Source organism: Mobula hypostoma, chromosome X1, assembly GCF_963921235.1.
Source record: "Mobula hypostoma chromosome X1, sMobHyp1.1, whole genome shotgun sequence".
NCBI classification, from domain to species: Eukaryota; Metazoa; Chordata; class Chondrichthyes; order Myliobatiformes; family Myliobatidae; genus Mobula; species Mobula hypostoma.
The window spans coordinates 23721874-23782821 of NC_086128.1; the positions used below are offsets into that span (position 1 = coordinate 23721874).

The window sequence follows — 60948 nt, forward strand, 5'->3', positions numbered from 1 at the left end:
ATGGAACTTCACTACAACAACCCTAGTCCAAAACCAGCCTGGCAACCTCCCCTGTTACAAAAACTGTAAGGACTGGTTGCATGATATCTGAGGGAGATCTTAATGGAGTCCTAACCAAGAATTTCTGATTGTCAAATTAGCCTTAAAAAAATACAATTTCACCTATGTGAATGATAATTCCCTCATGCATATTTAATTGTTTTGAAGATTTATTATTGTTTGTTAATGATAATAATGTTTATAAATGATAATTCAGCATTTACTTAAAATGGATTTAAATGCTAAAAATTGTGCTTTTAGCTTCCTGGCTTGTTGGCTCTGAAGATTCTTTCATTGGTTTGGTTAGTCAACTAGCTCAGTGGCATTTCATTTGCTGAGCCCAAGGACTTAGTATCAGAAAACAAATAGTCCATCCGGCAGAGATCACCAGTAGCACACTGGTACTGCAGCACCAATTGGAATATCTGGATTCATATTCCCTTTCCTGAGCTCCTGCCCTCCTGAGAGTGATGTTTGAGGGTGCATACTATAGGTTCTTGATCAATACAGCCCACTCTATCCCAAACTCTGTCATAGTGTCATACAGCATAAAAACAGGCCCTTCAGCCCTCCTGGTCCATATTGACTGAGCTGACACTCCCATTAGCCAGCATTTGGACCATAAGCTTCTAATATTTTCCTATCAATGTACTTGTCCAAGTGTTTTTCATTTCAAATGCAAAGAGACATAAGAAACTGCAGAAAGGAGTGGACACAGCCCAATACATCCTAGGCACATCCCTCCCTATCATTGGCAGTATCTACAGGAGGTGCTACATCAAGAAGGCAACACCTATCATCAAAGATCCTCACATCTACGGTGATGAAATGCTTTGAGAGGTTGGTCATGGCTAGAATCAACTCCTGCCTCAGCAAGGGCCTGGACCCACTGCAATTTGTCTATTGCCACAATAGCTTTATGGTGGACACGATCTCAATGGCTCTCGAAGTGGCCTTGGATCACCAGGACAATACAAATACCTATGTCAGGATGCTGTTTATTGACTATAGCTCAGCATTTAACACCATCATTCCTATATTCTTGATCAAAAAGCTCCAGAACCTGGGCCTCTGTACCTCCCTCTGCAAAAGGATCCTCGACTTCCCTACTGGAGGACCACAATCTGTGTGGATTGGATTAATTTTCTTTGTAAAATTTGTATTTTATGATCCAACGACAACTCTACCACAAGAACATTGGGTACAGCAGGGCTACTCCATCAGTGAGCTGCTCTTTGTTTGGAGTAGCTGGACTGGCGTCGACAGCGGAGCCAGCCAACGTGTCAAAGGAGCTGGCTGAGGCTGGGATGGTGAAGAAGGGGCGAACCAAGGTGTCAAAGGAGCCTATCGGGATATTAAAGGATCCCGCCAGTGTTTCAGAGGAGCTGGTTTGGGAGCTGACCTGACTGCAGACTGTGTTGCCGCCTGCTACTCAGAAGCGTCGGAGTTGGTGCAGTATAACCATGGGAAATGGTCTCGGACATTTCACGAGTGATCACAAGACTCTGTTGGCCAGTGATAATGTAAGTCGCCACAAACCTGTCTGGTGGAGGGACAGATCACATGGGAGCTGTGTAGCATCAGTTGTAGCGAGGACCAGGCCTCAAGCCTCGGGCTTGCCTGCTGCTGTAGACCAGGTAAGAGATGCGGAAGCAATACTGCATGGTTGAACTCAGCTGGGGCCTGGCCTCATCTGCTGTTGCTGCCCTCCCATGTTCAAGCGGAGGAATAACAGGCTGGATTGCATGTCTTTGCACATTGCCAGGGGACTGTACGATCGATTGCCGGATATTGTCGCTGAGGGTCTTGGACTATATATGTTTTTTTTTGAGTGAATATGCTTCTTTGCCCAGTATTTTGAATTTTGTTACTCGCTATTTTTGAATGTTGTTTGCTATTTTGAATGTTTTGCACCTTGGGCCCAGAGGAACGGTGTTTCATTCAGCTGTATCAATATATGGTTTGAATGATAATTAAACTTGATTTGATTATCTCCACCTCACTGATAATCAACAGTGGTACACCTCAGGGGTGTGTGCTTAGCCCACTGCTCTACTCTCTCTACACCCGTGACTGTGTGGTTAGGTATAGCTCAAACACCATTAATAAATTTGCTGATGATACAACTATTGTTGGCAGAATCTCAGATGGAGACGAGAGGGTGTACAGGAAGGAGCAAGATGTATCAGCTAGTTGAGTGGTGTCACAGCAACAACCTTGCACTTAAAGTCAATAGGAGAAAAGAGCTGATTGTGGACTTCAGAAAGGGTAAGACAAAAACACAGATCAATCCTCAAAGAGGGATCAGAAGTGGGAGAGAGAGAGCAGTTTCTAGTTCCTGGGTGTCAAGATCTCTGAGGACCTAACCTGGTCCCAACATATTGATGCACCTATAAAGAAGGTAAGACAGCAGCTGCATTTCATTAGCAGTTTGAGGAGATTTGGTTTGTCACCTAAAACATTCAAAAACTTCCATAGATGTATGGTGGAGAGCATTCTGATTGGCTACATCCAATTGGGGGTGGGGCCACTGCGCACAATCAAAGTAAGCTGCAGATAGAGGTAAACTTATTCATCTCCATCATGGGTACTGGCCTCTGTAGTAACCAAGACATCTTCAAGGAGTGGTGTCTCAGAAAGGTGGCGTCCATCACTGAGGACCTCCAGCACCCAGGGCATGCCCTTTTCTCACTGTTACCATCAGGTAGGAGGTACACAAGCCTGAAGGCACACACTGAGTGATTCAGGAACAGCTTCTTCCCCTCTGCCATCAGATTTCTGAATGGACAGTGAACCCATGAACATTACCTCACTACTTTTTTATTATTGAGGCCACTCTCAGGTTGGAGGAACAACACCTCGTATTCCATCTGGGTAGCCTCCAACCTCATGGAACGAACATCGATTTCTCGAACTACCGATAATGCCCCCTTTCTCTATTCCCCATCCCCTTTTCCCTCTCTCACCTTATCTCCTTCACCTGCCCATCACTGCTGCCTGGCCTGCTGCGTTCCTCCAGCATTTTGTGCGTGTTGCTTGGATTTCCAGCATCTGCAGATTTTCTCGTGTTTGCCATGGTGTAGTTGTCTTGGGTGAAGGATGTGTTATTTCTGTGGGCCCTGAGGTGACTGTTGAGGCTAACGTGGGATCATAGACCCTGCAACAGATTAGGAAAGATGTTTATGGTTGGGTGGATGGGGATGGTGGTGGTGCACTCTTTCTGTAACTTACACCGGGTCTCTGCGTGCTCCCAATGAATGGACAAGACATTCCCAATCTCAAGCCAAACACTCCTCGCTTGGAGAGGTTGTGAGTGGAGATTACCAGGAGTCGATGGTTGGTGGGGTGGGGTATATGATGTATTTCTTCATGGAGGCACTGAGCACATCCCTGAAAATTCCCTTTTGTCTGGCTGGTGATCTTTTCCTGTGACAATGAGAGTGGAAGGAGCAGCCAGAGGAATGGTTGAGGCAGGTACAAGAAAAGCTTTTAAAATCAAAGACGAAAAAAAGGTCATAGTCAAGTTTATTGTCACATGCACAAGTACATGTATGCAGAGGTGCAATGAAAAACTTACCTCCAGTAGCATCATAGGCATATAGCATCATTTAAGCAGCATTCACAAGAAAAGCATAAACATAAATTATGCACAAATTTTACAAGAAAGAACACAATTAGAATAAAAACACAAAATCCTTTTTAGTGCAAAGTGACCAAAGTGGTCATTGTGTTGCTGTACTGAGGAAGTGCTTGTTGATTCAAGAACCAAATAGTTTAAGGGAAGTAACTTCTTTAACTGGTGGTGTGAGACTTCGGGCTTCTGTATCTCCTGCCCAGTGGTACCTCTGAGAAGAAGTCATAGGCTGCACAGAATCAGAATCTGGTTTAATATCACCAGCATGTGTCATGAAATTTGTTAACTTAGAGGCAGCAGTACATGATAAATATAGAGAAAAAAACTGAATTACTATAAGTATATATACGAGGGGTGATTGATAAGTTCGTGGCCTAAGGTAGAAGGCATCAATTTTAGAAAACCTAGCACATTTATTTTTCCTACATTTACACACTTAGTCCAGCGGTTGTGAAGCATACGGATCCCTTCTTTGTAGAAGTCGGCGTCTTGGACCTCTAGAAGTGGTCCACAGGGGTGATTGATAAGTTCGTGGCCTATGGTAGAAGGAGATGAGTCATTAACTTTAAACTTTCTGCATAATCACGCAAAGAGTTGAACTGCACGTGCATGTAACAATTGCTGTATAACTCATCTTCTTCTACCTTAGGCCACAAACTTATCAATCACCCCTGCTGTGGACCACCTTCTGGAGGTCCAAGACGCCAACTTCTACAAAGAAGGGATCCGTATGCTCCATGACTGCTGGACTAAGTGTGTAAATGTAGGAGGGGACTATGTTGTAAAATAAATGTGCTAGCTTTTCTAAAATTGACGCCTTCTACCTTAGGCCACAAACTTATCAATCACCCCTCGTGTGTGTGTGTCTATATATATATTAAATAGTTAGATTAGATAGGTAATGCAAAAACAGAAATAATAAAAAGTCACAAACAAGAGAAAATCTGCAGATGCTGGAAATCCAAGCAACACACACAAAACGCTGGAGGAGCTCAGCAGGCCAGGCAGCATTCTGTGGAAAAGAGTACGGTCGCAATTTTGGCCCTAGACACTTCAGGAGGTCTGGAGAAAAAAGATGAGGAGTTGAGTTGAAGGGTGGGAAGAGGGGAGGGAGAAAAGCAAGGTGATAGGTGAAATCTGGAGGGGGAGGGATGAAGTAAACAGCTAGGAAGTTGATTGGTGAAAGAGATACAAGGATGGAGAAGGGGGAATCTGATAGGAGAGGACAGAAGGCCTTGGGAAAAAGAAAAGGAAGGGGGAGGAGCACCAGAGGGAGGCAATGGGCAGGTAAGGAGATAAGGTGAGAGAGGGAAAAGGGGATGGAATATAAAGTGTTGTTCCTCCAACAACCTGAGTGTGGCTTCATCACGTCAGTGAAGGAGGCCACAGATAGATACATCAGAATGGGAATGGGAAGTGGAATTATAGTGGCCATTGGGAGATCCAGCTTTTTCTGCAGGTGCTCAGCGAAGCAGTCTCCCAATCTACGTCGGGTCTCACTGATACGCAGGAGGCCGCATTGGAAGCACTGGACACAGTAAATGACCCCTGACATACTCACAGATGAAGTGTCGCCTCACCTGGAAGGACTGTTTGGGGCTCTGAATGGTAGTGAGGGAGGAGGTGTAGGGGCAGGTATGGAACTTGTTCCACTTGCAAGGATAAGTGCCAGGAGGGAGATCAGTGGGCAGGGATGATTGGACCAGGGGGTCATGTAAGGAGCGATTCCTGCAGAAAGCAGAAAGTTGGGGAGAGTGAAATATGTGCTTGGTGGTGGGATCCTGCTGGAGATGGCGGAAGTTGCAGAGAATTATGTGCTGGACGCTGTGGCTGGTGGGGGGGTAGGTGAGGACAAGAGGAACCCTATTACTGGTAGGGTGATGGGTGGATGGGGTAAGAGCAGACGTGTGTGAAGTGAAAGAGATATGGTTGAGGGCAGCATTGATGGTGGAGGAAAGGAAGCCCTTTTCTTTGAAGAAGGAGGACATCTTCATTCTGAAATGAAAAGTCTCATCCTGAGAGCAGATGCAGCTGAGGAGGAATTGAGAGAAGGGGTTGGCGTTTTCACGAGTAACAGGATGGACTACACCATGGACTGTGTTAGATTATTCCCATGTAGAACACACATTCTTGTTACAGTAACTGTGTTAGAGTGTTTGTATTTTAGTGTCTGTCTGTGTTGCAGTGTCTTGGTTAACGTCTGTCTATGTTACAGCGCCCGTATTAGTGTCTGTGTGTTGCAGGGTCTATCTGTGTTAATGTTTGTATTACAATATCTGCGTCACAATGTGTGTGTTTGTCAGTCTGTGTTTGCCTCTGTCTGTGTGTCATGTTATTTTTCTGTGTCTGTGTTGGAGTGTTTATGAGTGAGTGTATGACGATAGTTGTGGTGCGAATGCACAGTGATGTTATGTGTCTTGGTGTTAGGATAGTGGGTAGTTCACTGTGGGTGTCGGCAAGATTCCATGGCCTAGGTTGGTTTCCAAGGAGGGTAGTCACTTTCATTACACTTAAAGAACTTCAAGGGGACGACAAATAATCAGATTTCTCTGATGAAGAATATACTTTTATCCACAACATTTGTAAAGGAGCTATACATAAAGTTCGAGTATCGCAATTCAAAACCTTTAATGTAGCTCCTTGCAGTCAAATGGCACCACAGGGTACCTTCTACCACTTACAGCACTGATATCACATTAACATTTGCATTATGTATTCAGGCTGAGGTTTAATTGCCAGCTTCCAGTCTTGAAGATGTTACATGCAGACTTTGAGAAGGGGTGCAAAATCTGTGTTGCTGTAGTTTGCTGATGCACTCTAATTTTGGAGGCATCAGATCTTTAGTTGCCTTAACAAATCCACAGTCAGGAGGAGGTGGGATGGGTGCCAGAATAAATCGTACCTCGCTTGCAGATTGTTAACTGCAGGCTGCACCTGTTCTCTTGTGGCAGGGGCCCAAGCTTAGCCCTTCATAACATCATCCTGATATTCTAATAGCAGGCCAAATCTGCACCACGCTCACCAGCTTTGTTTACATCAAAGTGAAGCTGTTGTTGTTTTTACACTTCAAAGAGCCCTGCCGGGGATTCAGCTCAGAGGGAAACAGGAAATAATCAACAAGATCATTAGCAAGATGTTCAGATCAGGCACATTAAAGCTTTTAATTCTTTAAGGCTTGTTCTCTCCTTGCTTGCTGTTTGTCTCTTTGTTTCCCTGTAACTTGCTTCACCCACTTTGCTCTTTCAATCCCCTGGCCTTTTGTCACTTGAGCTAGCATTAGACTCTGTCCGTCTCCTCTGTTCCTGCATCTGTACAGGATCGCTGCTCTCCTTTCTCCGGGCAACTTGCTCAGTTCCAGATTTTACATATCCTGCCTGGCAAAAGTAAATTTATTATTAAAGTCTGTATATGTCACCATATACTACTCTGAGATTCATTTTCTTACAGGCATTTATTGGAAAATAAAGAAATACAATAGAATTTATGAAGAACTATACATAAATAGAGACTGATAAAAACAATATGCAGAAGAAGACAAATTGTGCAAATACTGTGTATAACCTCTCAAACCCATTCTCCTGCCTTCCCCTGTAACCTTTGATGCACTGACTAATTAAGAACCTACCAACCTCTGCTTTAAATACACCCAATGACTTGACCTCGACAGCTGTCTGTGGCAATGAATTCCACCGATTCACTACCCTCTGCCTAAAGAAATTCCTCCTCAGCTCTGTTCTAATTGGATGTCCCTCTATTCTGAACCCGTGCCCTTTGGTCCCAAAATCCCCCACTATGCTATAACCTCCTACAAAGTTAAATCAAGCGACATGGGGGACAGTAGGGCTTCGCTTCCAGATCAGCTCAATGCCTTTTATGCTCGCTTTGACTGTCAGAACATGGAGGAGCCATCATGAACCCTGACATCCCCTGACGATCTTTTGATCTCAGTATCTGAAGCTGACGTGTGGGCCGCTTTCAGGAGGGTGAATCCAAGGAAAGCATCCAAACGGGAAGGGTACCTGGCCATGTACTGAAGACCTGTGCTGACCAACTGGCTGGTTTGTTCACTGAGATCTTTAACCTTTCATTTCGGCAGTGTGTGGTACCCACCTGCTTCAAGCAGGCTTCAATTATACTGGTGCCCAAGAAGAGCATGGTAATCTGCCTCAGTGACAGTTGTACTTGCATCCACAGTGATGAAGTGTTTTGAGAAGCTGGTGATGAAACATGTCGGCTCCCGCCCAAGAGGCGACTTGGATCCACTCCAATTTGCATACATGTTCACAGCAGATGCTATTTCACTGGCTCTCCACACGACCCTAGAACATCTGGACAGCAAAGATGCATACATCAGGATGCTCTTTATCGATTACAGTTCAACATCTAATACTATCATCCCGTCAAAACCAATCAATGAACTCCAAGACCTTGACCTCAATACCTCCTTGTGCAATTGGATCCTGGATCTCCTCACTGGTAGACTCCAGTCAGTTCAGAGTGGCAAAAATACCTCCTCCATGATCTTCATCAGCACCACAAGGTTGTGTGCTTAGCCCCTGCTCTACTCACTTTACACCTATGACTGTGAGGCTAAGCACAGCTCCAACACCATATTTAAGTTTGCTAATGGCACCGCTGTGGTGGGCCGTATCAAAGTTGGTGATGAATCAGCATACAGGAGGGAGATTGAAAATTTGGCTGAGTGGTGTCAAAACAACAACCTCTCACACCATGTCAGCAAGACCAAGGAACTGACCTCAGGAGAGGGAAACCAGAGGTCCATGAGCCAGTCCTCATTGGAGGATCAGAGGCAGGGAGGGTCAGCAACTTTAAATTCCTAGGGGTACTATTTCAGAGGAGCTGTCCTGGACCCAGCATGTAAATGCAATTGCAAAGAAAGCATGTCAGTGCCTCTACTTCTTCGGGAGTCTGCAGAGATTCAGCATGACATCAAAATCTTTGACAAGCTTCTATAGATGTGTAGCAGAGATAGTATTGACTGGCTGCACCACAGCCTGGTATGGGAATACCAATACCTTTGAATGGAAGATCCTACAAAAGGTAGTGGATTAGGTCCAGTACATCACAGGTAAAGCTCTCCCAACCATTGAGCACATCTACATGAAATGCTGTCGTAGGAAAGCAGCATCCATCATCTGAGATCCCCATCACCCAGGCCAGGCTCTCATCTCGCTGCTGCAATCAGGTAGAAGGTACAAGAGCCTCAGGACTCACATCACCAGGTTCAAGAACAGATGCTACCCCTCAACCATCAGGCTCTTGAACAAAAGTGGATAACTATACTTACTTGCCCATCGATTGAGATGTTCCCACAACCAATTATCTCACTTTAAGGACTCTTTATCTTGTTATTTCATGTTCTCATTATTTATTGCTATTTATTTATATTTGCATTTGCACAGTTTGTTGTCTTCTGCACTCTGCTTGATCTTTGATTGATCCTGTTAAAGAGTTACTATTCTACAGATTTGCTGGGTATACCCGCAAGAAAATGGATCTCGGTGTTGTATGTGGTGACATATATGTACTCTGATAAACTTACTTTGAACTTTGACATCCTCTCCACATCCACTCTAATTCTAGGTCTTTCAATATTCAATACGTTTCAAGGAGATCCCCGCCCCCCTCATTCTTCTGAACTCCAGTGAGTGCAGGTCCAGAGCCATCAAAAGCTCCTCATACATCAACCCTTTCATTCCCAGAATCATTCTCGTGAATCTCCCTGGTCCTCTCCAATGCCAGCATATCTTTTCTTAGATAAGTGACCCAAAACTGCTCACAATTCTCCATGTGCAGTCTGATCAATGTCTTATAAAGCTGCAGCATTACATCCTTGCTTTTATATTCTAGTCCTCTCAAAATGAATACTGACACCACATTTGCCTTCCTCACCACTGACTCAACCTGCAAGTTAATCTTTAGGGAATCTTGCACATGGACTCCCAAGTCCCTTTGCACTTCTGTTTTCTGAAGTTTCTCCCTGTTTACAAAATAATCGACGTCTTTATTTCTTCTACCAAAGTACATGGCCATCCACTTCCTTACACTACATTCTATCTGCCACCTCTTTGCCCAATTTGTCTAAGTCCTTCTGCAGACTCCTGCTTCCTCAACACTACCTGCCTCGCCACCTTTTTTTGTATTGTCCCCAAACTTGAAATATAATACCTCTATAAAGAAAGTATAATATATATATTACTTATTTATTTAGAGATACAGCATGGAATAGGCCCATTCCAACCCAACGAACTGCACCAGCTGACAACTCACCTATTTAACCCTAATCTAATCACAGGACAATTTACAATGACCATTTAGCCTATTAACTGGTACATCTTTGGACTGTGGGAGGAAATCAGAGCACCCGGAGGAAACCCATGCCATCATGGAAACCCAGGACGTACGAACTCCTTACAGACAGCATCAGAAATGAACTCCGAACTCCGGCGAGAAGAGAGTATGGCCTGGGGGGTGCTGCTGCTCAATGATGGATGCTGCTTTCTTGTTTTAGCGTGTCATGGAAATGTGCTCAATGGTGGGAGGGCTTTGCCTTGATGGACTGGGCTGTTGCTGTAGGAACTTACTGCATGGCCACAATTCCAACTTGCAAACGGATTGGGTTACAAACAGTTCATGGGAACGAGACCCTGCCATATCCTTGGGAGGACCTGTATTCCATATCTCTATATTACATTGAAGGAAGTCATTTCAGCCCATCCAGTCAACGTTGGCTCACGGAGCAATCTCACTTCAGAGCAATTTTTCACATTCCCATCAACTGCCCCCCCCCCCCCATATTCTATCCATCACCTACGTACTCAGGGTAATCTACAGCAGCCAATCAACCTCTGACCCTCATGTCTTTGGGATGTGGGAGGAAACCAGAGCCCCAGGGGAAAGCCATGTGATCACAGGGAGGACGTGTAAACTCCACATAGACAGTGCCAAAGATTGGAATTGGAGCTGGTCTCTGGTGCTATGAGGTAGAGGCTCCATTAACAGTGCCATTCTGCCACCCAAGATTGTGATTGAACTTCTACCTCAGCTGCCTTTTCCTGCACTATTTCCATATTGCTTGATTCCCAAGATATCCAGAAATCTATCAATCTGATTGAATCCAGTGACTGGGCCTCCACTATCTCCAGAGCAGAGAATTCCAGAAATTCACCATGTTCTGACTGCATAGAACATTACAGCACAGTACAGGTCCTTTGGCCCACAATAACCTACTACTTGCACTGACCATATAACTTACTCCAAGATCAATATAACCCTTCTCTCCAAGATAGCTCTCCATTTTTTAATCTTCCTCTATTTGCCTATCTGCATATATCTATATGGGGGTACCACGATAGTATAGTGGTTAACATGATTGTGTTGCCCTTAAGGCATTTATTTGACTTTGTTGGGTCTATGCTTTAAATGATTTGTTGGTAACTACTTTCTAGTTAAAGTTAAAGGTTTATAATTATGTTACAGGAAATCCATTGTCTACGGTATATCGCGGCATGCGATGACGTCACCTCCGGTTTCGCCGCGTCTTACGTGAGCCTCCGGCACGCAGAAGGTGTGAAGGTGGTGCCATGCGTACGGTACGATCGTGGGGAGCTCTGTTTCCACCCACGGAGAAACATTGTAGAAGCAACGCCGTAAGTTCATAAGAATGTATTTGAAGTAAAAAATATTAACGCGGTTTCTGTTAAGCAAGCGGCGGTTGGGGCGGCGCGCGTGCCGGCTTTTCAATTTCAAACGCGGGGTGGGCTCGAGCCCGATGGCGGTTTGACGGGACCCCCCCCCCCCTCGCCCGCTACTCGGGGCGGCTGGAGACACTCGCTAAAATAAGAGAGCACACCTGGTCTCCAGAATGAAACAGATGCTGTATATGTTTTTTTTTATCAACGGTTTTCACCATACGATGTTAATGTGGAAGAGTGAACAGTAAATGATTAACCTTACTACGACTCTGTCTTCATTGGCTCTGGTTTAACTTGGTGTTTAGTCAGAGTTTCAACACACAGCACCAGAACACTACAATGATGTTATTAAAGCTCGGGGTGCTCCAGAGTTTGGAGTTTTACTTGAGAAAGCAGCTCTAATTTTGCAAAGTTCTTTGGAATATTTAAACAGCGGGCAAAAGGGGCTCAGATGAATCACAAGTGGTGGTGAATCAGCGCATAGGAGTGGGAAAGGTCACAACAACAACCTCTCAACATCAGTGAAACTATATCGCGGAATGTTGACTTCAGAAAGGGGAAGGATGGCGAACGTGCACAAGTCTACATTGGGGTTTGGGTGGCAGAGAGTTAGCAGCTTTAAATTCCTGATGTGAACTTATCAGATGATCTACCCCAGGCCCAGCACACAGATGCAATCATAAGGAAGGCACACCAGCATTTTTATTTTCTTAGTATGTTTGGTTTGTCACCAAACACTCTAAACAAGCTTTTACAGAGGCACTGTTGAAAGTGTCCTGGCTGGTTGCATCATGGTCTGGTACAGCAAAGTGCAGGGATGTAAGAAGCTGTAGAGAATAGTGAACTCTGCCAAATACATCACAGGCATATTTCCCCTGCCCCCTTCCCACAATCATTGGTAGTACCTACATGAAGTGCTGCCTCAAGAAGGCAACATCTATCATCAACAATCCCCACCATCTGGACTATCTTCTGGCAGCTACCAATGGGCACAAGGTACAGAAGTCCCACACTACCAGGTTCGGTAAAAGCTACTTCTGTTCAACCACTCAGTTCTTGAACCAACCTCCACACCCCTAATCACTAGAGTTTAGTAACGCAATGACAATTTTCATCACTTTGCAATGAAATATAGTTTTTTTCTGTTCTAATTGTGTCCTTTCTTGTAAGAATTATGTATAATATATGTTTCTTGTGGGTATGTTACTTATTTGATGCTCATGTGCCTGTGATGCTGCTGCAGGTAAGTTTTTCATTGCACCTGTGCGCACTTGGACTTGTGCAGATGGCAATAAACTTGACTTTGGCTGAAAATGCTAGACCAGTTATATTGCTACGATTGTCAAGATTGAAATGAATCAGGTTTATTATCACTGACATATGTCATGAAATTTGTTTTTTTTGTGGCAGCATACTGCAATACATAAGAAACACTCTCAATTACAGTTAGAAATATATAAAAATTAAAATAAATAGTGCATTATCCATTATCATGGGTTCATTATGCATTCAGAAGTCTGATGGCAGAGGTGAAGAACCTGTTCCTACAATGTTAAGTGTGTGTCTTCAGGCTCCTGTATTTCCTCTCTGATGGATAGTAATGAAAAGAGGGCATGTCTGGCTGGTGGGGGTCCTTACTGTTGGATGCTGCCTTTTTGAGGCCTTGCCTTTTGAAGATGTCCTTAATAGCAGGGAGGCTAGTTTACCTGATCAGCAACAATTCAAGTTCCAAGCAGCTCTTCCCAATCACTCGTCTTCCTTTATGCATGGCCACAATGCTGGAATCCAGACACACAGCACTGTCTACCCAAGTGTGTTTGGTTCTCGGTCATCAGACATCTGGATCTCCTCCGTTTCTCTGACAAGTTTCAGCCTGACAGCATTTAAAACCTGACTGTGTTCCTGTCCCGTCACCCATTCAGTCATTTCATCATCTGGCCACCGCTGCTTCTCTTCTTGGTCCTGCCCCATTGGCCTTTGACCTTCACCACAGTGACTCAATAATTAGCAAAGGTTACAAGACTTCCTTCACAATGCTGTGACACTGAGAGAGAACAGGCCCACAACCTCCAGCAAGCTGAAACTATGAGAGGCACAGTGACTCCTGGTCTGAACCCCCACAAACCATGGCAGGGAAATAACTCATTCCTAGGGCCGCCTGCACAAATCCCTCTGAAGCACAATGAAGTTGGCTCAAAGGCCTCCGTTAAAAGAGCAGCAAGAGGAATTTTAGATAGTTTATGCAATGAAAAAACAAAGACATCACAAACAAATTTCATTTAAAAGCAGTACAGTGGGGCAGTGGAGAGAGCTGCCGTCTACCAGGTCCAGAGATCTAGATTCGATCCTGACCTCTGTGTGGAGTTTGCACGTTCTCCCTGTGATGATGTGCTCTGGCTCCCTCCCACATCCCAAAGACATGCTGCTGTGTGCAAATGGCTGCTTGATGGTTAGCGCAGTCTCAGTGGGCCAAAAAGCCAGTTTCTGTGCTGTATCTATGACTCTATGACTTCCTTTTACATCGAAAAATGCCCAAGCACAGGAATGTTACAGAAATGTTTAATCTTTGCATATGTGATCAGGAGTTCACATTTGAGTCAGGGCTATGGAGAAAGCATTCCAACAATCCCAGTGTTACATTACTGTAACACAGACTAACTACTGTTGCTGTGGTATTTCACATTACTCCAGAAATTCAGCTGGATCAAGTCCTGCTTGCGCATCCAATGCAATTTCTGCATCAAACATGCAGGAAATGGCATTGGTCTCTGAGCAAAGCAGAGGAAATTGGACAAAATTACCCTGGGATTGACTATTATTGGCAAGCCCGGGGAAAGCTGGGCTTTGCAGTGAACTGTCAAGCTGAGACCTCACTGCAATAAATCCCATAAACCCTTTTATTCTCCTCTTCCACAAAGGCAAATCACACTGTTCTCATCTCCTGCTTATCAGCCACCCGACTCCTTATTAACCCAGGCCTCCACTGGATGCCCTGTCCTAGACCCAGCACATAAAGAAGGTACGTCCAATGCCTCTCCTTTCTTAGAAGCTTAAGGAGATTTGGCATGTCACCAATGTTTTAACAAACCTATACCGATGCACTGTTTAAAGCATTTTATCTAGTTGCATCACAGCTTGGTACGGCAATTCCTACACACAGGAACACGAGAGGACACAAAGAGTAGTGGACATAGCCCAGTCTATTGCAGGCACAGCCCTCCCCACCACAAACAGCATCTACATGAGGTGCAACCTCAAGGAGGCAACATCCATCATCAAGAACACCCACCACCTGGGCCATGCCCTCTCCTTGCTGCTGCTGTTGGGTCGCTGGTTCAAAAGCCCACAATTACAGGTTCAGGAACAGCTTCCTTCCTACAACCATCAGGTTCTTCAACTAACTTGCCCAACCCTAATCCTAACTCAGCAATAGAACAGTGCAGACATGATGCTTCAGTTGTACAGGACTGCACTTGTGGTATTGTGTATACTTTTGGTGGCCCTGATATAGGAAAGGCATCATAGCAATGGAAAAAAAATCAGAAGATTTACAGGGATGTTGCCAGGACTCAAGGCTATAGGGAGAAATTGGACAGGCTTGGACTTTATTCCTAAAAATACTGAGGGATCACCTTATTGAGATGTATAATCATGAGGTTAGTAGAATGAAAATAAATATTGTGTTCACAAACAAGAGAAAATCTGCAGATGCTGGAAATCCAAGCAACACACACAAAATGCTGGAGGAACTCAGCAGGCCAGGCAGCATCTGTGGAAGAGTACTGTTGACTTTTCAGGCTGAGACCCTTTGGCAAGCCCGCTGAAGGCTCTCGGCCTGAAATGTCGACTGTCCTCTTTTCCATAGATGTTGCCTGGCCTGCTGAGTTCCTCCAGCATTTTGTGTGTATAAATATTCTGTTTCCTGGGGTAAGGGTAGGGCGTAGGGTTAAGGTGAGTGATACAAAAACTTGATTCTGATTTAAAAGGAACTTAGGGTGCAACTTTTTCATGCAAAGGGTGGTGGGGCTGCAAGGGGAAGTGGTTGAGGTTTGTGCATTAATAACATTTAAAATATTTTGGGTGAAGTACATAACTCTGCCATGGATGGAACCAAGCCCGGCTCCGAAAGAAGGAGGGTTCAGCATGGAGCTCGCAACCCCGCCCCATAAAACCTAGAGCTACAGAAATGCCTACAGAAGCTCTAAGGACCTCTTCCCTGGGAGAGGAAGGATACACCAAGAAGATGGGCTAAACCTGGGGACAACTTGAAAGACTGGCCAGGACAGAGGACTCCGGCAGTAGAGGTGTTATTTTTGCACAGTCATTTTACTTTATTGTCTTGTATGGTTGTCTTGGCTAAGGGTAGCAGACACCAACAGAATCAACAAACTCATTCGTAAGGCCAGTGATGTTGTGGGGATGGAACTGGACTCTCTGACGGTGGTGTCTGAAAAGAGGATGCTGTCCAAGTTGCATGCCATCTTGGACAATGTCTCCCATCCACTACATAATGTACTGGGTGGGCACAGGAGTACATTCAGCCAGAGACTCATTCCACCGAGATGCAACACAAGAGTGTCATAGGAAGTTATTCCTGCCTGTGGTCATCAAACTTTACAACTCCTCCCTTGGAGGGTCAGTCACCCTGAGCCAATAGGCTGGTCCTGGACTTATTTCCTGGCATAATTTACATATTACTATTTAACTATTTATGGTTTTATTACTATTTAATTATTTATGGTGCAACTGTAATGAAAACCAATTTCCCCTGGGATCAATAAAGTATGACTATGACTATAATTCTTGCATAATTTATGATCAAAGTTCGAAGTAAATTTATTACCAAAGTACATGCATGTCACCATATACAACCCTAAGATTCATTTTCTTGTGGGCTAACTCAATAAAACCAATAACCTTCATAGAATCAATGAAAGATCGCACAAACAGGGCAAATAACCAGTGTGCAAAAGACAGCAAACTGTGTAAATACAAAAAGAAAACAATAATAATAATAAATAAATAAGCAATAAATATTGAGATCATGAGATGGAGAGCCCTTGAAAGTGAGTCCAAAGGTTGTGGTAACAGTTCAGTGATGGGGCGAGAGAAGTTGAGTGAAATTGAGTTGAGGATCCAATTGCACAGGAGGTATTGAGGCCAAGGTCTTGAAGCTTATTGATTAGTTTTGAGGAGACGATGGTATTGAATGCTGAGCCTTAGTCGATAAAGAGCATCCTGATGTATGCATCTTTGCTGTCCAAATGTTCCAAGGTTGAATGAAGAGTCAATGAAATGGTATCTGCTGTGGACCTGTTGAGTCGGTAGGCAAATTAGAGTAGATCCAAGTTGCTTCTCAGGCATTTAGTTGATATGGTTCATTATCAACCTCTCAAACCACTTCATCACTGTGGATGTAAGTGCTACATTACATTAGTCTTTGTGGCAGGTTACCGTGTTCTTCTTAGGCACTGGTATCATTGAAACTTGCTTAAAGCAGGTGGGTAACTCAGATTGCCAACGTGAGAGGTTAAAGATCTCAGTGAACACTCTATCTTTTGATGATCAAAGTGAGCACGGAAGGCATTGAACTCACCTGGAAGTGAAGCCCTGTTGTCACCTATGTCGCTCGATTTAATTTTGTAAGAGGTGATAGCATTTAAGCCCTGCCACAGCTGTCGAGCATCCTTCATTAATTCAAGTTTGATCTGGAATAGCTACTTCACCCTTGAGATGGCTTTCCAGAGGACGTACCTGTACCTCTTGTAACTTTCTTGGTCACCGGACTTGAATGCCTCGGATCTGGCCCTCAGCAGACTGCAGATCTCATGGTTCATCCAGGGCTTCTGATTGGGGAAGACTCTGAATAACTCTGTGGAGACACACTCACCGACAACTTTTTTATAAAGTCCGTGACAACCATGCTGGTATGTTCTGTGTGTTATCTTACCTACGTGCCTGTGATGCTGCTGCATGAGTTTTTTTATTGTACCTGTACCTCACCGTACTTGTGCACATGACAATACTTGACTTGACCAACAATTAGTCCTTTGCCCAAGCCTTTTGTCATTTGCCTTGAATTTTTCAGCCTTTAAAGGCACTTTAGATATTGAGGTTGCTTTGAAAAGTAGATTTGTTGTGAAGTGCTTTGGGATATTCTGCACTTGATGTGAAAGATGGTAAGAGGCATTTAGACAGGCATTTGAATAGGCAAGGCATTGAAGGATCTGGCCCTAATGCAGGCAAATGGGAACAGCCCAGTTCTTCACAGGCAAAACCCTCCCCATCATTGAGCGTGTTTACAAGAATTACTGCCACAAGAAAGCTGCATTCATCTTCAAGGACCCCCACCATCCAGGCCATGCTCTCTTCTCACTAAAACCATCAGACAGGAGGTACAGGAGCCTTAGGTTCCACAGCACCAGGTTCAAGAGCAGTTATTACCCTACAAACATCAGACTTCTGAACCAGTGTGAATAACTTCACTCATCTCAACTCTGAAACTGATTCCAAACCCTACAGACTCACTTTCAAGGCCTCTGCAGTTCATGTTCTCAGTATATTTTTTTTTAATTTGCAAAATTTGTCTTGTTTTGCATATTGGTTGTTTGTCAGACTTTATGTAGACTTTCCATAAATTCTATTGTATTTCTTAATTTTCCTGGAAATGCCTGCAAGAAAATGAATCTCAGGGTTGAATATGGTGACATATATGAACATTGATAAAACATTGGCTTTGACTTTGATTTTGAATGGATGGGTAAAACAAAAATCATATGGACTAAGTAAGCCAAAGGGCTCGTTTCTGCGCTGTACTATTTGGTGACTTCATATATGCTTTTCACTCTTTACTATAGACCTGTAAACTGCACTTCAAAGAGTCAGGTTTCAGAAACAGTTCAATTGCCTTGCATTTTGAATGACATACTGGGATACTTGGAAAAGCCACAGTGGCCCCTCTTTAAAGATGTGCTGCCTTGTAAAAAAATAGAGTTTATTTCTAACAAATCTCTGGAGTGGTCTCAAACTCATACTATAATAAAAAAGCCATGAGATGGCATTATTTGATGCCCAGGGTCAAGGTCAGTGCCCTTCTCAAGCTCCAAATTGAGGGAACAATGGAGTCCATTGCACAGCCTTCAAATGCTATGAGGAGCCATTACATGGATGATGCTTAATGTGATGTTTGCAGGCACTTGTTGCCAAGCAAGTGAGAGGGAAAGAAAGGATTGCTGAAATTGCCTTGAGGTCCTCAAGCTGGGTTACAAACAGAATTTGCCCCAGAGAACACTGTAAACTTGTGTTCTTTGTTCAGGATGAACTGACTTCATGAAATCATTTGGCCACCTGTGTGAAAGATGCATTGGTCACCGATTCATAGAGACATGCAGCACAGAAAAAGGCCTCCATATGAAACATCTGAGGAGTGTTTGATGGCTCTGGGCGTGCACTCACTGGAGTTTAGAAGAATGAGGAGGATCTCACTGAAACCTACAGAATATTGAAAGGCCTAGATCAAGTGGATGTGGAGAGGATGTTTCCTATTGTGGGGGGGTCTAGGACCAGAGGGCATAGCCTCAGAATAAAAGAATGTCCATTTAGAACAGAGAAGAGGAGGAATTTCTTTAGCCAGAGGGTGGTAAATCTGTGGAATTCATTGCCACAGATGGCTGTGGAGGCTGTCATTGGGTACATTTAAGGTGATAGTTGATAGGTTCTTGATTAGTCAGAGTGTCAAAAGTTACAGGGAGAAAGCAGAATAATAGGGTTGAGAGGGATAATAAATAAATAGAGTAGATTTGATGGGCAAAATGACCTAATTCTCCTATGTCTTATGGTCTAATGGTGCAATTGCTGACCATAAAGTACCAAACTATATCAGGAGTCGGTCTTTACCCTTCTCTGCCTTGGTGATGCAAATGCTCATGCAAATACTTCCTAAATTTTGTGAGAGTCTCTACCACACACATCCCTTCAGTTAAGTGCTCCAGTATAATTTTATATCATTTTAATAATTTTTGATATAATATTTATTAATTTTCATAAAAGTATTTTCAAAATCCCTGCCCACCACCTCAATTCGGTCCAGGATGCAGATTCATTGAACTTAAAATATTACAACATAGGAACAGGCCCATCAGTCCCAGCAATCTACACTGCATAGGGCCTGTACCTCTCCATTCCCTGCCTGTTTGTGCATCTGTCTAATCATTGCCACTGCATCTGCTTCCACCACCTCCTCAGGTAGCACGACTCATGCACGATTCCGTTTAATGGCTTCTGGACATTTTCTCATCTCCCTTCTTCCATCAGACAGAAGATATAAAAGCCTGAAAGCATGTACGATCAGGCTCAAGGACAGCATCTACCCAACTATTATAAGACTAGTAAACGATTCCCTAGTATGCTAGGATGGGCTCAATCTCACAATCTTCCTAAATATGATCTTGCACCTTATTTTCTGCCTGCACAGCACTTCTTCAAATTTGGAAATAGTGCTTTGTACACCTATTAATATCCATTAAAGCAACACTGGTCTCAGTACATACACTGGGGAACTCCACCGTTTACTTCCCTTCAGTCTGAACCACAGCTTTTCACCACAACTCCTGTTTCCTGTCATTTTGCCCACTTTCTCTCCATGCTGCCACAGCCCCCATTATGAGGCATCTTCTCAAATACTCTTTGTTATAAGTCCAGAGATGCCACATTCCTTCTTGTCCCCACCCCCAGATACTTTATTAAAAAACTACCCATGTTAGTTTTTTCAAGGTTCAAGAATGTTCAACTAAATAATATACATACAAGGCTACTCAAACATTATTGAAAAATTAAATACATAATAACATTGGGCTTTTGACTACCCCTGTGGACTTGCAAAGATTGGATATATAGGGAAATAGTTTCCTTCGATCAATCAACTCTCCTCCAAGTGACTGTAAGTTGTGTCTGTGATTACTGCTTCTGATCTTTGTCCATTGCCTTGCTTATCCAGACTGGTCTGTGGTTACTGGATTCGTTCTTACATCCTTTTCAGTAACCACCCATGAATCTACAGGCATTTGAGAAATTACGGGCAAGACCTCTACCATTTCTTTCCCTCCTTCCTGCAGCAACCCCCGCGCCACCCCCAGAATGGATACCATCCAGACCAGGCGATGTTTCCATGTTGAGTGTAATTTGCCTTTCTAGTCCCTCCACCTCCTCTTTTAATTTTGGCCCATCCAGGATGTTAATTACATCTTCCTTTGTTGAGACTCCAACAGCATCATCTTCACTGGTGAAAAATGATGTAAAGAAATCATTTCATACCCAGTTGTCCTCTGCCTCCGTGAGTTGTGCCTTGTAGATGGTGGAAAGGCCTTGGGGTGTCAGGAGGTGAGTCACTCACCACAGGATCCCCACCCTCTGGCCTGGTCTTGTAGCCATGGTATTTATATGGTTGGTCCAGTAACAGCCCTGATTAGGGATCCCACACCATGACATTCAGGAAGAGCTTTTACCCTTCTGCCATCAGGATAGTCATAGTCATACTTTATTAATCCCGGGGGAAATTGGTTTTTGTTACAGTTGCTCCATAAATAATAAATAGTAATAGAACCATAAGTAGTTAATAGTGATATGTAAATTATGCCAGTAAATTATGAAATAAGTCCAGGACCAGCCTATTGGGTCAGGATGTCTGACCCTCCAAGGGAAGAGTTGTAAAGTTTGATGGCCACAGGCAGGAATGACTTCCTATGACACTCAGTGCTGCATCTCGGTGGAATGAGTCTCTGGCTGAATGTACTCCTGTGCCACCCAGTACATTATGTAATGGATAGGAGATATTGACCAAGATGGCATGCAACTTAGCATCCTCTTTTCAGACACCACCGTGAGAGAGTCCAGTTCCATCCCCACAACATCACTAGCCTTACGAATGAGTTTGTTGATTCTGTTGGTGTCTGCCTCCCTCAGCCTGCTGCTCCAGCACACAACAGCAAACATGATAGCACTGGCCACCACAGACTCGTAGAACATCCTCAGCATCGTCCGGCAGATGTTAAAGGACCTCAGTCTCCTCAGGAAATAGAGACAGCTCTGACCCTTCTTGTAGACAGCCTCAGTGTTCTTTGACCAGTCCAGTTTATTGTCAATTCGTATCCCCAGGTATTTGTAATCCTCCACCATGTCCACACTGACCCCCTGGATGGAAACAGGGGTCACCGGTACCTTGGCTGTCCTCAGGTCTACCACCAGCTCCTTAGTCTTTTTCACATTAAGCTGCAGATAATTCTGCTCACACCATGTGACAAAGTTTCCTACTGTAGCCCTGTACTCAGCCTCATCTCCCTTGCTGATGCATCCAACTATGGCAGAGTCATCCGAAAACTTCTGAAGATGACAAGACTCTGTGCAGTAGTTGAAGTCCGAGGTGTAAATGGTGAAGAGAAAGGGAGACAAGACAGTCCCCTGTGGAGCCCCAGTGCTGCTGATCACTCTGTCGGACACAGTGTCGCAAACACACGTACTGTGGTCTGCCAGTCAGGTAATCAAGAATCGATGATACCAGGGAAGCATCCACCTGCATCGCTGTCAGCTTCTCCTCCCAGCAGAGCAGGGCGGATGGTGTTGAACTCACAGTGCTCGCTGGCTTGTCCAGGTGGGCGTAGACACGGTTCAGCAGGTAGACGATGGCATCCTCAACTCCTAGTCGGGGTTGGTAGGCGAACTGGAGGGGATCTAAGTGTGGCCTGACCATAGGCTGGAGCAGCTCCAGAACAAGTCTTTCCAGGGTCTTCATGATGTGGGAGGTCAATGCCACCGGTCTGTAGTCATTGAGGCCGCTGGGGCGCGGCATCTTCGGCACAGGGACGAGGCAGGACGTCTTCCACAATACAGGAACCCTCCGGAGCCTCAGGCTCAGGTTGAACACATGGCGAAGTACTCCACATAGCTGAGGGGCACAGGCTTTGAGCACCCTGGTACTGACACCATCCAGTCCTGCAGCCTTGCTTGGGTTGAGACGTTTCAGCTGTCTTCTCACCTGTTCAGCTGTGAAGCCCACCGTGGTGGTTTCGTGTGGGGAAGGGGTATAGTCATGAGAGCAGGGTGGGGGACTGTGAGGAGGGGTAGGAGGGGAGAGTGGAATATGTGTTGGTTGGGGGCCGACAACAGATGGCTCATGTGTGGGATGGGCAGGGGCCACACTATCAAATCTGTTAAAGAACAGGTTAAGTTCATTGGCCCTGTCCCACTGCCTTCCACTCCTCTGTTGCTAGTTTGCCAGAACCCAGTGATGGTCCTCATCCCCTTCCAGACCTCTCTCATGTTGTTCTGCTGGAGTTTCCACTCAAGCTTCCTCCTGTACCTGTCTTTAGCCTCCCTGATCCTGGCTTTCAGGTCACTCTGTATTGCTCTCAGCTCCTCCCTATTTCCATCTCTAAACGCCCTCTTTTTAGCAATCAGGATGTCCTTGATGTCCTTAATGTCCTTTGTCACCCATGGCTAAAACCAGCAAGGATAACTTAACTCATCTCAACTCTGAACTGATTCAACAATCTATATTCTCGCCTTCAAGGACTCTACAACTCATGTTTTCAGTATTATTTATTCGTTATTATATGATTATGTTTTTATTGTATTTGCACATTGGTTGTTTGTCAGTCTTTGTGTGTAGTTTTTCATTGATGCTATTGTATTTCTTTGTTCTACTGTGAATGCCTGCAAGAAAATGAATCTCATGGTAGTATATGGTGGCGTGCAGATATATGTACTTTGATAATAAATTTACATTGAACTTAAACTTTGAACTTCCATAATGACTCCCAGTATATAGATGCTGGAGAAGACTGGAAATGGTAATGGCATTGAATGTCAAGAGGATGTGGTTATACATTCTTTCTTATTGTTAGAGATTAATGTTTCCTGGTACTACTTGGCACAAATATAAGCCCATGTTAGATTAGGAGGACATTCAGTCCTCATTTATTGTCGTTTAGAAATGCATGCATTAAGAAATGATACAATGTTCCTCCAGAGTGATATCACAAAAAACACAGGACAAACCAAAGACTAACACTGACAAGACCACATAACTATAACATATAGTTACAGCAGTGCAAAGCAATATCATAATTTGATAAAGAACAGACCATGGGAGCGGTAAAAAAAAGTCTCAAAGTTCCGATCAACTCCCGATAGGTCCAACAGCAGGCAGCAAAAGGGAGAAACTCTCCCTGCCATAAACCTCCAGGCGCCGACAACTGCCGATGCATTGGAAGCACCTGACCACAGCCGACTCTGAGTCCGTCCGAAAACTTTGAGCCTCCGACACTGAGCACCGAGCACCATCTCTGCCGAGCGCTTCAACCCCGCCCCAGCTGCCGAGCAACAAGCAAAGCCGAGGACTCGGGGCCGTCTCCTCCGGAGATTCTGGATCACACAGTAGCAGCGGCAGCGAAGCAGGCATTTCAGAAGTTTCTCCAGATGTTCCTCCATGCTCTCACGTCTGTCTCCATCAAATCAGGATTGTGCACGGCACCCTACTTGACAGATAACAGACATCATTCACCAGAGTGGCTGTTGCACGCTGCGTCACGCCGCCATCTTCTCCTCCTCCTATGTAAGCCCATGTGAGAAGGTTATCCATGTCTTGCTTCAGGCAGGCATGGGCTGCTTCACTTGCTGAGGACTTGTGAACAGAAATCATTCAGGGAACATCACTACTGTTGTCCTTATAAGAAACAAAGTTTCAGACAACCTCCAGAGAAATGAGGAAGGAATAGCTTAGCTTGTGAAGTCAACAAATAGGGAAGCCTAGATTCCCCTGTTCTCTGTTCATTGATCTCAGTGATAGCGGTTATAGTATCGACAACAATTTGAATGGCAGTTGTGTGAGTGTGTAATGTGACGGTTTCCTAGCCAGAAATACAACAGATAAGTCAACAATAACAATGATTCATTTTTAACACAGTTAAACAACATATTCCCCCAGGGTTGCTTACAAACTGATGATGAGCACTGATTGCTCCAGTTTCAGGTAATCTCCTTTTCCTCTCTCCTCCTAGGCTACCCAGTTCCTCCTACACCCAATCCAGACCCTCCCTCACCCACCCCATCTGCCCATTGCCCTCACACTCCTCCCACTCCTTATTTGGTTCCATGTTCCTCCCTTTCAGAATCAGAATCAGGTTTATTATCACTGGCATGTGATGTGAAATTTGTTAACTTAGCAGCAGCAGTTCAATGCAATACATAATCTAGTAGAGAGAGAAAAAATGATAATAAACTAAAACATAATAAGTAAACAAATAAATCAATTACATATATTGAATAGATTTTTTTAAATGTGCAAAAACAGAAATACTGTATATTTAAAAAAAGTGAGGTAGTGTCCAAAGCTTCAATGTCCACTTAGGAATCAGATGGCAGAAGGGAAGAAGTTGTTCCTGAATCACTGAGTGTGTGCCTTCAGGTTTCTGTACCTCTTACCTGATGGTAGTAGTGAGAAAAGGGCTTGCTGTGAGTGCAGGAGGTCCTCAATAATGGACGCTGCCTTTCTGAGACACTGCTCCCTAAAGATGTCCTGGGTACTTTGTAGGCTAGTTCCCAAGATGGAGCTGACTAGATTTATAACCTTCTGCAGCTTCTTTCGGTCCTGTACAGTAGCCCCTCCATACCAGACAGTGATGCAGCCTGTCAGAATGCTCTCCATGATACAACTATAGAAGTTTTTGAGTGTATTTGTTGACGTGCCAAATCTCTTCAAACTCCTAATAATAGCCATTGTCTTGCCTTCTTTATAACTACATCGATATGTTAGGTCCAGGTTAGATCCTCAGAGATCTTGACAACGAGGAATTTGAAGCTGCTCACTCTCTCCACTTTTGATCCCTCTATGAGGATTGGTATGTGTTCCTTCACCTTATCCTTCCTGAAGTCCACAATCAGCTCTTTCGTCTTACTGACGTTGAGTGCCAGGTTGTTGCTGCAACACCATTCCACTATTTGGCATATCTCACTCCTGTACACCCTCTCGTCACCACCTGAGATTCTAGCAACAATGGTTGTATCGTCTGCAAATTTATAGATGGTATTTGAGCTATGCCTAGCCACACAGTCATGTGTATATAGAGAGTAGAGCAGTGGGCTAAGCACACACCGCTGAGGTGCACCAGTGTTGATCGTCAGCAAGGAGGATATACTATCACCAATCTGCACAGACTGTGGTCTTCTGGTTAGGAAGTCGACGATCCAATTGCAGAGGGAGGTACAGAGGCCCAGGTTCTGTAACTTCTCAATCAGGATTGTGGGAATGATGGTATTAAATGCTGAGCTATAGTCAATGAACAGCATCCTGACGCAAGTATTTGTGGTGTCCAGGTGGTCTAAAGTCGTGTGGAGAGCCATTGAGATTGCGTCTGCCATTGACCTATTGTGACGATAGACAAATTGCAATGGGTCAGGTCCTTGCTGAGGCAGGAGTTCAGTCTAGTCATGACCAACCTGTCAAAGCATTTCATCACTGTCGATTTGAGTGCTACCAGGCAATAGTCATTAATGCAGCCTACATTATTCTTCTTAAGCACTGGTATAATTGTTGTCTTTTTGAAGCAAGTGGGAACTTGCACCCGTAGCAGTGAGAGGTTGAAAATGTCCTTGAATACTCCTGCTAGCTGGCTGACACAGGTTCTCAGAGACTTACCAGGTACTCCATCGGGACCTTCTGCCTTGCGAGGGTTCACTCTCTTTAAAGACAGTCTAACATCAGCCTCTGAGACAGAGATCACAGGGTCATCAGGTGCAGCAAGGATTTTCACAGTTGTAGTTATGTTCTCCTTTCAAAGCATGCGTAGAAGGTGTTGAGTTCATCTGGTAGTGAAGCATCGCTGCCATTCATACGATTGGGTTTCGCTTTGAAGGAAGTAATGTCTTGCAGACCCTGCCAGAGTTTCCGTGCATCTAATATCACCTCCAACCTGGTTCAAATTTGTCTCTTCGCCCTTGAAATAGCCCTCCGCAAAGCATACCTGGTTTTCTGGTACAGGCTTGGGTCACCAGACTTGAATGCCACAGATCTAGCCTTCAGCAGTCAACGTACCTCCTGGTTCATCCACGGCTTTTGGTTTGGGAATGTACAGTAAGTCTTTGAGGGCACACACTCATCCAAACAGGTTTTAATGAAGTTGGTAACAGCTGCAGCATACTCATCCAGATTCAAAGATAAATCCCTGAATACAGTCCAGTCCACCGATTCAAAGCAGTCCTGTAGGTGCTCCTGTGCTTCCCTTGTCCATACCTTCTTGGTCCTCACTGCTGGTGCTGCAGTCTTCAGTCTCTGCCTATATTCAGGGAGTAGAAATACAGCCAGGTGATCAGACTTCCCGAAGTGAGGGCATGGAATTGCAGGGTAGGCATTTGTGATGGTGGTGTAGCAATGGTCCAGTGTGTTGTTTCCTCTGGTATTGCAAGTGATCTGTTGATGGTAGTTGCTTAGTGATTTTTTCAGACTGGCCTGGTTAAAATCTCCCAAAACGATGGTGATGGTGCACTGTTTTGTGCATGTTGATCCCATTGCTCAGATCATCTAAAGCCTACTTGACATTGGCCTGGGGTGGAATGTAAACTGCTACCAAAATGACCTCGGAGAACTCCTGTGGTTATATCAGACCCAACTTCTGTAGCCCTTTGTCACCTCCATCTCCCACCTCCAAGCATCTGTCACTATCTCCACCATTCCCTCCTCTATCTGCCTATCACACCCCTCACCTGGACTGACTTAGCACCTGCCACCCGGCTTGGGAGCAGAATTAGGCTATTCAGCCCATCGAGTCTGCTCTGCCATTCCATCATGGCTGATTTATTATCCTTCTCAACCCCATTCTTCTGCCTTCTCCCCATAACCTTTGACTCCCTTACTAATCAAGAACCTATCAACCTCCGTTTTAAATATACAGAATGGATTGGCTTTCACAGCCATCTGTGGCAATGAATGCCACAGATTCACCACCTTCTGGCTAAATAAATTCCTCCTCATCTCTGTTCTAAAGGGATGACCTTCTATTCTGAGGCGGTGCTTTCTGGTCCTAGACTCCCCCAGTTTAGGAAACATCTTCTCCATGTCCACTCTAACTAGGCCTTTCAATATTTGATAGGTTTCAATGAGATTCCTCCTAAGTCATCTAAACTCCAGTGAATACATGCCCAGAGCCATTAAACGCTCCGCAAATGTTAACCCTTTTTATTCCTGACATCATTCTTGTGAACCTCCTCTGGTCCCTCACCTTTTTATACTGATTATCTACCCTCTACTTTTTCAATCCAGATGAAGGGTCTCGACCCAAAACGTTGACTGTCCATTTCCCTCCACAGATGCTGCCTGAGAAAACAGAGTGTCAGAGGTGATACAGGAGACTATAGGGTCAGAAAGGGTGAGAAAATTTCAGATTCAGATTCTCATTTATTTATCACATGTACATTGAAGCATACAGGGAAATTCATGGATTGTGTTTACAACCAACACACCCAAGGATGTGCTGGGGGAGGTCCACAAGTGTCGCCATTCATACTGTAGCATGCCCACAATGCTCGGCAGAACAACACAGAACACAATAAAACAGACCACAACAAGCAACAAAATAACAACAGCAAAACAAGGCCTGTTCCTCCCTCTCACCCACATACATACACAGCTCTCTAACCACAGGACAGGCCGTCTTCTTCGGCCTTCAGTGGGCTCATCCCGAGCAACTGCATAACAGAGGATTCTCAGATTGATAGGCTGTTCCTGGGGGGACACACTAAGACAGGCATCAAGTGCTATTGGAAGGTCATCAATCAACTTGATGAAAGACTCCCTTTGGTTTGCCCAAAACTGTAAAAAAAAAACAACACATTCAAGGATGTTCCGGGGGTGGCCCGTAAGTGTTACCACACATTCCTGCACCAAGATAGCCTGTCTGCAATGCTCGGCAGAACAACGCAGAACAGAACAAAACAGAACATAGCAAGTGACAAAGCGACAGCATCAAAACAAGCCTTATTTCCACTCACAAGCATACACATTCGTCTAACTCCAGGACAGGCCATCTTTTTCGGTCTCCAGCATCCAGCAGACTCGTGGATTGGCAAACACTGAGCCTTTGACTTCCCCAGTAGACTTGCAAAGATTCACAGCCATCAGGCATTGACTTCTGGACTTCCAATTGACCTTTGGCCTTTGATCTGGACTTTCAATTGGCCTTTGGGCTTCAATCTTCGGTATTGACCCAAGACTCACCAATGACAATGTATCTGGACCCTGGATGAGGGTCCGAAATGCAGTTCACAAGCTCCAGACTCGCCAGTGATAGGACCCCAAAAATTAGGCCTTGAACTCTGGTCTCGTGATGACTTAAGGGGTCATTGGCCATCGTTCCTCTGGCCCGCACGAAGCTCTGATCATGGACGACGCTGACGACTCCAGTCCTTGTCTTCGCTGGTCTACAGTCCCAACATCCCTATAATGGAAGTGTTTGGTATTGTTAACAGTGGGAAATGGTAGACATCACCAGCCAAAAAGCCATTTTAGAAATGGAAATTCTTTTCACCATTCGTCTCCATTGGTTGCTCGTCTTGTGCAGGCCATCCTGACAAAGAAGCCCTGATCATGAGACTCCTTCTCTAAAGAGGAGACCAGTCCATATGGACTCATGACTCTTAAAAAAGAGCCTTGATGGAAAGCATGACTCACTGTACTGTGCCACCACTCCTGTCAAAGATTCACAGGTGACATTCACCATAGCCCCTTAACAAATCAAACCTTGGATTTTTGGGAAGTACTCCACACAAAACAATCAATTTGATCTATTTTTATCACAAACTTTAAGAAAAACTCTTGCAACTGCAACTTTCAAAACCATAAACTTGAGATTGGATGTTTCATTTTTAAGTAACTAATCTAGTGTACAAAAGAATATATATATAGAAGTATTTTGTAACTTTTAATCCCACATTTGTGTTTTAAAGAGACAATTTAATGCCTTCAATTACAAGAGTTTTCATTGCAAACAATGAATGGGGGTGATTTCCTGTGGGGTGATTTAGCTCTTTGATCAAGTCAATCCAATTATCTTTGTGTGCAGAGGTCTCCCAGATGGTGATGGCTTCGTCAGTCTGTGTCAATCAATTCAAGGTTTGTGTGTCCAATCTCCCTATCACAGAGATCCATCAGTGCCGACAGACAGTAAACCAATCGACTCCGCCCTTGGAGGTCCATTCATTTTAAAGATCTGACGCCTGATTGAAAAGTGCTCAAGCCATTCAAATCACTGCCAGGCGGCTGACTTCAAACGCCTTGCCGTTTATTGGCTACTAAGAGGCCCAAAAAAACCCCAGATTATATTCAAATGAGCAAAAGATCAGAACAGTGATCAGAAGCAAACAGAGGACTCTTCTTTAAAAATCAGTTTACCTGGAAACCGTGTTGTGAGGTTCAGCCAAGATTGGTGAACGGTTGCTGTCTGCGGGACCAAAATCATTACCACAAACGTTTCTGCAGGTTATGTCGTTTTTAAATGTGTTAATTTTCAGGTTGATATTTTTCTCTCTCCTTTAGCGTAACAGTAGTCTGAGTTCCCTTCCTTTCTGCAAAATATCATTCTTTATTTTAAAAAGCGCGTTACCAGCAAATCGGTATCCCTCTCCGCGTTATTACCAGACAGGTTATTGGTGAATGAACTTTTTTGCTCATTCGGACAATTTCCGCTACTTGGTCCTGAGATCACACGCAAAATTTTTCTTGTTTTTTTTTTGGTGGGAGTTTAAAACAATTTAAATGTGTTTTTCCCTATCAATTAATGCATTTAGTTGCGGAAGATGGTTTGTGTGTAATTTATACGCTCAAATACTCCGATCGAAATGTAATACTTTTATAAACTGTTTAACTTTTATTCCCCTCAATACACGTGGAGCTATTGTAAATGATCGATAATATTTGTGTCAGGACACTAAGGAAAAGCTTTATCGATATAACCACGTTTGGAAACAATAAGCAGACTTATGGGTCACGAGGAAATGTTTTCCCCCAATGTCATTTGAAGTAAAATTTTCGGATTCCGGTGTTTTGTTTTTGATGGTGTAACAAAATGAATTAAATCGAGCAATGATTTTCCTCGTTCTCCTTCGAGAATATCTACTCGGGTACAAGAGGGGAATTACTGTTATCATTGGCATTTTAATCTAATTGCAAGGATAAACCGAGATTAGTAAATTACTCAGCAGCATCAGTGAAAGCGATTAACCCGGAGTAAATTTGATGTTTCTTTTTAGCTCTTGTGTTACGTGCATTGTGGAAGCTTGCAGCATCATTTGGCTCATTCTTGCTGTACAAGTTTTTAAATATTTTCGCATTCTCCAGCTCTTGTTGCAATGATTCTCCCTTTTAAGTATTTACTTGTAATTCCTTTTAGAACTTGCTGTTGAATTTTAAGCTCTGACGGTGCACCCCACACAATAACAACTTGTTTTTCTTTGGTAAAAAAAATCCTGTCAATTATCAGTTAAAATCTGAGTTTTGATTAATAGGCTTTCTGCTGGGTAATTTGGTCAAACAAATTGGGTTCTGGGATTCAGAGAGAGCGGTACAGAGAACAGACACAGGGAGGTGATGTGGAACCCGGACAAACACTGGAGGACTGCTTCCATTTCTGGTCACCACACTTTATGAAGGACGTTAGTGTCCCAGAAAGGGACAAAAACGATTTATTGGAATGGCTCTGGGGATGTGGGGTCCCGCGATAGGGTTAGACTGGAGAAGCTGGGCTTGCTCCCCCTGAAGCAAAGGAGGTTGAGGGAGATTTTGTGGAGGTGAATAAACAAGGGAGTCAGGGACTGGAAGCCCTGGTTTAAATTTTAGAGTAAAAGATACAAGAGGTTCTTTGCCGGGAGGGGGGGAAGAGACCTTTTTCAAATGGGGTGTTTCAAGATCCCAACCCCTCAGGGCATAGTGGAAGCAGTTACCTTCAAAGTGAAAACATAGAAACATAGAAAAATAGGTGCAGGAGTAGGTCATTCAGCCCTTCGAGCCTGCACCGCCATTCAGTATGATCATGGCTGATCATCCAACTCAGAACCCTGTACCTGCCTTCTCTCCATACCCCCTGATCCCTTTAGCCACAAGGGCCATATCTAACTCCCTCTTAAATATAGCCAATGAACTGGCCTCAACTGTTTCCTGTGGCAGAGAATTCCACAGATTCACCACTCTCTGTGTGAAGAAGTTTTTCCTCATCTCGGTCCTAAAAGGCTTCCCCTTTATCCTTCAACTGTGACCCCTCGTTCTGGACTTCCCCAACATCAGGAACAATCTTCCTACATCTAGCCTGTCCAATCCCTTTAGAATTTTCTACGTTTCAATAAGATCCCCCCCACTCAATCTTCTAAATTCCAGAGAGTATAAGCTGAGTCGATCCAGTCTTTCATCATATGACAGTCCTGCCATCCCAGGAATCAATCTGGTGAACCTTCTTTGTACTCCCTCTACGGCAAGAATGTCTTTCCTCAGATTAGGGGACCAAAACTGCACACAATACTCCAGGTGTGGTCTCACCAAGGCCTTGTACAACTGCAGTAGTACCTCCCTGCTCCTGTACTCGAATCCTCTTGCTATGTATGCCAGCATACCATTTGCCTTTTTCACTGCCTGCTGTACCTGCATGCCATCTCTCAATGACTGGTGTACAATGACACCCAGGTCTCGTTGCACCTCCCCTTTTCCTAATTGGTCACCATTCAGATAATCTGTTTTCCTGTTCTTGCCACTAAAGTGGATAACTTCACATTTATCCACATTAAATTGCATCTGCCATGAATTTGCCCACTCACCCAACCTATCCAAGTCACCTTGCATCCTCTTAGCATCCTCCTCACAGTTAACACTGCCACCCAGCTTCATCCGCAAACTTGGAGATGCTGTATTTAATTCCCTTGTCTAAGTCATTAATATATATTGTAAACAACTGGGGTCCCAACACTGAGCCTTGCGGTACTCCACTGGTCACCGCCTGCCATTCTGAAAAGGTCCCGTTTATTCCCACTCTTTGCTTCCTGTCTGCTAACCAATTCTCCACCCACACCAATACCTTACCCCCAATATCGTGTGCTTTAAGTTTGCACACTAATCTCCTGTGTGGGACCTTGTCAAAAGCCTTTTGAAAATCCAAATATACCACATCCACTGGTTCTCCCCTATCCACTCTACTAGTTACATCCTCAAAAATTCTATGAGATTCGTCGGACATGATTTTCCTTTCACAAATCCATGCTGACTTTGTCCGATGATTTCACTGCTTTCCAAATGTGCTGTTATCACATCTTTGATAACTGACTCTGGCATTTTCCCCACCACCGATGTTAGGCTAACCGGTCTATAATTCCCCGGTTTCTCTCTCCCTCCTTTTTTAAAAAGTGGGGTTACATTAGCCACCCTCCAATCCTCAGGAACTAATCCAGAATCTAATGAGTTTTGAAAAATTATCACTAATGCATCCACTATTTCTTGGGCTATTTCCTTAAGCACTCTGGGATGCAGACCATCTGGGCCTGGGGATTTATCTGCCTTTAATCCCTTCAATTTACCTAACACCACTTCCCTACTAACATGTATTTCCCTCAGTTCCTCCATCTCACTGGACCCTCGGTCCCCTACTATTTCCTGAAGATTATTTATGTCCTCCTTAGTGAAGACAGAACCAAAGTAGTTATTCAATTGGTCTGCCATGTCCTTGTTCCCCATGATCAATTCACCTGTTTTTGACTGTAAGGCCCTACATTTGTCTTAACCAATCTTTTCCTTTTCACATATCTATAAAAGCTTTTACAGTCAGTTTTTATGTTCCCTGCCAGCTTTCTCTCATAATCTTTTTTCCCTTTCCTCATTAAGCCCTTTGTCCTCCTCTGCTGGACTCTGAATTTCTCCCAGTCCTCAGGTGTGCCGCTTTTTCTGGCTAATTTGTATGTTTCTTCTTTGGAATTGATACTATCCTTAATCTCTCTTGTCAGCCACGGGTGCACTACCTTCCCTGGTTTATTCTTTTGCCAAACCGGGATGAACAATTGTTGTAGTTCATCCATGCGATCTTTAAATGCTTGCCATTGCATATCCACCGTCAACCCTTTAAGTATCATTTGCCAGTCTATCTTAGCTAATTCACGTCTCATACCTTCAATGTTACCCGTCTTTAAGTTCAGAACCTTTGTTTCTGAATTAACTATGTCACTCTCCATGTTAATGAAGAATTCCACCATATTATGGTCACTCTTACCCAAGGGGCCTCGCACGACAAGATTGCTAACTAACCCTTCCTCATTGCTCAATACCCAGTCTAGAATAGCCTGCTTTCTAGTTGGTTCCTCGACATGTTGGTTCAGAAAACCATCCTGCATACATTCCAAAAAATCCTGTTCCTCAGCACCCTTACTAAGTTAGTTCACCCAATCTATATGTAGATTGAAGTCACCCATTATAACTGCTGTTCCTTTATTGCATGCTTTTCTAATTTCCTGTTTAGTGCCATCCCCAACCTCACTACTACTGTTAGGTGGCCTGTACACAACTCCCACCAGCGTTTTCTGCCCCTTAGTGTTACGCAGCTCTACCCATATCGATTCCACATCCTCCCGGCTAATGTCCTTCCTTACTATTGTGTTAATCTCCTCTCTAACCAGCAATGCTACCCCACCTCCTTTTCTTTCATGTCTATCCCTCCTGAATATTGAATATCCCTGAATGTTGAGCTCCCATCCTTGGTCACCCTGGAGCCATGTCTCTGTGATCCCAACTATATCATATTCATCAGAACACAAGAGATTCTGCAGATGCTGGAAATCCAGAGTAACACACACACAATGCTAAAGGTACTCAGTGGGTCAGGCTGCATCTATGAAAATGAATATACAGTGGATGTTTGGGGCAGAGACCCTTCTTCAGGATGGGAAAGATGAGGGGGAGGGTGGGTTGGTGGGGGAAGGGAGATGAAGTGAGTATCTGGGAGGTGATGGGTGGAACAGCTAAAGGGCTGAAGGAGGAGGAAGCTGGGGAGTGGGTAAAAGGGAAGGAGGAGGGGGCGCTAAGGGAGTTGATGGAAAGGTGAGGAGAAGAGCAGCAGTAAAAAGGGAACCAGAATGGAAAAGGAGAGAAGGGGTAGAGGGGAGAAATTACTAGAAATTGGAGAAATCAATGTTCTTCAAGTCAGGTTGGAGGTTACCCAAATGGAAGTCATCACCCTGACACAGTGGTGTCAAGAAAACAACCTCTCCCTCAATGTCACAAAAACAAAGGAGCTGGTTGTGGACTACAGGAGGAATGGAGACAGGCTAACCCCTATTTATAACAATGGATCCGGGGTTGAGAGGGTGAACAGCTTGGCATACGGATCACCAAGGATCTCGCGTGGTCTGTACACACCAGCTGTGTGGTGAAAAAGGCACAACAGTGCCTCTTTCACCTCAGACGGTTGAAGAAATTTGGTATGGCTCCCCAAATTCTAAGAACTTTCTGGTATGGTAACTGTATTTCCCTCAATCACAGGACTCTGCAGAGAGTAGTGCGGACAGTCCAGCGCATCTGTAGATGTGAACTTACCACTATTCAGGACATGTACAGAGACAGGTGTGTAAAAAGGGCCCAAAGGATCACTGGGGACCTGAGTCACCCCAACCACAAACTGTTCCAGCTGCTACCATCTGGGAAACGGTACTGCAGCATAAAAGCCAGGACCTTCGGGCTCCGGGACAGCTTCTTCCACCAGGCCATCAGACTGATTAATTCATGCTGACACAATTGTAGTTCTATGCTATATTGACTGTCCTGTTGTATATACTGTTTATTACAAATTACTATAAACTGCACATTCAGATGGAGATGTAACGTAAAGTTTTTTACTCTTCATGTATGTGAAGGATGTAAGTAATAAAGTCAATTCAATTCAATTTGAGGTGTTGCTCTTCCAACCTGAGAGTGGCCTCATTGTAGAAGTAGAGTAGGCCATCGACTGACATGTTGGAATGGAAAGTAGAATTATAATGGTTGGCCACCAGGAAATCTTCACTGTAGCAAAAGTGAAGGTTCTCAACAAAGCAGTGCCCTAATCTAGACTGGGTCTCACTGATGTGGAGGAGGCTGCACCAAGAGCACTGGACACAGTAGATGACCCTGACAGACTTTCAAGTGAATTGTTGCCTCATTGGCTTGGGGCCCTGAATGGCGGTGAATGGCCCTCCTTTCAAAAAAGGGAATTAGTTTGGTATGAGAGTGGAATTGGTGCAGGAATGAGGCTGGCAGGTTTGCTGTAGAGAGCTGGGACTAACTATGGGATCTCTACGTGCAATGGGCTCAGTACACCAATCAAGCTGGATCTGGATACGGATGGGTTCTTGTATTTGAAGCTCTTTCACAGAGACAGAAGTTAAAGGGCGTTTAACCACATTCTCGAAATACCAAGTATGAAGGGTGGATCTTTAGTGAATTGGTAATGGAGTGGTGGGATAACATACAGTGACACTGAAAAGGTGATGGGTTGTGGAAAATTTTTCAGGTGCCCTTTAAATGTGGAATGTGGACGTGGCTGCTAGGGCAGAGCAAGTGTAAAGGAAGGGGAGCTGAATAAGTATGTATCTGAAATGCGAAAGGATAGACCAGCAAAGGGAGTTGGGCTGAAGGTTTTGTGCTGTTGTGTTTTTTTTAATTGAGTACTAGCACTTAAAAGTTGTAACAGTGTCTGTTTCGTTTCTGAATCTTCATATTTCAAAAAAAGGGGGGAAATGATATAACAATCATATTCCTCTTCTGAAAGAGAAAGAAGATAAGTTATGTGTTTTTATAATGTCTTTTGTAAACTTAATATCATCCAGTTAAATCATTTGTTGAAGTATAGCCACTGTTGAAATGTGGGAAAGCACTGGCTAAGATTTCACAGGCATTCAAGTTGTTTAACCATATAACAATTACAGCACGGAAACAGGCCATCTCGGCCCCTCTAGTCCGTGCTGAACTCCTACTCTCACCTAGTCCCACTGACCTGCACTCGGTCCATAACCCTCCATTCCTTTCCTGTCCATATACCTATCCAATTTAACTTTAAATGACAACATCGAACCTGCCTCAACCACTTCCGCTGGAAGCTCGTTCCACACAGCTACCACTGTTCCCCCTCATGTTACCCCTAAACTTTTGCCCTTTAACTCTCAACTCACGTCCTCTTGTTTGAAACTCCCCCACTCTCAATGGAAAAAGCCTATCCACGTCAACTCTATCAATCCCCCTCATAATTTTAAACACCTCTATCAAGTCCCCTCTCAACCTTCTACGCTCCAAAGAATAAAGACCTAACTTGTTCAACCTTTCTTTTTGTTATTGAGGCTCAGATGAGTCTTTTAGGATATGGGGTGAATCACAGCCTAGTCCTGTCCTGGACCCTTCTTTAGTCCAGTCCTGAAGAACCAAAACTTCAAATGATTATTCATTTCTGTAGATACTGTCTGACCTGCTAAGTGCCTCCAGCATTTTGTGAGTGTTGCTTTGGATTTCCAGCATCTGCAGAATTTCTTGTGTTTATGATTTGCCAGTCCTGTCCTGACTCTGTGTGTTCATCCCAACATGGACCAATAGTTTGCAAGCAGGGGCCTGGCTGAACTCTCCTTTCCCTTTTCTCTCTTAGGGCACTGAGGACAATTGCTCTGAGCTGGGATATATTTTGCACATAGCAAATTGCCACCAATGGAAGTGGAAATATCAGTGGACTGGGATTTTAATCTCATATGATAATTTTGAAAAGCCTATTGTTCAAACATACATAAAGAACTACAACTGCAAATAGAAAACAGGCTTTGATGTGGGTAGATTCCTCATATTTATGTAAATAGTATGTAATTTATGGTTTAATTGTCTTTTTCTTTCGGGGGCATGTGTTGATTTGGGAACAGTGGGGAATGCATCTGAGGGTGAATACACAGCCTTTGACCTTCATCTCCTGCCCCTTCAATGATTCTAACCCCCATGGGAGGCTGCACATGTATGCATCTTTTCCAAGTGCCCCTCTGGAAGTGAGCAAATTAAAATGCCTTCATATCCCCAGTTTTCGTGCATGCTTTGTCTGTGGAGTAGGACATGCCCCTCTATCTGGTGAGGGCTGCTGCTCATCTTGCTCAGCAGTGTGCTTGAAATAGGTTTTTTTTAAATAATGTATCTGTCGTCAATTCCTGCTCCCATCTTATTGCTTGGTTCCTTCCAATTATCCTCCTCTCTGCCTGCTATGTAAGACTTAAATAGTGTGATAGATTGTGAGGTCAGGAGTCCAATTTAACTTGTTATTACCTTATTGTCTGCCTGCACTGCACTTTTTCTATAAAGTGACATCTGTCATTAAGGACATCCTCCTCCTAGGACATGCCCTCTTCTCAATACTACCATCAGGGAGGAGATACAGGAGCCTGAAGACATGCACCCAAAGTTTTAGGAACAGCCCCTCAGTCATCAGATTTCTAAATGGTCTATGAACACTATCTCAGTATTTTTTGCTTCCTTTTTGCACTAATTATTTGATTATTTTAAATGTATTATTGTAATTTATAATATTTTATGTATTGCACTGTACTGTTGCCACAAAACAACAAATTTCATTATATATATCAGTGATAACAAACCTGATTATTTTGCAAGACAAGCTTGTCACTATATTTTGGTACATGTGGTAATAAACTAATTCCAATTATCATTCTCTGACTTGAAGAACATAAACCATTACAGGACAAGAATAGGCCTTTTGGTCCATGATGTTTGTGCCAAATTATGCTAAACCAATCTACTTGCACTTGGTCCATATCCTTTTTACCTTTTTATATTTTCCACATAACATCTTCCCATTTCAACTCCAAGTGTACAAGTTAAAAGTTTTGCAATGGATTTCCTTTACAGCATAACCCCATCCACAATATCTATATTGATTGGTTACGTCACTGTACTGGATCCCCTATACACAAGGCTGGAGGCCTGCCCTGAATTCGGTGGACTGTCTGAGTAGGGGGTGGGAGAGAGAGAGGAATGGGGCTTGTTCATTGGTTGTTGATTTGTTGCTTGCTGTGTTCTGTTTTCCTCGGTTGAACAATGTGGGCATGCTCTGGCGCTGGAAGGTGTGGCCACACTTGTGGGCTGCCCCCAGCATGTCCTTGAGTGTGTTGGCTGTTAATGTAAACAATACTTTTCACTGCATGCTTTGATGTACGTGTGACAAATAAGTGAATCTGACAATGATTGTAGTTACAGGTGTCCCCCGCTTTTCGAACGTTTGCTTTACGAAACCTCACTGTTACGAAAGACCTACTTTACTACCCTGTTTTCACTTTCAGAAGGTGTTTTCACTGTTACGAAAAAATTCAGCGCGTGATAAAAAATTCAGCGTGCAAAAAAAGTCAGCGCGTGATAAAAGGCAGCGTGCGCCCCGAGCAGCCGCTCTCCCCAGGAATGGCATTCTCACCGACATTGCTTTAACACGTGCCTGTGAGCAGCCGTTTGCAAGATGAGTTCTATGGTGTTGGAAAAGCCTAAAAGAGCTCATAAGGGTGTTACACTTAGCATAAAACTAGACATAATTAAGCATTTCGAACGAAGTAAGGACTAAGTGAGCTTGGCTTGTGGAAGCTGACGAAGATGATGTTGAAGACATTTTGGCATCCCATGACCAAGAACTGATAGATAAAGAGCTGATGCAATTGGAAGAGGAAAGGATAGCGATCGAAACAGAATGCAGTAGCGAAAGTGAAGCAACTACATGAGATTTTCGCTGCAATGATAAAGTACGACTTAATTTTGAAAGGGTACGTAGGTTTAGGGGATATTTGCAAGATGGTTTGAGCCCTTACAAAGAAGTGTATGATAGAAAAATGCGCAGGGCTCAGCAGTCAAGCAAGCCTTCCACAGCAGACGACAAACCTCGACCTTCGACATCAAGGCAGGCAGTCATAGGAGAAGATGAGCTGCCTGCTCTAATGGAAACAGACGACACCCCAGTGTCCCACCCCAACACCCAGGCCGCGGACAGATACTGTACCGATTCGCGGAAAATGCAGCAGCAGCTGGGAGGCACACAGCACGTCTTTAAGAAAAAAGCTGAAATAAACATGCTAATTAATTAGGTGCCGCCCCACACGTAATTGTCAGCCCAGAGCAGAGATGACGCAATCGGCACTGATCTGGGCGGACAGTTACGTGCCGGGCGGCACCTAATTAATTGGTTTGTTTATTTCGGCTTTTTTCTTAAAGATGTGCTGTGTGCCTCCCGGCTACCGCTGGACCCCTGCATGCTTCGCGGCAATGTATCGCTCGGCGACCTGGAGGGTGGGGGCCACTGCACCAGCCAACCTCCGACTCAGTCTAACACACCATCATCAGTGCGCTCGGCGCTGAACCAATTCCGGTAGGTGATACTACACCGTGCATACATTATTTCTACTTTATATCGGCTGTGTATTTTTACGTGTTATTTGGTATGATTTGGCAGCTTCATAGCTTAAAGGTTACTGGAGAGCGTGTTTTTGCCAACAGCGCTTGTGTGAGATTTTCGGTACGGAGAACAGTGCAGTATTGATTGTGGAAAAGTATTTTTACTTTATATAGGCTGTGTATTTATCATATCATTCCTGCTTTTACTATCTGTTGCTGTTATTTTACGTTTTATGTGTTATTTGGCATGATTTGGTAGGTTATTTTTGGGTCTGCGAACGCTCACAAAATTTTCCCATATAAATAAATGGTAATTGCTTCTTCGCTTTACGACATTTCGGCTTACGAACCCTTTCATAGGAACGCTCTACCTTCGGATGGCAGGGGAAAGCTGTACCTGGTGTGCTAGTGTTTTGGTTGCCCAAATTAAAACCAGATTGTTTACAACCTGAGTGTCGTATTTGATCTACACTCTTTTGACCTTTTTTTTTGCAGGCATGCCTTCATCTAGACTGCCTATTCCCACTCCTTTCCCCCAGCACCTTGCTTCAGCAGCTGCTCGATTGCTCAAGCCCTCGGCCATGTTTTTGTTAAATGTGCTCTCCTGGCTGGCTGGCTTCCTGCTCTCTAAACGTCTAGTCATCCAAAACCGTTCTGTGTGTCCTAACTTGCACCAAGTCCCTTCTCACTCATCTTCCATCTGTTTGCTGACCTATATTAGCTCCCAATTTGAGGGGGTTTTTTCCCACTGTCTGCTCTGAATCCCTCGAATGGCTCATTCTGTGTGTAATATCCTCCAAATCTGCACCCCTGGCTGGACCTTCTTTGGAGTTTCCCCAAATGTAATTGTTCCTCCACTTCAGCCTTCAGCTGGCCAGGACCCTGAGCTCTGCAATTCCCTCCCCAGGCTGCTCTTTGCCCTGACCACTCCTTTTAAAACATTCATTGAAACCTACAGTGTCTCCAGTCAAAGCATTTAATCATGACCTTGTGTGGCTCAACGTCAAGGTTTTTAGCTTGATCATATTCCTGTGAAGCTCCTTAGGATAATTGCAAGGCACTATGCTTTGGCAATAAGTTAAAGGTGCCAAATTAAAGTGGTTGTGACTAGGATACAGTTGGTACACTTCTATATGGCATGTCACCAGGCTATTGTTACCTCAGTGGCACAGTGGTGCCTGACCTTCTCCTCACCTGCCATCCACACAGATTTCCAGCTGGGGTCAATGGATGCCAATCCAAGAATGAAGGTAATAAAAAAAAAGTTGGACTGGGTGATGGTGTGCGTTTCAAAGTAACTGGATGATGTGATCGGTAGTGTACAGCTTGTTAGGAGCATTAATGGTAATGTAGTTGGATGGCTTCCGCAAAAGGAAAGTGTTGCAGAGCTGTGCCGAAGGGTGGGTTGGATGATATTCCATGGCTCTTCAGGAGCTAGCACAAGCACAGTGGGCAGATCGGCCTCATTCTATGTTATCTGATATTCCTGTCTACAAACTGAGGATGCTGAGGCCATTTGTGGCTTTGCTACTGCCCCAGCTGATTTAAAACAGAGCAGATGTGCATGCTTTAATAGACCAGAATATATTCACCATTTACTGTGCAGAGCCACTGGATGGATTTCATAGGCTGCTATTCAGCTGAACACTTAAGATTTTTTGGTGATGAGTCTCCTGTTATCAGTGATCCTAACCATTTGTACCTCAAAACACTTGGGTAGGTTTTCAATGGGAATGAAATGGAGAGGTTTCTCATTTACAGAGGATACGCAGCACAGACAGACCATTCTGCCCTTTAACTGGATGGGCCTGGGGTTGAAGACTGGGTCTGTTTAACTTTAACAGCTCTACCCCCAGGTGGGGTAGATAATTATTGAATTGGCTGAACTCCTGGAGAGAGGGTGGTTGTGTGGGGTAGTGACCAAGCAAAACTGCATGGCTGTTTAATGCTATTTGCATTCTTACTCTTAAATCTTTGATGCCCAGAATCTGAAATGCTTAGTTTTCTCTCAGCAATGCGGAAATAAGGTAGTACTTGGTCTGTGTTTTCAGTTCTCACACTCAGACTGGGTTTCATTAATTTCCTTCTCTTCACCACTGGGGCACACTGTCTGTCGCTTTGCATCGGTGTATCTGGGAATCTTAGGATGTGGACAATGTTTGCACGTGGCATAGGTTCTGTTGAAGAGCCCCTCCCATTCCCAATGTTCAGTGCACAGCAAGAGAGGATTCTAGCTTGTATTTGATTCACTTCAGTTAGTTTTGAAGTTTCATTTTACTTCGATTCCTCCATTTCTTGGGGTTAAGGATTAAGTGTATCCACTGCAGTTTTGAGTTGCCTGTGGGAGGATACTTCAAATATGGAGAGGCCATGTGTGGGGAGGCAGTAAGGGGTTAAATTCAAAGATGATCAGAGGCTAGCCCTGATGCATCTGCTCCACCATCCTTCCTCCTCCTGCCCTTTTCAGCTGCTGGTTAGTGGCCCAGTGTCGTAGCATGTAGGGCCGCTGCCTCAAATCTCCAGAGACCCCAGTTGGATCCTAACCTCAGGTGCTGTCTTGAGTGGATTTCGCATGGATTTCCCTCAGGTGCTCTAGTTTCTTCTGACATCCCAAAGATGTGCCGGTCAGTGGGTTAATTGGCTGTTGTATGTTGCCCCTCGTGTGTGGCTATAGCTGAGTGGTAGAATCCGAGGAGAGTTGATAGGAATGCAGGGAGAATGAAATGGGATTTGTGTAAGTGAATGGTTGTCATGGACTCAGAGGGCCGAAGGGCCTGTTTTAATGCTGAATGACTTATAATTGTCATCACCAAATGCCATCCTCGCTCTGTACAGTCATGCTGCGTTCCCCGCACCCAGTACTGTTCAGCTTCAGGAGATCGTGATCTCTCAGTGCTCTGTGTTGGTGGGTCCCTGACTGGCGGAAGTGACAGAGCTTCACCCAGTACCATTTTATGTCTTGTGTATACAACAATCCTAACAGTAGACCCAGAGTTAAGTTGTGGTTGATAAATTAGTCAGCTAAGGTTGGGGAGTGATGAGGATTATGGTTTATCAAATATGAGGAGGCATAATTTTAAGGTAATAGGTGTAAAGTATAGGGGGGAGATGTCAAGAGGTCAGTTCTTTACACAGAGTGGTGGGTGTGTGGAATGCCCTGCTGGGGAGGGGGGGTGCGTTGTGGTAGAGGCAGAAACATTAGGAACATTTAAGAGACTCTTAGTCTGGTGGATGATAGAAAAGTGAAGGGCTGCATACTGTCGGAGGGAAGGGTTGGGTTGATTGTAGAATAGGTTAAAGGTCGGCAGAACATTGTGGGCTGAAGGGGCTGTAGTGCTCCATGTTCAAAGTTAAACTAATGAGAAATTCTGCTCTCTCTTATCCAGTGTATTGTTGTTGACTGAATGCTGGCTGTTTTGTATTGCATGGAGTCCATCTGTTGCCACGTTGGTGGAATTTGCACACAATCACCCTTGTAAAACACACCATGTGGAACTGCATATGCCGCCTTGCATATTTGCCCTCTGGAAATATTTCCGAGTGTGTGTGCACACGCTCATTAACTTAGTACTCAGTGCTTTGTCATGCCAGCAAATACTCTCTTCAAATAAAGATTAATGGATGAATTTTGCACCAAGAATCGTTGCTGATTTGAATTCCCTCTTCCATCTGTCTGCCCCAAGTTGCTGCCATTGAGTCCAGATGATCTGAATAGCTTGGCAAAGTGCTCACGGCATGATAAGTCATTGGGTATCTTGTTTGCATCTCACCATTTTCTAATTTGACTTTGGGTTCAGAAATTAGATTACAAAATGCTGGTAGAGGTGGGGATCTCAGCAGCACAGGCAGCATTGGAGAAGAGAGAATTTTTTTTTAAAAAAAGCATTACATTTGAAATCTGCTCTGGAGAGTGGGGGATGATAGTCTCCTTACAATCTCACAATCAAAGGTTCATTTATTATCAAAGTACATATCCATATACAACTCTGAAATTTGTTTTCTCCAGATAGCCACAAAACAAAGAAAGAACATGAAAGTCATTCAGAAAGAAACATCAAACCCACCTCCCTCCGCACAAAACTGAACAAGAGCATCAACCCCCCCCCAAAAGAACCCCTCCCCTGCACAAAAAAAACGAACAGAACATCAATCCCCAAACCCTCTTCCCTCGCACAACAAAATGGAAAAGGAACAGGTGATTTAAAAAAATACAGAATATAAAAACCATAAGTCTGGAAAAAGTCCACAGTCCATAAATGCAGAACTAGGATACCATCCTCTGATATCACTGACATTCATCAAAAGAGATACTCACTACACAAACGCAGAGAGGCCTACCTGCCTGCCACAGCGTGTCGCAGAGTGATAGGCTGCTCACAGGCTGCTCTGCAGCAATCAAAAGAAAAGCAGTTGGTGTTGAACTCTCACTTGCCTTCCACATTCGCCTCAATGTCTCAACCTTCCTTGATGCTTTAGTTGGTGATTAATGGATGCAGAAAATGCTGGAAACACTCAGCAGATCAGGACTTTGACCTGAAGCATTAACAGTCCCTACTTCCACAGATACTGCCTAATCTGCTGAGTGTTTCCAGAATCTTCAATTTTTTGACTTTGCACATACAGCTTCTGTGTTCTCTGGGAACCCAGAGGCATTCATTTAATCTTGTGTGCTAAATTTAGAACCATCTTCAAAATCAAACTGCTGCTTAACCATGAACACAAGGTTAAGTTGGTGTGTGACAGGTCAACAACACCTTGTATGGACTTGATAGACAAAAACAAAATATCAGTTGTAATCATCAATTAGAGTCCATCCTTGTCCAGTTTGTGTGACGTATAAACTGCCAAGGTCTAGTTTTATAAATGCCTTGTTCAGAGTTCAAATGCTCAATGCAAATTTATCAAAGTACACACATGTCGCTGTATACTACCCTGTAGAGCAAAGAAATACAATATAATCAATGACAAATTATACACATAAACAAAGAAACACAAGAGAATGCTGGAGGAACTCATCAGCTCAGGCAGCACCTATGGAAAAGAATAAACAGTTAATATTTATTCTTCTTCAGGACCTGAAGAAGGGTCTTGGCCTAAAACATCAACTGTTCATTCTTCTCCATAGATGCTGCCGGACCTGCTGAGTTCCAGCATTTCAGAAACAGAAAACCTACAGCACAATACAGGCCCTTCGGCCCTCAAAGCTGTGCTGAACATGTCCTTACCTGAGAAATTACCCAGGGTTACCCATAGCCCTCTATTTTTCTGAGGTCCGTATACCTGTCCAGGAGTCTCTTAAAAAACCCTATCGTATCCGCCTCCACCACCGTCGCCGGCAGCCCATTCCATGTACTCATCACTCTCTGCGTATTTAAAAAAAAAACTTACCCCTGACATCTCCTCTGTACCTACTTCCAAGCACCTTAAAACTGTGCCCTCACATGCTAGCCATTTCCGTCCTGGGAAAAAGCCTCTGACTATCCACACGATCAATGCCTCTCATCATCTTATACAGCTCGATCAGGTCACCTCTCATCCTCCGTTGCTTCAAGGGAAAAAAAGCCAAGTTCACTCAACCTATTCTCTCCATTTCCAGGCATGCTCTCCAGTCCAGGCAACATCCTTGTAAATCTCCTCTGCGCCCTTTCTATGGTTTCCACATCCTTCCTGTAGTGAGGTGACCAGAACTGAGCAGAGTACTCCAAGTGGGGTCTGACCAGGGTCCTATATAGCTGCAACATTACCTCTCTGCGCCTAAACTCAATCCCACAATTGATGAAGGCCAATGCACCATATGCTTTCTTAACCACAGAGTCAACCTACACATTTTGTGTGTGTTGCTCTGGATTTCCAGCATCTTCAGATTTTCTCATGTTTCGACATAAACAAAGACTGACAAACAGCTAATGTACAAAAGAAGAACAGTGCAAGTACAAAAAAATACTGAGAGTTGTAGAGTCCTTGAAAGTGAGTTCATAGGTTGTGGTGATCGTGTGTTCAGCGTTGAAGTGGGTGAAGTTATCCACTCTGGTTCAGGAGCCTGATGACTGTTCCTGAACCTGGTGGTGTGGGACTGAAGACTCCTGTACCTCCTGCCCAATGATGGTAGCAAGAAGACAGCATAGCCTGGATAATGGGCCTTCTCTTGCCAGTGGAAATAACCATTCTCTAGAATCAGGTTTAATATCACTGGCATGCATCATGAAATTTGCTGTTTAGTGGCAGCAGTAGTGCAAAAAAAAAGGAGGTAGTTCATTGTCCATTCAGAAATCTGATGGCGAAGGAGAAGAATTTTCCTAAGACATTAAGTGTGTGTTTTCATGCTCCTGTACCACCTCCTTGATGGTAGCAATGAGAAGAGGGTATGTCCTGGGTGATGGGTCCTTCATGATGGATGTTACCTTTTTGAGGCCTTGCCATTTGAAGGTGTCCTCAGTGCTGGGAAGGGTAGTTCCCATGATGGAGCTGGTTGAGTTTACAACATTCTTCAGCTTTTTCCACTCCTGTGCAGTGACCCCTCCATACCAGGCGGTGGTGCAATCAGTTAGAATGGTCTTCATCATACATCTGTAGAAATTTGCAAGAGCCTTTTGTAACATACCAAGTCTCCTCAACGTCCTAATGAAATATAACCACTGTTGTGCTGCCTTTGTAATTGCATCAATGTGTTGGGCCCAGGATAGATCTGAAGAGATGCTGACACTCAGAAACATGAAACTGCTCACCTCTTCTACTGCTAATGGTTTGATGAGGACTGGGTGTGTGTTCCCTCAAGAACTTCTTTCTGAAGTCCACGATTAACTCCTTGGTCTTACTGACATTGAGTGCATGGTTGTTGCTGTGGCACCATTCAACCAGACGATCTATCTCACTCATATACACCTCATTGTCACCATCTGAAATTCAATAATAGTTGTGGCTTCAGCAAATTTATAGATGGAGTTTGAGCTATGCCTACCCACACAGTCATCAGTGTAGAGAGAGTACAGTGGGTTAAGCATGCATCCTTGAGGTGCACCAGTGTGGATTGTCAGCAAGGAGGTGTTATTACCAGTCTGCACTGACTGGCCTCCCATTAAGGAAGTCAAGGATCCAGTTTCAGAGGGAGGTAAAGAAGTGTAGATTTTGGAGCTTGTTGATTAGAACTGAGGGTAAGATGGTGCTAGACGCTTGTGTATAATATAATTTAACGCATCTTAAACAACTCTAATTCACATTCTTATAAAAACCAGTCTATGCAAGCTTGTCCTTCCAAATTCTATCCCACTGTAGCTGTCCAATTTCTATCATCCCACACAGATACTTGAGGTGTATGGAACTGGCATAACTTCTACAATTGTGCACACTTTGCTCAGTCTTGGTAATCTTGCCACTGAGTTGGAAAGTTGTTGCAAAGATCTGGTGGTGCTAACAAAAGATAGGAACACAAGAAAATACGAAATAGGAGCAGGAGTAGGCCATCTGGTCTGTCGAGCCTGCTCTGCCATTCAATAAGATCATGGCTTATTCAGTAATATCATCTCCACCTACTTGCCTTTTTCCCCCATAACCCTTAATTCCCCTACTATGCAAAAAAAGGTCAATTTTCCCATAATCTTGGCTGGTATTAAGTTCACAACAAGAGCTAAAATCATTATGTAGAGCCTGTTTTCTTCTCCAAGTGTGTGCAAAATGTCACGCTGACACACGTCCAATCTATCCATGTTTTGGCTGCTGCTAAAATGCTTGGGATCTTACCTGCCTCTTGCTTGTGTGTGTGAAACCCAGGCACAGTCCTGGAATGCTTTTTAGTGTGGGGATGGGAGAGCAGGGCTTCCTTTCAATTCAATATGGGGCTACTTTACTCTGGATTCTTAAGTGGTCATTACCCACATAAAGTAAGGTGAAATGTTTCTTATAAGATGGTTCAAAATGTAGCCCCAGGGAGCTAGAGAGAGTTCCTAGCTCTATTCTGCTTGTAATTTCTCTGCTGCATAGGTTACCACCTCTCTCACACCGGCATTTGAATCACCAAAGCGTAGAAGGCCATGGATCCAGTGCTGATAATTGGGATTACTATAGATGGGTACTTCATGGTCAACATTTCACCTGTTGGGCCGAAGGGCCTTTGCCATTTGACTCTGTGACCAATTTGGCAAAGCAGTCAGATGTTCTCCTAATAAAATGCCTGAACTACCTGTGGAACTATGGCTAATTTACACTCGCATTGTAAACACGAGATTCTGTAGATGCTGGAAATCCATTGCAACACACACACACACACAATGCTGGAGGAACTCAGCAGGTCAGGCAGCATCTATGGAAATGAATAAACAGTCCTGATGAAGAGTCTCGGCCCGAAATGTTGACTTTTTATTCATTTCCATAACATGCCTGACATGCTGAGTTCCTCCAGCACTGTGTGTGTTATACTCCTATTGGTTGCTGTTTTAAAAACATTTCCTTTGATTTCTTTATTTTGATTGTCACAATGTACTAGCTGGTTCTGGTCAGAAGTAAGATTTACAAAGTGAATTTCTCAGACTGCATCTTTTTAATATATAGTATTTTAAAATATATAGTAATTCTGTTTTTGCATGATTTTTAATCTATTCAATATATGTATACTGTAATTGATTTACTAGTTTATTATTATTATATTTTTCTTCTATATTATGTATTGCTTTGAATTACTGCTGCTAAGTTAACAAATTTCACATCAAATGCCGGTGATAATAAACCTGATTCTGATTCCTATCAAAAGAATAATAAGCCTTTTTTTTTTGTTAGCTGGTCCAAGGACAAGAAGAAGAAATTGTTTCTTTTCACATTTTTAATAATTTGTCATCTGCTTGGTGGGTCAGGACTTTCCATGCTTGACTATTTTTCCTCCTTTTATATTTTCCAGCAGTCAATACCAAGTTCTCCATCAGAATCTGTATCCGGTTTGTCCATGTTGAGTACCACCTGTGGAAGAGCAGGACAAGTTGCACCAACCTCCACAGGCATTCCCCAGGTCCAATATGACTTGCCGACAGGGTCCACCTCAGGAATGTTTCAGTTTTGGAGCAATGATGCATTGGGGAGTTCTCACACAATGTCGTTCAGTCCTCCAAAGACTCAATATGCGCTTGGGACTGTGCCATCAGCACTGGCATCACGGGAGCTTTCCCTGACCCCTCCAGCAGAATCGGTCTACACTTTTGAGTTATCTGCTGTGAAGATCTTGGCAACTTCAGTTTCTGAAGGCTCAGCTTACTCCTACCCAGAAGCTAACGGAATCACTCAGAACTTCCCCAACTTTATTCCTAGTTCTTCAGCCTTGCCGAACAGACATGTGTCACCCAGTCACCCGGAAGAAATCCCATGGTGGAGTGTGCAACAGCCCAGTCCTGTCATTCCACATCATCTCCCCTTTGGAAAGGCCATGGTCTTGGGTCATCAAAGCCAGCTTTCATCTGCATTCCTTCAGACCTCTTCAAAAAGTCTTCTGAACTGTGCCCGACGTTGTAGGAGATGTAGGTGTCCTAACTGTCAGTCTCCAGGCACTAATGGAGACCAAGGTAAGAAACAGCATATCTGCCATATTCCTGGCTGTGGCAAAGTCTATGGAAAGACCTCCCACCTAAAGGCCCACCTAAGGTGGCATGCTGGGGAACGTCCCTTTGTATGCAACTGGCTCTTTTGTGGGAAGAGTTTCACCAGGTCTGATGAGTTGCAACGACATCTGAGAACTCACACGGGTGAGAAACGCTTCTGCTGTCCGGAATGCGGCAAGAGGTTCATGAGGAGCGACCACCTCTCCAAGCATATCAAAACCCATCAAAATAAACGGGTGAAACACCATGGCATGAGTTTGGGAAACATTAAGCAGGAGTAAGGAAGAAGGCAGAGCTTTCCTGTAGGACCAATGAATAAGTTCTTGAGATGGTGTGGGATTTTAGTTTTACAGACCGGGAAGGTCCAAGCTTATATGCCTGGTCTGTGGATGATCTGATCTCAGCATGGGTAGTAATACTGAACCTGATCTTGGGTGTCTTGGGTTGGGGAAGGGAAATGTCAACGAGGGGTCCCAGGCAAGGAGCCTTTCTGTATGTAGCGAGTGTTAGGGAAGAGCTCACATGTAATGTCTGCTCACATCCCTACCCTGCTCCAATGGTTAAATATTCTTTGGCTTCACTTGGCCAGGTGAAGTTCTGGATGCAGAATGTACCCCTCGCATTAGTAACCACTTCTGAGAGAAAGGGGGTTGGGTGGGGGATGGTGGTGGGAAGGATTATTCAAGGCAAAGATGTAACAAAAAAATGAAGGGTAAAAATCAAGCCGAAATAAAGATTTGGACAGTGCAAGTTATGAAAAGAAAGTGAGGAAATACAAGTACTTTAGGCTGAAAGAGGGAAGTGTAAAAAAAAGTCTCAATGGAAATTAAACCTGGTGATTGGAAGAATATTCTATACGCAAGTGATTTGGAAGAAGCTATAAGTGATGGGCACCTTTTAATGAAGAGTGGTTGAAGGAAAAAGTCATGAATGAAAGGCAGCAAAATGCACTTTGAAGTTTGTATCCAATAAAGTATCAATTACAAACATCTCTATTCTGTTGGAACCTCTGTCCTGCATGTGACTGTGAGAGCTTTTGATTTTTTTAAGGAAAAGACCACCCTTGTCCTCTGCTGTATCCTTGGACAATGTTCCTGGAAATTATGAGCATCTTTTTTTCCCAAAAGGACCAGGTTTGGCTGAGATTTTATGCATTGAGTTTTCTTGTACATTTACCTGAAGAAAAGATTTAAGGTTTGGCTTTACTCTTCATTTTTTTTGACAGACTGTCTAACACTGTTTAAATTGACAAATGTATGCCTCATAAGGTGTGTCAATAAAAGAAACAAATCATTTCTGCAACTTGCCTGTAATTTAAAATTTATAATAATGGTGCATTATTGGAAAAGCAGTTCAGATTCTTTAACCTGATACTGGACAATGTCATAGCAGGGACTGAACCCCAACTAATGCAATTTGCTGAATTACCTGATCACACTTCATGCATTCACTAGAAAAATTTATATTAAAGAAATGAGAGTATTTGAATTGGCTCTGGCACCAGTGGGCTAGGAGAGGAGGACTAAGACCTTCATAGTAACCCCCAACAACTAAGTCAGCAGCTTTACTTCACCGTTTACAATGGCCTATCACAAAATGGTTTAGCCAGCCTATGTTGTGCATCGGTAACATGGTAGTGTGTAGTGATTAGCATAACGCTTTCACAGAGCAAGTGACCTGGGTTCAATTCCTGCCACTATCTGTATGGAGTTTGTACATTTTTCCTGTGATCGGGATTTCTCCGGGTTCTCCAGTTTCCTCGCACATTCTAAAGATTTAAGGGTTTGTAGGTTAATTGGTGACATGGGTGTGATTGAGTGGCACAGGCTTGTTGGGTCGGAAGGGCCTGTTACCGTGCTGTATCTCCAATTTTTAAAAAACTCTGCCGGAAAGCAGCCCATTCACACCGAGAGGAACATCCATACTTGCGTCATTCTACAGATGTGCAGTAGTGAGCATCCTAACATGCTGCATCGCTGCTTGGTACGGAAACTGTACTGTAGTGGACAGGCTCTACAACAGGTAGCCGAAACTGCCCAACATATCACTGGCACCAGCTTACCCATCATCAAGGACATGTATACAGAAAGCTGCCAGTAACTTAATGAAGGATCCCACCCACCCTTCTCATGGACTGTTTATCCCACTCCCATCGGGGACCACCAGACTCAAAAGCACTTACTTTCCCCAAGCAGTAAGGCTGATTAGCAGCTCCACTCACTGACTCCACCACTATTATTTCCTGTCAGTCACCTTGTGTACAGTCTAGTGTCACCTTATGGACGTACAATCAATCTGTGTAAATAAGCTATCTTGTGTATTTATGTTTATTGTTTTATTATTGTGTTCTTTATCTTTTGTGTTTTTGTTTGTGCTGCATCCAATCCAGGGAAACAATTATTTCGTTCTCTTTACACTTGTGTACAGGAAATGACATTAAAGAATCTTGATATTATTCGAACAATGGAGTGGCAGGGGTATTGTTTAAATGTACTGAGGGCTGACTTCCTGAGCAAAGCAGCCCAAAAGTAAGCAAGAAGTGGCTGACTTTTAAAGTTGAGGAAGCAAGACAGTACTAGAGTCACATAATTGTACAGGATGGAAATGAGTCATTTGGCCCAACTCATCCATGCTCTCTCTAGCACTTGGCTATGTAGCCTTTTATCCCTAGGTGATTCAAGTTCATCTCAACATGCTGTCAGCTACCCAGCTTCAACCATTCTGTGAATTTCAGGTACTTGGCACTCCAATCCCCTCTAAGTCTCTTTTCAACATTCAGGCACAGGATGTCCCAATGCTTCTACATTCTACTGAGAAGTGACATCTCCATGGGAAGAGTAATCCAATCCTGGCTAACTGGAAAGATTATGGATCGTAACTATTAAAAGATAAGTCTTGTAATCATAGAGTCAGATAGTGGTACAGCTCTCCTGCCTGAATCATCCATGCTGACAAGGTGCCAATTGACATTAATCCCATATTCCTGTACTTGGTCTTGTATCTCTCTATTCCTTTCCTACCCACATATCTGTCCAGATTTATTCAATTGCTGTGATTTTATCTACCTGTACCAACTCCACCAGCAGCTTCAAAAACAAGAGAAAATCTGCAGATGCTGGAAATCTAAGCAACACACACAAAATGCTAGAGGAACTCAGCAGGCCAGGCAGCATCTATGGGGGGGGAAATGTACAGTTGATGTTTTGGGCCGAAGCTGAAACATCCGAGTGCACTTTTTTCCATGGATGCTGCCTGGCCTGTTGCATTCCGCCAGCATTTTGTGTGTGTTCCATTGGCAGCTTGCTATTTATTTGCATATATAACCCCACTGACTATTTGGAAGCCAATAGTAAAGCTCCATCAAAGAGATTGTCCATTTCTTATTTCTGAGTTCTAACTATTTAGCCTCACTTGCTGATCCCTCCATCCTCCCTGAGTACTGCTATAGGACTCTCATTGATAAAAGAGCAACACCTCCTCCCCTTTCAGAATCCCCTCTATTACACCTGAAGATGCTGTACCCAGGAACATTTAGCTGCCATTCCTGCCCTTCGCTAGCCACACTTCTGTGATTATCACGATCCCATGCGAGCTCCACATTGCCAAGAGTAGCAATCTTGAGAACTAGGAGTTTTAGAAACCAGGAAAAGATGAACGAAGTGTTTATCAAGATGGGTAAGATGGAGAGCAAATTAGAAAGAATTGTGCAAAATATTTGAGTCTCACCAATTCAGTTGGCGCTGGCAATATACACTGATGTTTTGCGGGCAGCTCACAAAGCTACTACATATTCTATGAGGTATAATTCTGAACCATGGTCACTGCAATCCTCACCCTGTAATTTCCCTTTAAGAGCTGTCTAAACAAACTAGCGATTGTTGCATTCTCCTGAAGCATTTGGTGAATTTGACTCTCAAGAATGCAGGTACAGCCAGGGTGGCTGTCGCTGGGCAGGGTGGTGGGAGGTGGAGCATTGCATTGAAGCCTGAGAGCAGAAAACAAACCCGTGTTCAGGTCCACTACTCCGCATTGAGCCAGATTAAAATCATAAGAGGCCTAGAATGGAAAACAAACTGTTGTTCAGTGCCATCTGCCTACTTGACCCGTCTTCACCACCTTGCCACTACCATGGTGCAGAGGTCTTGGGTCCCATGCCGCCAGATTCAGGAACAGTTGTGCCCCTGGACCGTCTTCACTTGCCTCGGTGCCGAACGGACTCCACAGTCATGGACTCACTTTCAGGGACTCTGCGGCTCATGTTCTATGCATCTGTTTACATCTACAAGTTCAAGTTTAATTATCATTCAACTATACATGAATACAGCCAAATGAAGCAGTGTTCCTCCAGGGGCCAAGTTACAAAATATAGTACCAACGGTCATACACAGCACAAGGCATGTATAAGATGGCAAGTAAACATACAGTCACACAAAATAAATGGATGGTGCAGGGGTGTTATCGGCAAGAACAAGCAGTTCTCAGCAGTCTGCAGATAAACATATACACACATGCACACAATCCAGCTTGTCTTCCACCGAGTGAACACTGGAAGGAGCACTCAATCCCAGCATTGATGCCATGCTATACTACTCTGGCATCTCTCCTGGACTGCTGCATCAGGAAACCTGCAGCTTGAGGCTTAGTCCTCGCCTCAGCCGAGACCATGCAGCTCCCCCACTGTCAATCTCCCCACTAAACAAGGGAAACGGTCGTGCCGTATTTTATATTAGCACTGTCCAACAGGATCATGCAAATACAAGAGAAAAATCCAAGACAACCACTCACTGTTAAGACTGCATACTGCCTTCGCACACCTATTTTGATGCCGTTGTAGTGTGCAGTACACAGTCTGCACCAAATCTAGCTCTTTCGCCAATGAGCAGCTCAGTGCAGTACTTGAAGTTCTCAATGTCCAGCATTGTCTTGTGATCATAAAAAAGACAAAAACACCTTTGGTTGGGCCCAAGGATATCGCTGTGTATGAATGCGCCACCCTCTTACCTTTTTTTTTACTATTTGTGTGACTTGTCCCCTTTTGCACATTGGATATTTGGAGGTCTTTATTATGTGTGGTTTATTGTTAAATCTGTTGTATGTTTTTGTTTTCTGGGTGCCTGTAAGAAAGTGAATCTCAAGGTTTAGTATGGTATACATACTTTGATAATAAATTTGAACTTTGAAGAGGCCAAATAAATTAAAATAGGAAATAAGAAAATGGCTGAGATTAAAATTCTGATTTGATGGAGAATGGACGTGAAAGCACAGAGGAACATCTGGAGAAATTTCTGAAATGCTCGTTCGCTGCTGTCATTACTGTGTGGTCGGGAATCTTTTGGAGGGTCGGCCTCAAAATCCCTGGCTTTGCCTACTGTTGGCGACCGAGGTTGAGGTCGAATCGTTTGGACAGAGATGACGGTGTCGGAGAGCTGATCAGATCTTGAAGTTTTCGGATGACTCAGAGTCGGACTGTGGTCGGCATGGCAGAGAGAGTTCTTCCTTCTTCCATCTGCGTGAGATGTGGGACATTTGAGAGACTTTGAACTTTTACTGTGCTCATGGACTTCATCAAGTTATGGTATTGTTGCACTGTTGTAACTATGTGTTTATAATTATGTAGTTTTGTCAGTTTTTCAGTCTTGGTCTGTCCTGTGTTTTGTGATATCACACCGGAGAAAATATTGTATCATTTCTTAATGCATGCATTACTAAATGACAATAAAAGAGGACTACGTGTCTTCATAATCTTAAAAAAAACAAATATTTTGCATTTGTGTTCTCAATAGAACACAGAAATACTGCAGAACCAATGTGATAAATATTAGTAAAAAGGAAGTTCCAAAGATATTAAAAGCTGACAAATCCCCTAGACCTGATAGCCCAAATCGCTAAATTCTGGAGCAGACCCAGTGTGCTGCAAGGTTGAACGTGTAATACCAATATTCAATAAGAGAAAATGAGCTAAAATAGGGAATAGTAGATCACATAACCTGTCATCAGTTGGTGGGAAGATGCTGTTTTTTTTTAAGATACAATAACAGAGCACTTAGAAGATGATGAATCAGGTTTATTATCACGCACATATGTCATGAAATTTGTTGTTTTACAGCAGCAGTGTTTTACATAAAAATTACTATAAATTACAATATATATATATATGATACATGAAGAATAATCCCCTTGAAACTAATCAATAAGTTCCAAGATCTAAATCTCAATATCTCCTTATGCAAATGGATCCTTGATTTCCTCACTTGCAGACCCCAGTCAGTTCAGATTGGCAACAGCATCTCCTCCATGATCTCTATCAGCACAGATGCACCACAAAACTATTTGCTTAGCCCCCTATTCTACTCACTTTACACTTATAACCGTCAGGCTAAGTTCAGCTCCAATGCCTTATTGAAATTTGCTGATGCCACCTCTGTTGTTGGCTGAATCAAAGGTGGTGACAAATCAACATATAGGAAGAAGATTGAAAATCTGGTTGAATGGTGCCACAACAACAGCCTCTCACTCAATATCAGCAAAACCAAAGAGCTGATTATAGACAACAGGAGAAGGAAATCGGAGGTCCGTGAACCAGTCGTTATTAGAGGATCATAGGTGGAGAGGGTCAGTAACTTTAAATTCCTTTCATTTCTGAGGATCTGTAGTGGGTCCAGTACGTAAGTGCCATTGCAAAGAAGACACAGCAGCACCTCTACTCTCTTAGAAGTTTGCACAGATTTGGCATGTCATCTAAAACTTTGACAAACCTCTAATAATGTGCAGAGGAGAGTATCCTGATTGATTGCATCATGGCCTGGTATGGAAACACCAATGCCCTTGAATAGAAGGGCCTACAAAACGTAAGTGGATACAACCCTGTCCATCACAGGTAAAACCCTCCCCACCATTGAGCACATCCACATGGAGTGCTACAACAAGAAAGCAGCATCCATCATCGATGACCCCCTCTGTACATTCTTCTTGCTGCTGCCATTGGGAAGGAGGTGCAGGAGCCTCAAGTCCGACACCACCAGGTTCAGACCATAAGATATAGGAGCAGAATTAGGCTATTTGGCCCATCAAGTCTGCTCCGCCATTTTATCATGGCTGATCCAATTTTCCTCAGCCTCAATCTTCCTGCCTTCTACCTGTATCCCTTCATGCCCTGACTAATTAGGGATCTATCAATCTCTGCCTTTAATATATCCAATGATTTGGTATCCACAGCCACCTGTGGCAACAAATTCCACAAATTCACTGCCCTCTGAAGAAATTCCTTTTCATCAAAGTTGCTGGTGAACACAGCAGGCCAGGCAGCATCTCTAGGAAGAGGTACAGTCGACGTTTCGGGCCGAGACCCTTCGTCAGGACTAACTGAAAGAGTTAGTAAGAGATTTGAAAGTTGGAGGGGGAGGGGGAGATGCAAAATGATAGGAGAAGACAGGAGGGGGAGGGATAGAGCCAAGAGCTGGACAGGTGATTGGCAAAAGGGGATATGAGAGGATCATGGGACAGGAGGTCCAGGGAGAAGGAAAACCGGGGGAGGGGGGAAAACCCAGAGGATGGGCAAGGGGTATAGTGAGAGGGACAGAGGGAGAAAAAGGAGAGAGAGAGAAAGAATGTGTGTATAAAAATAAATAACGGATGGGGTACGAGGGGGAGGTGGGGCATTAGCGGAAGTTAGAGAAGTCAATGTTCATGCCATCAGGTTGGAGGCTACCCAGACGGAATATAAGGTGTTGTTCCTCCAACCTGAGTGTGGCTTCATCTTTACAGTGGAGGAGGCCGTGGATAGACATATCGGAATGGGACGTGAAATTAAAATGTGCGGCCACTGGGAGATCCTGCGGCGGTCAGAGCGTAGGTGTTCAGCGAAACGATCTCCCAGTCTGCGTCGGGTCTCGCCAATATATAGAAGGCCGCATCGGGAGCACCGGACGCAGTATATCACCCCAGCCGACTCACAGGTGAAGTGTCGCCTCACCTGGAAGGACTGTCTGGGGCCCTGAATGGTGGTAAGGGAGGAAGTGTAAGGGCATGTGTAGCACTTGTTCCGCTTACACGGATAAGTGCCAGGAGGGAGATCAGTGGGGAGGGCTGGGGGTGGGGGGGGGGGGACGAATGGACAAGGGAGTCGCGTGGGAGCGATCCCTGCGGAAAGCTGTGGGGGGGGGGCGGGAGGGAAAGATGTGCTTAGTGGTGGGATCCCGTTGGAGGTGGCGGAAGTTACGGAGAATAATATGTTGGACCCGGAGGCTGGTGGGGTGGTAGGTGAGTACAAGGGGAACCCTGTTCTTGTGGGGAGGCGGGAGGATGGAGTGAGAGCAGATGTACGTGAAATGGGGGAGATGCGTTTAAGAGCAGAGTTGATAGTGGAGGAAGGGAAGCCCCTTTCTTTGGAAAAGGAGGACATCTCCCTCGTCCTGGAATGAAAAGCCTCCTCCTGAGAGCAGATGCGGCGGAGACGGAGGAATTGCGATAAGGGGATGGCATTTTTGCAAAAGACAGGGTGAGAAGAGGAATAGTCCAGATAGCTGTGAGAGTCAGTAGGCTTATAGTAGACATCAGTAGATAAGCTGTCTCCAGAAATAGAGACAGAAAGATCTAGAAAGGGGAGGGAGGTGTCGGAAATGGACCAGGTAAATTTGAGGGCAGGGTGAAAGTTGGAGGCAAAGTTAATGAAGTCAACGAGCTCAGCATGCGTGCAGGAAGCAGCGCCAATGCAGTCGTCGATGTAGCGAAGGAAAAGTGGGGGGCAGATACCAGAATAGGCACGGAACATAGATTGTTCCACAAAGCCAACAGAAAGGCAGGCATAGCTAGGACCCATACGGGTGCCCATAGCTACACCTTTAGTTTGGAGAAAGTGGGATGAGCCAAAGGAGAAATTATTGAGAGTAAGGACTAATTCCGCTGGACGGAGCAGAGTGGTGGTAGAGGGGAACTGATTAGGTCTGGAATCCAAAACGAAGCGGAGAGCTTTGAAACCTTCCTGATGGGGGATGGAAGTATATAGGGACTGGACATCCATGGTGAAAATAAAGTGCTGGGGGCCAGGGAACTTAAAATCATCGAAAAGTTTCAGAGCGTGAGAAGTGTCACGAACATAGGTAGGAACGGATTGAACAAGGGGGTATAAAACCTTGTCGAGGTATGCAGAAATGAGTTCGGTGGGGCAGGAGCAAGCTGAGACAATAGGTCCGCCAGGACAGGCAGGTTTGTGGATCTTGGGTAGGAGGTAGAAACGGGAATGCGAGGTGTGGGAACTATAAAGTTGGTAGCAGTGGATGGGAGATCCCCTGAGCGGATAAAGTCGGTGATGGTGTGGGAGACAATGGCCTGGTGCTCCTTAGTGGGGTCACATCGAGGGGTAAATAAGAGGAGGTATCCGCGAGTTGTCGCTGTGCCTCGGCAAGGTAGTTGTCAGTACGCCGGACTACTACAGCACCCCGTTTATCGACGGTTTTATAGTAAGGTTAGGATTAGTGCGGAGGGAGTGGAGAGCAGAGCGTTCGGAAGGAGTGAGGTTGGAATGGGGACAAGGTGCGGTGAAGTCGAGACGGTTGATGTCCCGTCGGCAGTTAGCAATAAAGAGATCCAGAGCTGGCAGAAGACCAGAGCGGGGTGTCCATGAGGGTTGAAGACGGGAGAAGGGGTCATCGGTGGGCGTGGAAGAGTCCTTGCCGAAGAAGTAGGCTCGGAGACGAGGACGGCGGAAGAAGAGTTCCGCGTCATGGCGAACGCCCCCCTCTGATCCCAGCTCTCATCCGTGCTCTGTCCTCAGTAAGGGCCTCACCTTTGTCCCCCTTCGGCCACACCTCGGCGAGTTCCGCGTTCCACCCCCTCTCCCACCCCACCGATGACTCGTCTCCAACCCTCCTCCTCTTCATGGACACCCCGCTCAGGTCTTCTGCCAGCTCGGGATCTCTTTATTACTAACTGCCGACGGGACATCAACCATCTCGACTTCACCGCACCTTGTTCCCATTCCAACCTCACTCCTTCCGAACGCTCTGCTCTCCACTCCCTCCGCACTAATCCTAACCTTACTATAAAACCCGCCGATAACAGGGGGTGCTGTAGTAATCTGGCGTACTGACAACTACCTTGCCGAGGCACAGCGACAACTCGTGGATACCTCCTCTTATTTACCCCTCGATCGTGACCCCACTAAGGAGCACCAGGCCATTGTCTCCCACACCATCACCGACTTTATCCGCTCAGGAGATCTCCCATCCACTGCTACCAACCTTACAGTTCCCACACCCCGCACTTCCCGTTTCTACCTCCTGCCCAAGATCCACAAACCTGCCTATCCTGGCAGACCTATTGTCTCAGCTTGCTCCTGCCCCACCGAACTCGTTTCTGCAAACCTCGACACGGTTTTATATTCCCTTGTTCAATCCCTTCCTACCTATGTTCGTGACACTTCTCACGCTCTTAAACGTTTTGATGATTTTACGTTCCCTGGCCCCCACCGCTTTATTTTCACCATGGATGTCCAGTCCCTATATACTTCCATCCCCCATCAGGAAGGTCTCAAAGCTCTCCGCTTCGTTTTGGATTCCAGAACAAACCAGTTCCCCTCTACCACCACTCTGCTCCATCTAGCGGAATTAGTCCTTACTCTCAATAATTTCTCCTTTGGCTCCTCCCACTTTCTCCAAACTAAAGGTGTAGCTATGGGCACCCGTATGGGTCCTAGCTATGCCTGCCTTTTTGTTGGCTTTGTGGAACAATCTATGTTCCGTGCCTATTCTGGTATCTGTCCCCCACTTTTCCTTCGCTACATCGACGACTGCATTGGCGCTGCTTCCTGCACGCATGCTGAGCTCGTTGACTTCATTAACTTTGCCTCCAACTTTCACCCTGCCCTCAAGTTTACCTGGTCCATTTCCGACACCTCCCTCCCCTTTCTAGATCTTTCTGTCTCTATTTCTGGAGACAGCTTATCTACTGATGTCTACTATAAGCCTACTGACTCTCACAGCTATCTGGACTATTCCTCTTCTCACCCTGTCTTTTGCAAAAATGCCATCCCCTTATCGCAATTCCTCCGTCTCCGCCGCATCTGCTCTCAGGAGGAGGCTTTTCATTTCAGGACGAGGGAGATGTCCTCCTTTTTTAAAGAAAGGGGCTTCCCTTCCTCCACCATCAACTCTGCTCTCAAACGCATCTCCCCCATTTCACGTACATCTGCTCTAACTCCATCCTCCCGCCACTCCACTAGGAACAGGGTTCCCCTTGTCCTCACCTACCACCCCACCAGCCTCCGGGTCCAACATATTACTCTCTGTAACTTCCGCCACCTCCAACGGGATCCCACCACTAAGCACATCTTCCCTCCGCCCCCCCCCCCCCGCTTTCCGCAGGGATCGCTCCCTACACGACTCCCTTGTCCATTCGTCCCCCCATCCCTCCCCACTGATCTCCCTCCCAGCACTTGTCCTTGTAAGCGGAACAAGTGCTACACATGCCCTTACACTTCCTCCCTCACCACCATTCAGGGCCCCAGACAGTCCTTCCAGGTGAGGC

General features: G+C 44.4%; 1 protein-coding gene across 1 annotated transcript; it reads left to right on the plus strand.

Annotated features, from left to right (window-relative positions):
• Positions 1-11260: 11260 nt before the first annotated feature.
• LOC134340251 (transcription factor Sp5-like) lies at positions 11261-50124 on the plus strand. Its single transcript, XM_063037261.1, has 2 exons — positions 11261-11343; positions 48735-50124. Exons 1-2 carry the CDS (start codon positions 11278-11280, stop codon positions 49704-49706), a joined length of 1038 nt encoding a protein of 345 aa, XP_062893331.1. The 5' UTR covers positions 11261-11277; the 3' UTR covers positions 49707-50124.
• The last annotated feature ends 10824 nt before the right edge of the window (positions 50125-60948 follow it).

Bases quoted from the DNA above. Each gene is read 5' to 3' on its own strand.
- LOC134340251 (XM_063037261.1), top strand. From the start codon at position 11,278: ATGCGTACGGTACGATCGTGGGGAGCTCTGTTTCCACCCACGGAGAAA. The intron at 11,344-48,734 runs GTAAGTTCATAA...TATATTTTCCAG, and splicing joins AACATTGTAGAAGCAACGCC to CAGTCAATACCAAGTTCTCC.